The sequence below is a fragment of the Prionailurus bengalensis genome, chromosome C1 (assembly GCF_016509475.1).
Source record: "Prionailurus bengalensis isolate Pbe53 chromosome C1, Fcat_Pben_1.1_paternal_pri, whole genome shotgun sequence".
In the NCBI taxonomy this organism is placed as follows: Eukaryota; Metazoa; Chordata; class Mammalia; order Carnivora; family Felidae; genus Prionailurus; species Prionailurus bengalensis.
In genome coordinates, this window is record NC_057345.1 from 6,950,114 (window position 1) to 7,020,594 (window position 70,481).

At 52.4% G+C, this 70,481-nt stretch overlaps 1 protein-coding gene across 2 annotated transcripts; it reads right to left on the reverse strand.

The window, feature by feature from the left end:
• Positions 1-889: 889 nt before the first annotated feature.
• On the reverse strand, positions 890-54,306 carry CTNNBIP1 (catenin beta interacting protein 1). 2 transcript variants are annotated; one of them, XM_043578490.1, is made up of 5 exons: positions 54,060-54,306; positions 29,863-29,947; positions 24,354-24,472; positions 23,677-23,767; positions 890-3,288 (listed from the first exon to the last, which is right to left on the reverse strand). In XM_043578490.1, the coding sequence occupies exons 3-5, from the start codon at positions 24,447-24,449 to the stop codon at positions 3,230-3,232; spliced, it is 246 nt and encodes an 81-aa protein (XP_043434425.1). In that variant the 5' UTR covers positions 24,450-24,472; positions 29,863-29,947; positions 54,060-54,306; the 3' UTR covers positions 890-3,229. The 2 variants fall into 2 exon arrangements, with proteins under 2 accessions (XP_043434425.1, XP_043434424.1); XM_043578489.1 differs by lacking the exon at positions 54,060-54,306 and adding an exon at positions 30,081-33,131.
• Between the last annotated feature and the right edge of the window lie 16,175 nt (positions 54,307-70,481).

A 70,481-nucleotide genomic window follows, 5' to 3' on the forward strand; every position in this document is an offset into this window, starting at 1 on the left:
ATAAATAAAAACCTACAGAGAAAGGCAGGCCAACTCCAGGTAAAATACCCTGGAGGGTATCCCAGCAAAGCCTAGGCAAGCCCTTTTTAGAGATCTTTCAGAGGTGACGCACATCTGGTCACCGTGTGGCCTGTTAGGCTGCCTTCAACATCTCTCCCAACGCTAAGAGTGAATGATGTCGATTGGGCCGTCCGTCCTCAGAGTCTATAAACCCCACAGCGTTTAGCTCCCAGTGAAACTCTTTGAAAAGGAAATAGAAGCAGGGAGTCCATGTAAGCGGAAAAAAAAAAAAAAAAAAAAAAAAAAAAAAAAGACCTAAAATGGGATGATGAAGGGTGGAAATGAAACATTCTAGAAAATGCTTCCAAAGCAAAAATTCCTAAAGCAGAAATGATTTCAGCTTCTAAACTTGAATATACAGCTGAACAGCAATAAATCTCCCATTTCTGGGATAACGGAGGGGCCGGATATTCTGTTTGGACTTTTGTTACAAGTAGCCCAAGACCACTGCCATCACACAGGGGGCTGGGGTGTCTAGGATGGAAGGGCCCCCGCACTCTTGCAGGTGCCCAGTGTCTGCTCGAGAGCACAGAGGGGCAAGGTCACCTCTGAAGGCTGACCTCAGTCCAATCGAAGACGGTATCAGAATCTCCAGGTCAAAAAGGGGGCTCAGCCTTCCAGGGACCTGTCAGCTGGGCAGATCTCGGAATTCTTCCAAGCCCCAAGTCACCCTCCAGGTCACAGACAATCAAAATAGCAAACATGGTGTTTTCGACCCTCCCCGTGGTGCCTCCTTGGGGAGAGAGGGCCCAGCAGCGGAGCCCATGCGACATGGGGCAATCAGCGAACGCACCCAACTCCGAGGGAGGTAACTCAGCTCACACACCAAGCTATTAAAAATCTTTATTGTTAATTTTTTTTTTCTCCAACAGATATATTTTCAGTTGAAATATGGAGCCACAGAAACACCTTCACTTTTCGTGTTCAGATGGCAAGACAGACCGGGGCCATTGCTGTTACAAGAGGGAGGCCCTGTGACCTTGACAAGGACAGGCTGGGGCACAGACACACCACTGGCCTGGACACGGACCCTTTATGGGAGCTGCAGGTACACAGAGAGGGGGAAAATGGCGACCTGGTACTGGCACCTGGTGACAGATGTCATAACCTGGGGGGAGGGGGCTCGCAAAAGCTGACCTCTCCCCAGGGGCTCAGCTGGAGGCAGGACACTGAAAGTGAAAGTGTGTGTGTGCTCACACATGCGCCAACTGCCTCTCCTGGAGGAGGATGCTCTCGGGCCCCTGTTGGTGCCTCCATAGTCCCCGCTCCCTGGGGATCGACGCTCTTTGAAGGTTAACCTAACCAGGTCAGCTAACCAGGCCCACGTGCGGAGGAGGTCAGGGCCATCTAAGCTGTGACATGCGAGTCCTTCTGGGGCAAGGCTCACAGCACAGCACGAGACGTCCACATGGCCCCAGGGCAGCTCCTGTGATCCGTACAGCCCCAGCCCTGAGAAGGGGGAGTCTGGCTCTGAGAATCTTCTCCTGCTCTGGGTACCTGGGGCAAAATGGGGTCTCAGCCATTTACCGTCTCGGGGGAGGGTCCAGGCTCCTGGTCCCTGAGGTCCCCATCTTCCTCCACCTCTCCACCCAGACTCCACTCTGGTGAGAGACACAGGGAGAAGGCCAGGCTCCCCCCGAGGGAAGGAGGAGGGCAGGTGGGAAGACCTGGGGCTCTCACCGCCCCTCAAATCCGGCTGCTCTGCCGTGTGTCTCTGGGGACCCGGGCAAGGGCCGGCCTGGTGGAACCTGCTCAGCGAAGGCCCGGCCAGCTGTCTCAGTCGGCACTTCAGAAGCAAACAATGTCTGTTCCAGGCTGACATGGAGAGGGACCCTTCCGTCGGATATGAGGACTCCAAGCCCGGGCCAGGGCCTACTGCCCAGCGGCAGGTACCCTGGGAGCCTGGCTGGCAGAGGTCAGGGCCGGGTGTGGAGACCTAAAGGCCTCCCGGGCCTCGTGAGCCAAGCTGGGGCCTTTGTGGGGGTTCCGGGCTCCTGGGCAGAGACCTCTGCTCCACTGTGGGGTCTCACAGCCAGGAGCAGCTCCTGCCCTTTACAGGAGGAGCCCCAGATGAGGCTTCAGGAAGTAGATATGGAGGGATCGGCTGAAAGGTCAGAGCTACCCACTGCTCTACTCAGCAGGGACAGGCCAGAGAGGCCCAGCCCCATGCGGAGGGGAGCCCCACAGCTCCCCCCGGAAGGGGGCCTGGCCGGGTGCCAGCGCATGGAAGTGATGAACATAAATCCTGGCTAATGGTCACCTCTAAGCTCTGGTCTGCTCCTGCAGGACAGCACAAACCTCCTCGGGGGCCCTCTTTTCCAGCTGTAGACCCTGCATGGGGCCTCGGAGGTCCCCTTGCCAGTGGAGCCCGGTGTGGGCATTAGAGCAAATGCACTCTCCAGGTGGACCCCCGGACTGGAGAGACACCGCCGGTGCGGCCGAGCTGGGGGCGCCCCTGGAAACGGGAGTCGCGGATGAGCCAATGAGAAACCAGACACACATATCAAAATCAAATCAAATGCAAACACAAACAAAACACGTGAAAGCAGCAGCAAGCTCTTTGTGTAATAAATATTGCAAAGCGCACTTGGTTTCTTTTTTTTTTTTCTTTTCAAGTCAAATATAACAACCAATGTCCCAAACCCTGTTTTCAGCATTGAAAAGAGAGAAGCTGTTGCTATCAGCAGAACACCTGCAGCCAATCAAAGAAAAACAAAAAAAAAAACCACCGTTTCCCACTAGCTGGCCAATCAGAATCCTTTTCCAGTTTAAGCAGCCAATCGGGCCTCTTCACATTCCTAAAAAGTGACCTAAATAAAGCACCAGATCTCGGAGAGCTTCCTGGGAAGCCATATACCGAGGAGCAAATTAAAAAAAAAAAAAAAAAAAAAAGTCAGAAATAAAAATAAAAGGTTTCTGTTGGTCAAGATTTAAAAATAAAAGGGTTTCTTCCTGCAGCCAATCATGAGTCCGTCCCTTTAAGCCAATTGTAACTGCACCACCGGTGCCTCCTTCGGTGCCAGCCCTGCTGAGTGACCCTGGAGTGGGGTAGGGTAGGGTGTAGGGGCAGGGGGAATCGGGAAGGTGATCTGCTGCCACTCGGCTGGCCGAGGTCCACACAGATCTCTTGGCCCTTGCCAGCTTCCAGGGTGTTCCAAGGGGTTCACAGCTACTGCCTCCGGTCCTCCGTCTCCGACCTGGAAAATGCCATCACCACGTCCTCCGCACCTGCACACCAGGAGGAAAGAGCTGTTGGTTGGGCCTCGGGCGTCAGGCTGCAATCGGGGCGGGGCAAGGCGGCTCGGGCGCCCGTGACAGCGTTAGTCCAGCACAGTGCCAACTGCTTCCAAAGCAGCCAACCAACCGCCTCCTCTCTGGGCCTTTCCTACGGCCTGGCCAGGGGACACGCCACCATAGGGTGGCAGGGCTGCGGGGGCGAGCCTCAGAGGCTTGCTCAAGGCTATGCCACTGAGAAGCCTGTGTGACACGCACCCAGGGCTGCAGGTCCCAGAGTAGGGCTCTGCTCACATCGCTTCCTCCCAGGTCACCAAAGCCAGAGGCCTCCGGGAACCTTCCTTTTTCTTCTGAAGACTCGTGTCTTGATCCTTTGGAGGTTCATTAGGATTTCTAATAGCCATCCCTCTTTGCCCACACCTAGCACCTGCTCAAAAGAGCACAGCCAGGCCCATTTCTGGCCTGCAGTCGGCCTGGCTCCTACAGAGATAGATAATAGCCATAATCTTTATTATTGTTATTTTTAAACATGGATTTGAGATTCTGGTCCAGGCACTCATGAAATCACTTCCTTTGTCTTGTTTTCCATAAGACAGCTCTGACATGCAGCCAGAAAAGGCAAGAGGGAGGAGGGAAAGAGTTCAAAACACTGACCTGCCGTGGCTACCCAGAGCTGCTCAGGCAGAAGGAGGAGGCCGAAGGCAAGTGAGCTGACCAGCAGGTCCTGACCCCTGCTGGACCTGGTCCTCCCTGGGGCCTACGGCTTTCTCCCCTTTTCCTTCCTTCCTTCCTTCCTCGTATCTGTTTTTAGTTTTATTAAAGCTTATTTATTTATTTTTGGGGGCAGGGAGGCAGAGAGAGGGGAGAGAGAGAGAATCCCAAGCAGGCTCTGTGCGGAGCCTGACGTGGGGTTCGAACCCACGAACCTCGAGATCATGACCTGAGCCAAAGTTGGACGCTTAACCGACTGAGCCACCCAGGCGCCCCTTAAGATTAAAAAAAAAAAAAAAATCTCTACACTCAACTTGGGGCTCGAACTTATGACCCCAAGATCAGGAGTCAGTACGTTTACCGACTGAACCAGCCAGGCCCCCCTCCCCTTTTTCTAAAGGGCAATTCGTGGTCAGGCCCTGAACAATAATCAGCTGCCGTGGCCTTTCTGACAGACTTCTCTTCTGTCCTGCTGGAGGGGATCTCCCCAGGAGGGGAGGAGGAGAAGAACAGACACAGGAAAGGCCACGGAAGAGGGGGCGGGTGCGGGTGGTTCGTGGCTGAGCTTCCGGCCTGTGAAACGGTGTCCGCCTTGCCCCCCACCCCCCGCATGGCGCTGGCCGTCTTCCTCCACACCGCCTCCTCCTTCTTGCTGCCCCTGGAAACCGAGGGGTGGGGGACCCCCCCAGCTGTGGTGCTGCAGGAGGAGGGTCCTCACACAAGGAGGCAACATCGCGGACGTGTGCCTTTGGCCACCAGGTCGCCACGGTGCTGTCAGGGGAGCCAACCCTGCCGCTCGCACCCCAACCTGCCTTGACGCGTTTCTGCCGTGACCCGCACAACTTCTATTCCTGAGAAGGGGAACAAGCTCCTGGGAAGAAGCTCAAATCCTCTGACTTCTTGGGACGGGGGGCTCCTTTGCTTGGGAAGCCCTACGAATCCTTCCCCTGTCTTCTCGGGAACATTCTGTTCTCGCCTCAGTCCTAGGACCACGAAATATCACTGCAGGCAGAATTTTCCTAGCAACCACAGAATCCAAGATGACATCATACCCTGCATGGCAGCTGAGCTGGTCACCTAGCAGATGCCGGCTCTTCCCCGGGCGATGGGGAGGGGCAGGTGGGGGCTGAGAGAGGGGAGGAGAGAGCTGCCTGGGCTGCGGCAAGGAGAGGCAGCCACTTGCTTCTTTCCTTGCCTGCCTCGTGGGCTTTCTCACGGGGACCTTAAGCCTCTGGACTGAGCTGCAGGCACAAAAATAGCCCTGGCCACCCCGGGAGGGAACGGTGAGTCTGCGGAGGGAACGACCACGGGCTCCCGACCCCGCAGGCTGCCTGGTGTGCACACCTGGGCTAGGCTCTGAGTTGGGGAAGGAAGTGACCTCCTCAAGGTCACACAGGGACCCCGGTGACTATTTAGCATGACACCTGAAGGTGGAAGAGGATCTGCCAGAGTCCCGCTGGTGCCACAGTGCCAGCTGGTCGCCCGTCCCTGGCTGGAGTGGGGAAATCAGCAGCTTGCATTTTTAGAGCCTCCCACTCTGCTGCGGGAGCTGGGTGTGGAGAGGGCCCGCAGAGCTGCCGCCCAGCCCGTGCCCTGTTCTGTTCCCAAAGGACCGGCTGTCTTCCGGGCCTCGCCAAGCGGGGCAGGCCCTTCCAGAGCATCGTCTGACCTCTCCTTATCAGTGGCTGGCCTGCACTACGAGGGCCTGGCCAGGAAGCACACAGGCCTCCGGGCAAGGATGCTGCTCCCCTCCCTCCTCTTCTCCGGGAAATCTGGGCCAGCCACCTACCAGGGAGGGCGCGCTGCTCGCTTAGCTGGCAGAATGGAGCTCTTAGAGCTTCAGACCCAGGAAGGGCCTCAGGTTGGTCCCTGCTGTCCTTCCTCCTTTGAGGTTCAGTATGTGGCAGCTCCCTTGGGTGCAACTGTTGCCGGCAATCACAAGGCTCAGAACAGGAAGGGCCATCCTGCCGCCTCCAGGCTGTCCGCTAGGTTTCCTATACCATTTTACAGATGAGGCTGTGTCCACCCCATTGTTACCTCTGCTGACACTGTCTGGACTCGGGCCCGAGCTTTTGTGCACCCCTTTCTGCTGGATGCAGGTGAGCACAGGAGGGGAGAAGCTGGCGAGCCTCCTGCTCACACTCTCGGACACACTGAAAGATAAAGATGGCCAAAACCAGGGGTGTCTGGGCGGCTCAGTCGGTTAAGCGTCCGACTCTTGATTTCGGCTCGGGTCACGATCTCACGGTTCATGGGATCGAGCCCCACACTGGGCTCTGTGCTGACAGGGTGGAGCCTGCTTGGGACTCTCTCTCTCTCTCTCTCTCTCTCTCTCTCTCTCTCTCCTCCCTCCCCCCCGGCTCACACTCTCTCTCTCTCTCAAAATAAATAAATAAACATTAAAAAAAAAAAAGAAAAGATGGCCAAAACCAGATGAAAGCATCATGGGAAAAGAGAACCACACCAGTATCTCTTATGAATATAGATATTCATCATACCTGTGTTATGCAAAAACACTCAACAAAGTACTAGCAAACCATACAGCAATATATAAAAAGGATTATATACTCTGAACAAGTGAGATTTATCCCGAGATATGCAAGGGTGTTCTAACCCCTGAAAATCAACTCATGTATTACAGCCTACCAATACAAAAACAGGGACGAAAACCATACAATGGTCTGAATAGCACAGAAAACACATCTGACAAAATTCAACACCCCTTCGTGGGAAGACCCTCCCTCAACACATCTGGTATAGAAGGGAGCTTTCTCCTGTGTGGCTCAGTCGGTTGAGCGGCCGACTTCGGCTCGGGTCATGATCTTGCGGTCTGTGAGTTCGAGCCCCACGTCGGGCTCTGTGCTGATGCTCAGAGCCTGGAGCCTGTTTCGGATTCTGTGTCTCCCTCTCTCTGACCCTCCTCTGTTCATGCTCTGTCTCTCCCTGTCTCAAAAATAAATAAAAGGTTAAAAAAAAATAAAAAAAAAAAAAAGAAGGGAGCTTTCTCTCTCTTTTTTTTTTTAATTTTTTTTTTCAACGTTTATTTATTTTTGGGACAGAGAGAGACAGAGCATGAACGGGCGAGAGGCAGAGAGAGAGGGTGACACAGAATTGGAAACAGGCTCCAGGCTCCGAGCCATCAGCCCAGAGCCCGACGCGGGGCTCGAACTCACGGACTGCGAGATCGTGACCTGGCTGAAGTCGGACGCTTAACCGACTGCGCCACCCAGGCGCCCTGAGAAGGGAGCTTTCTCAATCTGATAAAGGGCATTTATTAAAATCCCACAGCTGTGATCACCCTTAATGGTGAAAAACTGGAAGCTCCCCCCCATTTCAAGGATGTCTGCTCCTGTCGCTTTTTTTAAAAAAAATTTTTTTTAATGTTCATTTACTTTTGAGAGAGAGGGAGAGAGAGAGAGAGATGCAGAGTGTGAGCGGGGCAGGGGCAGAGAGAGAGGGAGACATAGAATCCGAAGCAGGCTCCAGGCTGTTAGCACAGAGCCCGATGCGGGGCTCGAACTCACGAACCGCGAGATCATGACCAGAGCTGAAGTTGGACGCTTAACCGACTGCGCCACCCAGGCGCCCCAAAATCCTATCACTTCTATTCAGTGTTGAGTTGAAGGTTCTATCCAGGGCAACTAGGCAAGGAAACAAAAGATATCCAAATTGGAAAGGAAGAAGTAAAACCATATTTATAGATGACATGGTTCTTGTATATAGAAAATCCTAAGGAATTCACTGAAAACTATTAGGACTAATAAATAGTTTGAAGTTGCAGGATACAAAATCAATATATAAACATTGTTTGTATTTCTTCTTTTTTATTTTAATGTTTATTAATTTTTTGAGAGAGAGAGAGACAGAGAGCGAGTGGGGGAGGGGCAGAGAGCGAGGGGGACACAGAATTCAAAGCAGGCTCCAGGCTCTGAGCTGTCAGCACAGACCCTGACGCAGGACTTGAACTCACAAACTACGAGATCATGACCTGAGTCAAGTCGGACGCTTAACCGACCGAGCCACCCAGGCGCCCCTCATTGTTTGTATTTCTATACACTAGCAATGAAGAATCTGAAGATGAAATTAAGAAAATTTCATTTATGGGGTACCTGGGTCACTCAGTTGGTTAAGCATCCGACTTCGGCTCAGGTCATGATCTCATGGTCGGTAAGTTCGAGCCCCACGTCGGGCTCTGTGCGGACAGCTCAGAGCCTGGAGCCTGTTTCAAATTCTGTGTCTCCTCTCTACCCTCCCTTGCTCATGTTCTGTCTCTTTCTCTCTCTCAAAAATAGACATTAAAAATTTTTTTAAAAAAGAAAATTTCATTTACAATAGCATCAAAAATAATAAAATACTTAGGAATAAATTGGACAAACGGACTGTAGAATTTGTACCGAGAAAAGTACAAGACATCACTGTTGACAACATCCTCCAAAGGCAGTCGACACAGCGCCTATCAAAATCCCAGCCGGCCTTTTTTGCAGAAATTGACAAGCTGCTCCTCAAATTCACATGGAAAATGCAGAGGATCCAGAACGGCCAAAATTGTCTTGAGAAAGAAGAACAAAGTTGGACTCACGCTTTGGGATTGTATCATTTACTCCAAGGCCACGATAGACAAGACAGGGTGGTATTGGTGTTAAGGGTAGACAGGCTGATCAAAAGAACCGACCTGAAAGTTCAAAAATAAATCCCCCCACTTAGGGTCAGTTAGGTTTCGACAAGGGTGTCAAGACAACTCAGTCGGAGAGAAGGGAACTGGATGTTCATATGCCAGGGATGAACTTGGACCCTTACCCTGCACCATGTACAGAAATTAACCCAAAATGGACCAACGACCTAAATATAACTGCCAAAATTACAAAATTATAAGACTATAAAACTCTTAGAAGAAAACACCGGAGTAAATCTTCATGGCCTTGGGTTAGGAACTGATTTCTTAGATAGGACAACCAAAGCACACCCAAAGAAAAGAAAAGATAGATAAATTGGGCTTTATTGAACTTAAAAATGTTTACGTTTCAAAGGATGCGACCAAAAAAGTGAACTGCTGTGGCGCCTGGCTGGCTCAGTTGGGAGAGCATGAGACCCTTGATTTTCAAGTCGTGATTTCAAGCCCCGTGTTTGGTGTAGAGATTACTTAAAAAAAAAGAAAAGAAAAGAAAAGAGAAACTTAGAGAGAGAGAGAGAGAGAGAGAGAGAGAGAGAAGCTTTAAAGAAAATGACAGTGAGAAGACTTACATTAAAAAAAAAGTGGAGGGGGGCGCCTGGGTGGCTCAGTCGGTTAAGCGTCTGACTTCGGCTCAGGTCATGATCTCATGGTTCATGGATTTGAGCCCCACGACGGGCTCTGTGCTGACAGCTTGAGCCTGCAGCCTGCTTTGGATTCTGTGTCTCCCTCTCTCTCTGCCCCTCCCTGCCTCACACTCTGTCTCTCTCTCTCTCTCAAAAATAAACATTAAAAAAAAATTTTTTTTTTAAAAAGTGGAGGGGCATCTGGGTGGCTCAGTCTGTTAAGTGTCCAAGTCATGGTTTCAATTCAGGTCATGATCTCATGGGTGGGATCGAGCCCCACACTGGGCTCTGCGCTGACAGCAGGGAGCCTGCTTGGAATTCTCTCTCTCTCTGCCCCTCCCTCCACCCCGCCCACACGCATGCATGTGTGCACTGTCTCACTCTCTCAAAATACATAAATAAACATTAAAAAAAAAAAGTGGAAAGGCAACCAACTGAATGGGACAGTATATTTGTGAGTCACATATCTGGTAAGGGACCGGTACCTGGAATATATAAATAAACACAATTCGATAATAATTAAAAGTCCACTCAATTTTTAAAATGGGCAAAGATCTCGAATAGAGATTTAGAGATTTCTCCCAAAGAAGATAGAAGAATGGTCAACAACCACGTCAAAAGATGCTCAATTCAACATCATTAGTCACCACGGAAACGCAAATCAAAGATACAATGAGACACCACTTCACAGCCACTAGGAGGGCCAGAATCAAAAAGTGACCATAGGAGTTAGCAAGGAGGTGGAGACACTGGAACCCTCACAGCTGGTGGAACGTCAAACGGGCTCTCCGGCCCACTCCACCCTCAGCCGCCCCCCTGAGCAAGGGCCCGGCCATCCTCTGGCCGCCCAAAAATCCTGCAAGGGATCCTCCCGATCCCCCCACTCCCATCCCATGCAAGCGCGCGCGCACACACACACACACACACACACACTCCATGTCCAGCACACCAGCAAATCTGATTGGCTGTACTTTTATTATCCTTTAGCTTGTTTTTTTTTTTAATTTAATTTTATTTCTTTAACGTTTATTCATTTTTGAGAGACAGAGAGAGACAGAGAATGAACGGGGAAGGGGCAGACAGAGGGAGACACAGAATCCAAAGCAGGCTCCAGGCTCCGAGCTGTCGGCGCAGGGCCCGACGCGGGGCTCGAACTCACGAACTGCGAGATCATGACCTGAGCCGAAGTCGGACGCTCGACTGACTGAGCCCCCCAGGCGCCCCGGTTGTTGTTTTTTTATAAAGGAACCTCTACACCCGACGTGGGGCTCAAACTCACAACCCCGAGACGAAGAGTCACAGGCTGGGGGCACCTGGGTGGCTTAGTTGGTTGAGCATCATCTGACTTCAGCTCAGGTCACGATCTCATGGTTTGTGAGTTCAAGCCCCGCACCAGGCTCTGTACTGGCAGTGAGGAGCCTGCTTGGGATTCTCGCTCTCTCTCCCCTCCTCTCTGCCCCTCCTCCTGCTCACTCTCTCTCTCTCTCTCTCTTAAAAATGAATAAACATTTATTTAAAAAAAGAAAAAAGAGTCACATGCTCTTCCAACCAAGCCAGCGAGGTGCCTCATGTCGGCTCTACTTTTAAACTACATCCTGGCTACGTCACCGTTTCCCCAACCACCACCCAGTCCAGGCTACCACTGCCCATCAAGCCTCCTGGGCCCGTTTTCCTGGATCTCGGCACTCTGGCCCCCAAATTGCCCATTGTCACACAGCAGCGAGGAGGAAGTTCTTGAAAACGTAAGTCAGACCCTGCCACTCCTTTGCTCAAAACTCTCCAAAGGCTTCTTATTGCAAGATTTCTCATCATACTCAAAAGTAAACTCCAAATTCCACACAGCCTGCAAGAGCCAACACGTCTGGCCTCTGGCTGTCTCTTCACCTCCTTTTATACACACACATCTCCTCACTCCACTCCAGCTCTGTGGGCCTTCTGGGCTGTCCTTCAGGAACGGGTAACTTGTACCCCAGGACCTTTGCACTTGCTGTTTCCTTTGCCTCAGTGCTCTTGCTCAGTGTTCCTGTCACACACCGCTCTTGCACTTCATGCCAGTGTCTGGGCAAAATCGTCTCCCCAGACCCTCCCTGACCACAGCTTCTAAAACAGTGCCCTGTGAGGGGTGCCTGGGTGGCTCAGTCAGCTGAGCGTCCGACTTCGGCTCGGGTCGTGATCTCACGGCTCGTGAGTTCAAGCCCCGCGTCGGCTCTGTGCTGACAGCCCAGAGCCTGGAGCCTGCTTCCAATTCTGTGTCTCCCTCTCTCTCTGCCCCTAACCCACTCGCATTCTGTCTCTGTCTCTCTCAAAAATAAATAAACATTAAAAAATAAAAAATAAAATCGTGCCCTGTGTCAGTCCCTCAGGGTGGCGCAGCCTGCTTCAGGACCCTCAGCACCAACCACAGCGTTATATGTTGATGGGATCTTTGATTCCCCAGTGGGAGGCACATCCCATGTAATCAGGGACTTTATCTTGTTCACTCACAGATGCACAGCACCTGGGAGAGCTCCTGGGACAGGATGAATCCTTATTGTACAGATGAGGAGAGAACCCCTATAGCAACTCAGGGAATCAGAGGCACAGGGAGGACCCAGGCCTAGACCCTGAAGTCCATGCTTCCCCACCAGGACACACTGCCATTGCCTCTCCGGGGAAGGGAATAATGACTCGCTCCAGTCACCCAGAGCACTGTGACTGTCCAGGCTTCCCGGCAGAGACTGGGCCTGTCCATCAGAATGGAACCAAGACCCGGGATTTAAAAAAACACCACCGGGGGGCGCCTGGGTGGCACAGTCGGTTAAGCGTCCGACTTCAGCCAGGTCACGATCTCGCGGTCCGTGAGTTCGAGCCCCACGTCGGGATCTGGGCTGATGGCTCAGAGCCTGGAGCCTGTTTCCGATTCTGTGTCTCCCTCTCTCTCTGCCCCTCCCCCGTTCATGCTCTGTCTCTCTCTGTCCCAAAAATAAATAAACGTTCAAAAAAAAAGAAAATAAAAAAAACAAAAAAAAAACAAAAAAAACACCACCGAAAGAACTCTGGCACAGTGGGACAGGATTCAACATGGAACCAAAAACGCCAACTCGGGAGGAGGCCCCAGCCCAGACCCGTGCCTCCTGCCCCCCCAATGTCCCACCCTGGCCTACGGCTTGGCCCTGATGTCTCCCCGGTCCCATGGCTCGCCTGCTAAGGAAAGCAGGGCCAAGGCGCTGGTGAGAACACAGCTCCCTGAACCAGGGCAGGGCACCCAACCCACGTCCAATGCCAGCTTTGCCCCTTTAACAGAGTCTAGTCAAGTGACTGGGCAGAGAAAAATGACAACTATGCAGGAGCTTAGAAAAGGGAAGCTGGCCCCTCGCTGGGGGCGGGAGACAGACAATGGGCTCACTAGTCTGTTTGCAAACTCAGGATGAATTCGCACCAGCAGAGTCAAAAGCCCAGAAGAGGCTCCACACCAGCACCAGCACCGGCCTCAGCCATGTGTCGGCTCACTGAAGGCATCTGCACCTTGCCATCAAGACAGGGGACAGGGGGCAGGGGGCAGGGTGTATGGAGAAAGCCCCAGGGGCACACAGACAACCCCCAGTGGCTGGAGAATCATTCTTGCTAATTGAGGCTCTCACATCGAGTCTCTCGAAAGGTCTTTTCAGCAATACCTAAGCGCCTCCGCCTGCTTCCTGAATTGCCGGCACACACTCTCATCAGCCGTGTGTTTCCAGCCTGGTGGGTGATAACAGGTGACAAAGAACAGGAAACAGGCGGCCACGGCCCTGAGGTGCAGAGTGGATGTGGACTGTTCCACAAACACGCCTGGGGTTCTCCTGCTCGTGCCCCTCACTCTTTTCCAGGGAAGGGGGAGCTCAGTCTTGGAAAGGCACGGACCCTGGGGCTCAAGCTTTGGGACGGACTAGGACTGCTCTGGAAACCACCCGCCTTCTCCAGGAGGGACCTCGCCCAGAGAGACAGGCACTGGGGAAGGAAGGGATGGGCCTCGGCCGCTGCGATGCGCTGACCGCGTAGTCCCTGCCTGGATTCCGCCAGAGCACCCGGCTGCAGGGGGCCAGAGCTCTCCTAGCTCTGGATCCTGCAAAGTCCACCTCAGAACCAGTACTCAAAGGTGGACGGGGAGGAAAAACCGCTCTTAGGGTAGACCCGGCCTAGAAACCGGCACATGGCGTGAAAAGCCTCGCCCAGCTCCCCAAGGCGGCCGGCCCTGGGCCCTACAGTGCAGGCACAGCCCTGCACAGATGTCACCGGATAAAACGGGGGACTCCCAGAAGCAGCATCAGTCCCTGGCAGGGGCATCCGCATCGCCCAACTCAGAGCCATGAGTTCTCGCAAGCCCAGCCTCCCCCTGTCATGGGGTGGGGCTCCTCTGCACCCCTCTCTGGGCAGAGCTTCCTAGGACTACTCAGGTTCAGATGTTCTGGGGTCAGGGAGCTCCTGACCTCCTGAGGGGCCCAAACACCTTCCTAATAAGACTGAACAACTAGGGACTGAAAAACTCAGAAACGCAACCCTGAAATCCCGGAGGCTCCCGACTGCCGTGGCTCCCGGAAGCGAGAGACAGCGCAGGAAACTCACTTGGGCTGAGGGCTTCACGACAGTCCGGGGAGTCTGACCTGCCAAGCCCCGGCCACACGGCTGACGGGCCAGAGAGGAAACACGAGCGCATGCTCCGGAGTGTCGGGGCAACTCCCACCTCCCCTGGCTGCCTCTGGAATTGGGGCAGGGGTACTTCCTCCTTAGCGTGTGAGCCTGCCATCAGCACTAACTACCTGCTAACTAGCTAGCTAACTAACTAGCTAACTAGCTGCTACCGAGCTACCCAAAACTGCAGCGGCTCAGCTACCAGCTGCGAGCCAGGCAGCAAAGCTCCTGGGGAAACAGGTCCCAGAGCCTCCTCCAAGAGGGAGCGTTTCCACACGATGAGGCTCCCACACCACCTCCTCTCCTCCCAGACAAACCCGCTGGGTGGCAGGCGCTGTTTTTAGCAGCGGCAGCCTAGGAACCCCGGGGGTTCTATACATCTCAGCTCTGATGCCTCAAGTTCCCAGGGGACGGCTTTTACCCAGAGGCAGCATGATACTGGTTGCCATGGGGACAGCGGCCACAGATCCACTAAGGTCTCAGCAGCCAAAGCAGGCTCCGGGCTTGGTGGCACCTACTGGGCTCCCGGCTGACAACCACCAGGCATCCAGGCTGCCAGAAGGTGAGCACACGGCACCAGACGTGGGACTGGCTCCTAGCAGAGGCGCTGGGCCTCCCGCCCAGCCAGGGAGGGCCTCTCGGGGCTTGGGCTCCCTCAGTGGACCCCAGCACCCCGGGCCTGGGCCTGGGTCTGACCCTGCCCACCTGGGCAACGTATCTGCACATCTACCTTGGTTTTCTCATCTGCGAATTGTGATAAACTGCACCCATCCCACCCATCTGACCGGCCAGGATAATGTCTGCGGCAGATAGCATCATAAACAGCATCTTGTGGGGTCACTACTTGGAGCTCTAGCTCCCTCAAACCCACCTCTGCCCCTCCCGCCCTTCCACACCCCCCGCTGAGCCCAACACACACACACACACACACACACACACACACACACACACACGCCCTACCTCTGGGGCTGTTTTCCAGGTGAGGTACTTGTTGGTCAAATTCTTTGGTCTCCCAGAATGTAAGCTCTCCCGGACCGGAGAGCTTGGCTATGCGCAGAAGGGACAAAATCTGGGAGGAGTGGGTGTGAGGGGTCAGGACCGACCAGGTCTTTGTCCAAAGCCCTGGTATATTCTCAAATCCTAGCGGGCATCGCAATCACCTTGGGGGCTTATTTCAAATGCAGACTCCCAGGCTCCCCTGGCAGGCATTCTGATTCAGGAGGGCTTGGGTGGGGCCCAGGAGCCTGCATTTTTAATAAGCACCCTCGGCGCTCCAGGTGTGGTGGTCCCGGCCGGCACTCCAAGAACTCATTGCTACAGACTGTCCCTGGGGCCCCACCCAACCCCAAGCTGACATCCCTGCTCCGCCAGCATCTGAAAGAGACCTCTGTGCCCCCACTTCCGTTTCCTCTCGGAGCCCAGGCCTGCGGCAGTCCAGCTTCCAGCCAGGGCTCCACAGAAACTGTTAAGGGGAAAGTCGCACTGACTTCTCAATTATAAGCCCCAGGGACCCTGACAGTGACCCTGCTGACAGCCCCCTCCTTTCAGAGCTGGCCGGTATCCCCCTCCCGCTGTCCTCAGTGCTGTGCTCACCGGGCTCCCTCCTCCCCTCACTCTGCCTGCCCTCCCTGCACAACCTCCCCTGATCCCACGCCTCACCCTGGTCCACTCTCAGTCCTGTACCTGATCTCACCTTGCCCCTGAGCTCAGACCTGGCTCCCACCCTTCCGGGACCCCCACCCCCCCCAGGCACCTCCTACTCAGAGCTCTCCCAGCAGCTGTGTGTCCCAAACTTGGCCCTGGGGCTCAAACCCCATCCCCACCTGTTCAGCCTGCCTGCAGGTCCTCGGTCCTCAATGTTCCGCCTCTGAAAAACATCTGCATCTCACAGGTGGGTGTCCCTGTGACCTTCCAGCCATCTCCCTGCCTTACCCTTTGTCCTGTGACGTCTCCCCAGTGCTCACCGTAAGTGGCTCACCAGTCTCTTAGGGGGACACAAAGTCACCCAATACTCACACTGGGCAGGCTCCAGAGGCTTCCTCCAATTTCCACGCCCTACACACATTCCCACACATCCATCAAGGCCCAGGCAAATAGCACCTTTTCTTTGTGGCTTTCTGGGTGGGTTTCCCTTCCCTCGGGATTAGTCATACTTATTTATTTTTGAGAGAGACAGAGAGAGAGAGAGAGAGAGACAGCGTATGCATGCACAAGTGGGGAAGGGGCAGGGAGAGAGAGGGAGACAGAGGGAGACAGAGGATCCAAAATGGGCTCTGCATGAACCGTGAGATCATGACCTGAGCTCGAGTCGGACGCTCAACCAACTGAGCCACCCAGGAGCCCCCCTGTCCTGGTTCTAAACAATAGAACCCATTAGGCTGGTTAAAGAAGGGTCAAAGCAGCCCTTCACAGGCCAGGACTAGAAAGCTGAATGGAGCAGCTGGTCCTGCACTTCAGCACATTCCTTACCCTTTCTTGGGATGCTTTTTTCTTTTTTCTGCGACACGGATTATCACATGCAAAATCCTTCTGATTGATTTTTCAGTTTGATTCTATGCATATGGGATCTTCTTTGTTCAATTTCATTATTACCAGGTTACAGACAATTCTCATGTAAGTGTTGATTAAAGTTAAAAAAAAAAAAGAATCAGCTTCCCATCCCATAGGCTGGAATTCTCCCGGGACCTGACTATCATTTCAGTCCACACCTTGTTATCACCAAGAGCCTCTGGGAGAAGCCTTGGAGCCCCACGTGGGGAAGGAAAGAACACAGAACCCCCCGCAGACAGTCCACACTCTTGCAGGAGTCGCCTCCCAGAGGCTCGGTCTACACAAGGATCCAGCAGACCCCAGCTCTGTGCCAGAAGCTGGACCAGGGGCTGAACGTGTGACTGGGAACAGAGCGCAGATCCCGGTCCCAAAGGGCTCCTGCCGATGTGACAGCAGCTACACAGCAGGAAAGGTCACAGGGAGCTCCGGAGGGAGAAGAGGGGCTCAGACGGGCCCTGGAAGGAGTCAGAGAGGGCTGCATGGAGGAAGCGAAAGAGCAGAAGCCGGAGGCGGTGGGAGAGGACTCCAGGAAGAAGGCTGGCTGTAGAAGGGGGCCGATCGTGCCGGCACCTTGCCGGGGGGGGGGGGGGGGGGGGGGGGGGGGGGGGGGGGGGGGGGGGGGGGAGAGTGCCAAGTAGGGGGAATGAGCGGAGGAGGGCACTCGCTTGGTCCACCGTGAGGCCCTTGTGAGGGGTGGGCCCCCCTCCCCTGGGGCCACTGGCTCCCTGCTGGTCTGCCTGTGACCACAACTATTTTAACAAGGTTCCCAGTGCAACCCTTAGACCAAATGACCTATTTTAGGCTCTCTGGCAGTGTGCCCTGAGCAGCAGCCTTGGCTTCCAAGGGGGAAAGTCAGAAGAGCCCTGGGACAGCCCAGCTGGCTGCAGGCTAGGAACCTTCCCTGGAAAGTCTCTTGGAGAAACAGTGCCATCAGACGGAGGCTGGAACGGGCCTGAGCAGTGCCTGTGCCAGCCCTGTAGCTCCCAGGGCCAACAAGAGGGGCAGTGGCAGACCAGGGGATGTCCTGGCAGGCCCCTGGGAGGAGAAGGGACAAAAGCTTCCTTAACAAAGTGAGCCATTTCCAGACCAGTGCCCCGGGACTCCTGGATGAGAGCCTGTCCAAGGCACCACGTGAGGATGAGAGTTCTTCCAGTCAGCTTATCACAAGCAGGCTTTGCAAAGTGCCAGCGGGGGCCTGGGATTGGCGCTCGCTGGGTGCCCCATCCCCTAGGCAGCGCCGAGGCAGGAAGAGACCAGGAGCTCTCAGAGAACCAGCACATTCATAGGCACCTTCGGGCGAAGGGCCCAGAATAAAGAGGCAGCAGAAAAGTCCAATGCTCCCCCCACACCCCGCACCTTCCTGAAATGTTGATTGCCTAAATCACACCCATTCCTCAGATAAGACGCAGTCCTGCTGAAGAATGCACATGGCCTTAAAGCCACTCCTAGAATTTATCTTAAAGTCACTGATGAAGATGAAGATTTACAGGCAAGGATGGACGTTTGACACCTGCCACGCCCACACTGGTGGCTCCCTAAGGCCTTGAGCAGCTTACTAAACCTCCCCAGGCCGGTTTCTCCTCTTGAAAGCACCGAGACAGCACCTGCCTTGCAGGACTGTGGCGGAGATTCACAGGGATAACCCCTTGTGTGCTTCTTGACGCAGAAGCTGGCATACAGGAAGGGCTCAATAAATGTTTGCTGCTATTGTAATTAATGGCAAAAATGAGAAACAGATGTCCCACGGGGAAGGTCTGGGCAGTGAATTCTGGGCCGCCACGTGGCTGCTTATTTTGCAATCGCTAAAATCTTTTCTTGCAAATTGTTGGAAAATACTTTAAAATTACCATAAGTCGGGGTGCCTTGGTGGCCCAGGTCAAGATCTCACGGTCTGTGGGTTTAAGCCCCACGTCAGGCTCTGCGCTGACATCCCAGAGCCTGCTTGGGATTCTCTCTCTCCCTCTCTCTGTGCCCCTCCCCCACTTGCACAAACGCGCAAATGTGCTCTCACTCTCTTTCAAAATAAATAAACTTTAGGGGCGCCTGGGTGGCTCAGTCGGTTAAGCGTCCGACTTCAGCTCGGGTCATGATCTCACGGTCCGTGGGTTCGAGCCCTGCGTCGGGCTCTGGGCTGATGATGGCCCAGAGCCTGGAGCCTGCTTCTGATTCTGTGTCTCCCTCTCTCTCTGACCCTCCTCCGTTCATGCTCTGTCTCTGTCTCAAAAATAAATAAACGTTAAAAAAATAAATAAATAAAATAAAAATAAATAAATAAATAAATAAACTTTAAAAAATTACCGTTAAGTAAAACATGGATGTTAAAATGGATATTAAGATGTTTATATATACCATTCAGTCCCCAATTTGTGATTGTGAATACAAGTACATTTTAATTTTTTTTAATGTGTATTTATTTGAGAGAGAGAGAGACGGAGTGGGGGCAGGGCAGAGATAGAAGGAGAGAGAGAATCCCAAGCAGGCTCCCTGTAGTCAGCGCAGAGCCCGATACAGGGCTTGAACTTATGAACCATGAGATCATGACCTGAGCCGAAATCAAGAGTCGAACGCTTAACTGCCTGAGCCACCCAGGCAACCCGACAAACATAGTTTTAAAAGGTTGACGGGGAACTGAGCAGAAGGTAACAGCGATCGTAGCTGTGCGGTAGGATTCAATCGTTCAGGTTTCTCTGCTGCTCCTGCCTTTCCCCAGTTTTCCTCAATGACTATGCATTATCCCATAACCAGGAAAAGGGATCGGTACGTGTTATGGAGACAGTAGCACCGGTGATAAGAAGGGAATGAGCTCAGCATTCTGTCCAGCCCGCTCTTCGGAAGCTACAGCTCTCGACCCCCACACCTACAGCTGGGCTTCCTCAGCAAGGTGACCTTTCCCGAGCGGTATTGATCTCTGGCTCAAAGTCAGTCCTGCCTGGCTGTAGGGTCTGCTCGGTCACCCTCGGGGAGCAGGAGACAGCACTCAGATTGGCTCCACATTCTTGCCTTTCTGGGGGATGGTGGGCTCTCCGACCCAAAGAGAGCCTGGCCCATTCATTTGTCCAAGCGTGCACTGGGCCTCGGTTGGGGGGGCACGCAGCCCCAGAAATACAAGGTGGGAAGCCATAGTCCCAAGCTCAAGGGTCTCGGGGTTGCTCAAGAGGCGACCAGGAGACCGTGGGAGTAGCTCAGCCAGGGTGCACGTGCAGGATGGGAATGACAAGAGGGCCTGGCCCGGCTGGCAACAGGCAGAGGAAGGCTGGGGGTCAGGGCTGAGCTCATGGAAGCCTGGAGGCAAATGCAGAGGCGCCAAGGCCAGCCTGAGACAGAAGCTGAAAGCCATTGGCTCTGGGTGTTTCCGGTGCGTGAGGTCAAGTGTCAGGGAGTCCCGCTCATCATGCTAGCAGGGCTGGACGTCATCCACAAGGCAGCATTTTAAGTCGGGACAAGACCTGCTGAGCCAGGGGTGGGAAGTGCACTGGAGGGACAAGGTGAGGAGTCAAGATGCTGGGAACTGTTTGCAGCGATCAAGACAAAAATGAATATGTGCTCTGAACAAAACGAGGGTTCAAACCAAGACGGAGAAGACAGAGCAGATTTGAGGAGCCTTAAGGCAAGAGAATCACAAGGATCTGATAATTTGCTAGATACTTGGGTCTTCGAAGAGGAGTCCCCAGGGCCATGGAGTTTTGGTGATACACCCATCACGACCGAGAATACAGGTAGAAGAATAGATTCGGTGGGTCGAGTGTGAATCTGGATCTGAGCGTGGGTTGTCTGTGGCCAGACGGTCAGTAGGGAGTTGCACGTAAAGTTCCGGGGGGTCAGGAGAAGGTCTGGGCTGACGGTGTGTGTTTGGAGGGCGTTGACCAGAGCGTGTGAGACCCCCAGGGGGAGGTGTGACAGAGAGGAGGGCAGAATGTCGAGGGCACCAGGGTGGTGTGAGAAAAGGAACGCTCAGGGGCGGTGAGCAGAGGGGGCAGCAGTAGGGCCTGGGGGGACGGAGAGACAGAAAGACAGACAGGTGTATCACAGAGGACGGGGGAAGGGAAGGAGGGCTTCCAGGAGGAGGCTGTCATGAGTGGTCTCAGACCAGCAGAGGCCAGCCAGGCCCACACAGCACGGTCTCTGGCACCAGCGAGGGCCCGGCAGATCCCGCACACATGTTCACCAGGGGAAGACCAGGGAGGCGGGAGGCCCGGGCGTGGGGCTAGAGATGCCGAGCCCACTCTTGTCTCTGGGGCCAGGGAGGGCAAGCAGTGCCCCCAGTACCAGACCCCTCCAGCCCCAGAGGGGAAGCGTGTGCCAGTCTAAAGATAGTAGACCAATGCAGAGCTCTGTCCCTATGGTCGGAGGCCCCCAGAGGGGAGCTGAAGGAGACTTTGCTCTCTGCGGAGGAGAGCGCTGGGCATTTGCTGAGACACAGCGCCACCTCGTGGCAGGAGGGGCTCACACCAGATTTCTGTCCGACTGTCTCCCCCACCACCCTGACTGCTCCCAGGCCTTTGAGGGGTCTTTTATGCTGGGATCCCAGGCACTGGAAGCAGTGATCCAGGGCTTTTAACACTTGGACAGCACCTGGGCCCCTGACAGCGGCATCCCTGCGGCACCAGCTGAGGTTGGCCCTGCCAACAGATGAGGTGGGCAGGCTAGAATTTTAGCCAAGGCCCGTTTGGCCCCACGGTGTGGGCAGACATGCAGGGTCCTGCTCTCAGGGTTTTGCCCCCACAGTGGGAGAGACTGTGCCGAGAACTGTTTTGCTGTGCATTTGCGCGCGGGGTCCTTCGGGGCACAAAACACATGATGCTCTTCCGGCACTGCTGCCCACCCTCCTCTTACACAGGCCACGGGAATCCTCAGGGCTTTCTGCAGCGTGTGTTTTCCTGTTTGGTTCAGCTCGGAGGTAACCGCGGGGACCCGGGGCAGTATGCAGGGAACCCCAACAGCAGAGAGCCACCCCAGCCACCAGCATCCCCAGAGACCCTCCTCTGGGTCCCGTTGCAGCTTCAGCAGCCTGTTCCCTGGGAGATGTATCTGAGGCCTGCCTGGCTGTCCCGTGGACACCCCTCACCGAGGAGGGCCCGGATTCTGGGGTCACCCTCACAGGCCACAGTTCGCTCCTGATGGCCCAGATGCTTTAGGGCACGTGAGGTCACCATGGGCTTAACTCCACAGAGTTCATTTTTATTCTCAACTGCTGGCTTAGCTAGGCAAGATGGAGGGTTCTCTTAATGCTTTTTAGAAACTTCCCCGTTTTGGGGCGCCTGGGTGGCTCAGTCGGTGAAGCGTCCGACTTCAGCTCAGGTCATGATCTCACAGTTCATGAGTTCGAGCCCCATGTTGGGCTCTGTGCTGACAGCTTACAGCCTGGAGCCTGCTTCGAATTCTCTGTCTCCCCCTCTCTCTGCTCCTCCCCCGCTCATGCTCTCTCTCTCCTTCAAAAATAAAAATAAAAACATTTAAAAAAAAAATTCCCCATTTTACAGAAGAAACGTATGTGCAATGTTAAAAAATTAGTCTTACGAAAATGTGTGACTTGGAAAGTTAAAGTCCTTTATATAGACAGTGTGTGTGTCGGGGGGTTGTTTTCTACATTGACATACAGTTCTATAACTTATTATGATTCTTTCCATTAACAGCATTTTACTAGAGGCATTCTTATCACCAGCCCAAATTCTGGTTGATTCAGTGACCTAAAACCGGGGTGGGAGAAAATGTGACGTCCTAGGAACCCAGAAGCCTGAGGGTTTCAGGGAGATATGGTTCAAGAGCCTGGGGGGAAGGGGGAACCGTGCTACAAACCCAGATCAGCTGTGGATAACAAAGGATGTCTCCCTTCTGGCCTAGTCGGAAGAGCGTGTGACTCTCGACCCCAGTGTCATGAGTTCGAGCCCCATGGTGGGTGTAGAGATTACAGATTACTTAAATAAATTATATATATACAAATATATATATATATATATATATTTGTATATTTATATGATAAAAGAAAAGAGAAAAAGAAAGGATCCCTCCCAGAAGCCAAACCCCCGAAGGGCAGACCCCGCCCCTAACCGTCGGTATACAGCAGGCTGTGGCACGAATGTGGCCCAGGCAGGTTGTGCTCAGCGAGTGGCTGTCCCAATTTGCTGCCCGAGCTACTGGGACGCCCTGTACGTTTCTGCTGAGTTGGGTGCACAGGCCAGGTGACACCCGGCGTCAGAGCTGGAGAACTGGGCCCTGCGCCAGAGCTGAGGCCTATGATATCCAGGAGAGCAGGGACTGCTTCGAGACAGGCGGCCTTGCGTGCTACACCTGCTCTCCTCCTCGGCCCCACGGGTCAGCACACGCCCCTCATCACCCTGCTGCCGGGAGCCAGCTCACATCTGACACCCCACAGGCCACACGATTTTATGGCAAATATTTCCAACTAAGCGAAAAACTAAAAGGAAAGGACGAGATGGAAGTGCTGGTCAGGATGCCGTGGGCTACGGGGTCGGGCAAGCCTTCCAGACGACAGAGCCCACAAGCACTCAGCAGCCCTCTGCCACTCCAGGATGGGCAGTGACAAGTTTGCATCCTGAGCCCTCTGGCGACTGGCTGTAAGACCAGGGCAACCACTTATGGGCTTCAGAACCCACAACCAGTAGCTGCCCATGTTGAAATGAAACTGTGTATCCAGCATTCACCATGTGCCTGCTGGACAATAAATACTTAAATGTTTCCCACTCCCATTATTACGATCGGGTGAGGGCACCCAGAAAAGAAAGAGCTCCCTCAGGCAGATGGACACCTCGCGCACTCAGAGCCATCGGGGCCTCCCGCCTGGGTGCAGCCAGGAACACACCAGCTCCCCGCATAACCGGTGCCTAGGGCGGGTCCTAGCAGGTGAGGCTGGTTTCACGCTCTCCCTGGACAGGGTGCTGGGTGGGCAGGGGTCAAGCCAAAGGCTGAGGAAATGCAAAAACCAGAGGCCCCGGACATCTCCATTTCTTGCCTCCCCCGGGCCTAGAAAGGGCTCCCACCATTACCTGATTGGGTCCTCGGCTCCCACCCCGGGAAAGAGATGGGCCCGGGCCTGGGCCTCAGCTCTGGGGACGGGAGGCAGCCGCCCTCCCTTGTCTGCCCCAGGAGCTAAGTTTTCTCCAGAAAACCCAACTAGGCGCCTCTGGGAAGGGCATGCGGGGCGCCCTGGCCGGGACTCACCCTGGTCGATGGAGTGCTGGGGCAGCTGGCTGAGCTGGCTGTTGACCACCCCCGCGTAGGTGCGCAGAAACTCCTCCTCGCTGGCCGTCAGCTGCAAGGGTGAGACAGCCACTGTGAGGGGCAGTGCACACCGGCTCCCAGAAGGTACCTGCTCCTGTAATCCCTGGGCCCCTGTTCTTGACCCTTGACCCTTCAGTTCCAGAGCGAGCACCCTCTGACCCCACCCCAAACTTGGTCCATGGGCCCACAGGCCTTGCCACTCGGATCAGATCTGAGACTGGGTTCCAGTGCAGCACGGGGCCAGGAGGAAGCCCAGGCCCTGCCCGGGGAGCCCATCCCTTTCTTTCTGAACAGTGCTGCCCTCTCAGTGCCCGTCCTGCCCAGCGCCCCTTGGACACCTCCCAGGGAGACGGGAGGGTGGGAAGGTCAGGGCCTTTAGGGCTCACACCCACCTGGCCCAGGCTCAGCACGGGGATGGGAAGACTGTCCCAGCGGTACCCCTGGAGCTGGACAGGAAGGGCTCTCAGTGGCATGAATCAGCCACAGAGCCAAACCACAGCCCAGCATCCCCCTCCGCAGACCACAGCTGCCACAGGACATGGCTATAGGCCCTCTGCTCTGCCCACAGCAGCACCCTCCCTGCAGGACCCGTTGCTTGGCACCCCAAAGGCACTCACATTTGATCCCATCTTCCTCAGCATGAGCAGCACTCGGACCTTCTGCTGAATGTACATGTCCTCCGGACTCTTCCCGGGAGCCCCCTCGCGGTTCATTCCCTGGCCAGCCCTGGGGACTCCTGCGGAGCGAGGAGAGGCACTGAAGCGGGCTTCGGGACGAGACCCACCAGACACAGACTGGGTGCTGGGCAGGAGTGGTCAGGCAGCCCACAGTGCTGCAGGGTCTCGCTTCTTTTTTTTTTTTTTTAATTTTTTTTTCAACGTTTTTTTATTTATTTTTTGGGACAGAGAGAGACAGAGCATGAATGGGGGAGGGGCAGAGAGAGGGAGACACAGGATCGGAAACAGGCTCCAGGCTCTGAGCCATCAGCCCAGAGCCCGACGCGGGGCTCGAACTCAGACCGCGAGATCGTGACCTGGCTAAAGTCGGACGCTTAACCGACTGCGCCACCCAGGCGCCCCCAGGGTCTCGCTTCTGAGAGCCCAGAGCAGGTGGTGAGTTGCCTGTTCCTCCCTCACCCCCACCGGCCCCAGGCAGCCAGACTGAGCAGCTAGATCCCGGAGTAGGCGCTGGCGGCCAGCACCCTCTGCGAGGAGCTGTCAGGCCCAGGGAGTCTAAGCTGACCCAGACTTCTGGCCAGCTCGACCTTCTAGCCCCCCCCCCCCCCCCAGCAAGAGCCCTGCTATCAGCCACAGGGGATGTGCTGAATGAAGCCCTAAGTGTCCCAGGTTTTCCAAGCATGCAACTTCCAGAAGGAGCAAAAGTGACACGACCAGAAGCAGCCAGCTGGCGCCTCTGGCTGGAGAAACCATGAGATCAGTACTGAGCCCCAAGGCCTGGGCAGCCCCCTCAGCAGAAGCCCCTGACGAATTCAAGAGGCCAGCTCCTGGGCCGGGCTCCAAGGAGTCCCTCGATGGGGACAGGCAGGCCCGGGCTGTGGGGCACAGACGCCCACCTGAGCTCACTGCCGTCACGCGCGCACGCCCACCCCACCTGTCAGAGGGCAGCTCCTGAGGGCAGCAGCTGTGTCTGGGTACAGCAGGGACCCAACCTGCAGAGAGGTCCCAGGAGAGCCGTCCCAGGGTCTCCTCACTCTAGGAGGAGCCGGCAGAGAGGAAGCCGGGCGTGGAGGGGTTTGGGTTACAGGCTTGTAACTCCTGGATGAGTCAGAAATAACGCAGCAGCTGGTGGGGGTGGAGCCTCAGCAGCCCCGCTGCCAAGGAGCTGCTCTCGGGGGACCCAGGGAGCCTGGCTCGCGAGCCAAGGACACTCCTCACGCTGCCCATCCTCGGGGGCCAGCAAGCGCTGGACCAGCAGGCTCTCCCAGGCAGCCCTGCTCTCCGGGCAAAGGGCAGACTCAGAAATGTGCCACAGTCCTGGGCAGCAGCCTCCCTGGAGGTCCCTGTCAAGTGTCCAGTCCCCATAAGCTACCAGGGGCTCTGGTCCTAAAAGTCCACACAACAGGCTCAAAAGCTGGCAGGCTGGGGCCAAAGGAGTGGCTGTATACTTGAGGTAGCAGGTCTCCTTCTGGGGCCTTCCTCTCCCCACTGAAGCCCCAGACAACCCATTGTACTGTCTACCCACCTGCCGCCCCCTCTGGGCTCAGAAAAGAGCCCAGTGAGCGCTGGTAACCAGGAAAGAGGGGTAAGGCATGTCAAGTGGGTCTCTGTTGGGAGCCCGGGTCTGGGACATCTTCTCACACTGACCCCTTTTCACTTCCTCCCACTGCACTACCCCAGAGTGCTCATGAGGCCTGCTTCTCCTCATGCCTCCCCTCACGCTCTGCCTTCCTGACCCCAGGCTATTTCTAGAACATGCCAAGAAGCTCTTTCCCCCAGCAGGCTTTGCACTGGGTGTCCCCTGAGCCTGGACTGGCTTATTTTCACCCTTCAACTTGCTTAAGGACGCCTTCCCCGGGAACCTTCCCTGACAGCATAGCCGAAGCAGGTTCTGTGTCCCACACCCCCTACACCCACTCGGTCACATAGCCCGGGCTCGTTCCCATTTTCTGGAAGTGCCCTGCTGGAGTACTTGCTTATTGTCTCTCCCCTGCCAGACTTGAAGGCCAGGGCCCGCCTAGCTCACCCCGTCCTCCACAGCTCAGCACCGTGCCTAGCATGCACTTAATAGACACCACCCAGTTGGCTGAATGGAAAAATCGAGACAGCCCGTGGTGTGCAAGTTTCCCTCTCTCTCTAATACCCACGCTGAGTTAGGGCCAAATGTCACCGTGTTGAAACAGACCAAAGTACCCAATCCAGTCTGCACAACCAAACTGAGCCTTGACAAAGGACTTCCATTCGAGCAAGTGGAGTGCCTTGGGCCACGGTGCTCCCCAGAGGACTTCTGAAACACTCCACAGAGCTTTCAAACGGGGAGTCAGGGCTTCGGGGAGTGAAAGTCTCCCACCTCCGTCCTGTGTCCAAGGACTAGTGGTCAGTTTGCTCTCTCCTTGTGAAAAGACAGCATTGAAGTACAGGGACCAGCCACTAGGTGTCACCGTGTACAAAAGAACCAGAATTCCAGTGAGTTTCCGCGCCTACCCCCTCCCCGACTCCCCAACAGGCCCATTTGGTTCCAGCTCTTACTGCGATCCTAGGTCACAAACCACACCCCAGTCCCGGGTCCCAGAGCAAGATCTATCCATCACTCCGGGGCCCGCTCTGCCGAGGCAAGGATATGTATCTGGTTTTGCTGAGCATCCCAGGACGTAGGGGTCCTGGCTGCCCAGTGACTGGGAACCCCTTCCTCACCGTCCTTTCCTGACGGGCCAAGCTTCCACCAACAGAGATGCAGCCTCAGAACCCACAGGAGTGGATCAGTGTGAGCGTGACCATGAGCTTGAGTGAATCAATTTACAGCGTCTGCTTTTACAGAATTTTGCTCTGTCCAACAACCCTACCCCTTGCATCTTGTACAGATCAATCCCATTCCGCGGTCTTCTGCCATGGTAGCCCCGCTGTCTGGGGGACCTCCCACATTCATATTATGATTACTGGCGGGGGGGGGGGGGGGGGGGGGAGGTTACACCACCCAGTCGTGGGCCCGGGGGTGTCGGTGGGGCCTGAATGGGTCTCTGGGGCCAGGTGACTCCCAATTCAGCACGCTTCCCTGGCAAAGCCTCTTCTTGCTTTGGGGAAGACCATTGTCGTTTCCCCAAATTCTGGTTTTCTGGTATTCTTTGAGCTCTACTATTGAGCTGATTCTGCCGGGCCGCTGCACAAGCGGAATGCGCCCAGGGCTGGATTAGGGCGGAATGTCACCACGAGCACCCTGCAATCCTAACAGACTAGAACATCACGACTGGTTTACGTGGTTCCGTCCCAAACAGAAACCTGCATCAGAGGTGGCAATGTGAAGAAAATTGATAATTGAAGAGAGAAAATCAGGGGCGCCTGGGGGGCTCAGTCAGTTAAGCGTCCGGCTTCGGCTCAGGTCGTGATCTCGCAGTTTGTGAGTTTGAGCCCCGCGTCAGGCTCTGTGCTGGCGGCTCGGAGCCTGGAGCCTGCTTCGGATTCTGTGTCTCCTTCTCACTCTGCCCCTCCCCCACTCATGCTCTGTCTCTCTCTCTCTCTCTCTCTCTCTCTCTCTCTCTCAAAAATAAATAAACATTTTTTAAAAATCAAAAAAAAAAAAAAAAAAAAAGAAGAGAGTAAATCATAATCAGTCCCAAAACACATCCATTTCAGTCACTGATATGCTACAAGTATATTAAAGCATGTTTGGGTCTGGTGCCTATCCAAGCAAACACGCTCTTAAATTTTCATCACAAATCTGACAAGTATCAGATTAATTTCATTTGAAAATTCTTATGCTCCCCTGTAGGGATGAAGAACTGGTCTCCATTAAAATGTGTTTGAATCACGTGAGTCTAAACCGCAACTAATTTAGACACAGTAGTTATTCAGTCCTCAGCGGTGAGAGGCAAAAGTAATGATGCTTCTCACTAATGGCCTCCCAGCTAGCTCTGTAGGCGTCCCATCGTCTACAGTGCCGATACTTCCATTCTAAATCCTCAGAAAATGTCAGTGTCAACCGCCCAAGTCAGAGACAGACCTGCTCCCTCCCCTAAGACACTCCCATTATGGAAGCTGACTAGGGAGAAGCATAGAGGGGCCAGAAAATGGAAAATGGAAAGACACAGGAAACCATCAACTCCCCAAATGAATGGTGAGGGTGCAGGCCTGTGGCCATAGATCATGCTGCAGGTATCCACGGTTATGTAAAAAGTGGGTACGATTCCAGAAAATCACAGCTGATGGGCACAAATGCAGTTCAGACACCAAGGTAAGTACATTCAGTGCAGACGCACAGACACATTCCCCACCACACCCTGCACGTTCCTGTTGGTGCGGAGCCCGCATCTCTGTTGAAAGGAGTCTGACAGGGAGAGGACAGTGGGGCAGGGGCTCCCAGCCACTGGGAGGGATCCGCACGAAGTGACAAATGTGGCCCGTGGCTTAGGCAACACCGCATTCCGTGGGAGACGTGGAGGTCACACGTAAGACAGCACGCTCCTGCCCTGCTCTGCAAGGACCTGACCTCTGGCTGCACACGGCCTCCAGCTGTGAAGCGGCTGCCGGCACTTGAGATGGGTCGTGGTGCAGGAGGAGTCCCAGAGCAGGAGGGCTGAGGGTTCTGTGCAGCAGTCAGACCCGTTCTGATAAACAGCTTTGAGAGCGGGCCTCCCTTTGACAGGCATGTGTGGCCCTCGATACAAACACAGCCACCCGCACTCACTTTTATTTATAAACTTGCAGCTCGTGCTGTTTGAACACCCACATTTATAAAACTGGAATATACATTTATACCCGGGGTGGTCTTACACCTGCCTGGAGAACAGTGGGTAACCTCAGGCTGGGCCAGCCAGCAAGAGCGTCCCTGACCCACACAAGCCACCTCTGCTCCATGGGTTCCAGCACTTGCCTTTCGTTCAACCCTTTTTTTTTTTTTTTAGGTTGTGGTACATTTTGGGGCGCCTGGGTGGCTCAGTCGGTTAAGCACCCGACTCTTGGTTTCAGCTCAGGTCACGATCTCACCATATCGTGAGTTCGAGCCCCGCATCGGCTCTGCGCTGACAGGGCGGAACCTGCTTGAGAGTCTCTGTCTCCCTCTCTCCGCCCCTCCCCGACTCGTGCTCCCTCTGTCTCTCTCAAAATAAATAAACTTTAAAAAAAAGTTGCGATATATTTTAAGTGCTTGCATTTAAAAAATGTACATTTACATTTATACAATGTTCACGTTGCATAAAATTACAATGTATCATTGCGTGATTCCCAGAACTTAACACACGATATTCATTCAGAGACTGTACACATCTTAGCCTAAGCGACAGAGTGGTAGCACAGCCCTGACGGGAAGAACCCACACGGGCTGCAGAAATGAGCCAGGACCAGGCACTGCGGGGAAGGAAGCGAGATGAGCTCCCAAGCCCGGCCCCGAGACCTGCTCCCCAGCCAGCACTGCTCTAGGGCCCTTTACCAGAAGCCCCTCCCCTGGGGTCCTTACCTGCCTCTGGAAATTAACTTCAGGCAAACAGCTGCTCAACTGCGCAGGGCGGGCTGTGGCCGGGGAGAAATAGGCAGGTGCGGCCCTGTGGAAACACAGAACACGGGTCACGGGAGGAGCCGGGAGGGCCCGAAGCGGGCGCCCACGCCCCACGCTGATGGGGACCCGGCACTGGCAGGAAGCGCATGGCAACGGGTTCTGTCGCAGTCCAGAAATACCTGTGTGTCTGGCCGGCCCAGGGAACCCGCACCAACGGCTCTGGGATAAGGTGCTGAGCGCAGCTAATGCCCGCCTGTCATTTCCGGCTGAAGCAGGTCACCACGCACCCTCCTTCCTTGGGTTAGTCACCAAGTCCAACTGAGAGCTGTGCTCAGAGACGTTGTCACCGGGGTGAGTCACTCCAGGGCAGCTGATGGGCAAGTCCTGAACCTGCACGAGAAGGCGTCCCACCCACCAAACAGCCCGGGCTCCACCTGCTCTGTGCTCGGACACGCATTTACGTCTGTCCTGTGCTCGGCGAGCACCTGTAGCTGCATGTGTGAACATAAACTCACCCCCCACACAACATAAAACACAGTTGCGGGTCATTTACAACCTAGCGCCTGGCCACAGGTCTACTGGCCCCAAACACACCTCTTGCAGGAATCAAAGAACGCTGCCTTCTCCTTCTCCTCTTTTGCCCCCTGACACACAACCTCACCGTTCGGGCCCTTTGCAGGTTCCCCCGGCAGGAGCACGGCCAGAGGCAGGCGGGGGCACTGGGGAGTGGTGCCCGGCCGCTCCGGCCCGGTCACCTCCTGTGCTGTGCGCACTGACCTCGGAGTCCCCGGTTACAGGCGGACCCCCAGCTTTCAGCCCCGCTGTGAGGACAGAGATCTGAGGCCAACACTTGGAGCAACCTGTTGTAAGGGAGGTGCAGGACCTCGGGGAGCAGCGAGACCCCTCTTCCACTGTCTTTTTCAGCAAAGAGAGATGCTCACTAGCCCAAGGGGCTGAGGAAAACGTGTTTTTCCAGAGAAAGTGAGATTTCCAAAGCCTCCCCTACAGGTAGATGCTGCTCAAACCTCTGGCCTCTAGTCTGGGTCTCTCTTCAACCAGCAATGGCCCTCGGATGGAGGACCCGTCACCCACTCCTGCCACTCCCTCCACCCTCAGACTACCCCTGCGGGAACGGGCATCTATAGCGATTAATTCTCTTTCGTTCCTCTAGATATCAAAGCATCGAAATACCAAGGCTCCCTGGGGAAACTTCCACCCAAGTGCCCACATTCCTTCAAAGAGAGATGAGAAGCCAGCCTTCTTCCACTCCTGAGGGCTTTAATTTCTTCAACTACCACAAAAGCCAATTAGCCTCCTACTGTCTGTAGGACTCGGGCCCTTCCCAGAAGCAGAGAAGAGCTTTGTATCTGTGACTTTAGGGGGAAGGCATCCACAAGCTGAGGTGATGTTCCCGATGGGACCGTCCAGGGATTCACCTGCAGCTGTTCTAGCTGCCATTTTAGGATCAGGTCGATGCTCCCATTTTACAGAGGAGGAAACTGAGGCTCAAAGCTGTGGGGGCCCCTGAGCCAGGATAAGACAGTCAGCGTGCTCCAGGAGCAGAACTGTTTTCCGATCAGCTGCACAGCTGAGGTTGGTCACTGCCCTTTGGGCCCTTCATTTTGCCATCTGTAAAAAGGAAATCATGAGCTCTATCTACCGTATCTTCCCTCGTTGGGTAGATCAGGGCCGGCTTCATGAGCTGAGGCCTAGAAGCCCCACCCTTGGTCTAAACCTCTGCTATCACAGTCTTGAAATGCTCACTACTTTTTGAACAAGGGGCCCTGCACTGGGTCCCACAAATTATAAAGATGTTCCAGAATGAGAAAAAAGATGTCAAGGTGGCTCCCAAAACTGCCAAGGCCCCTACAAACTTAAGTAGACACGGCATTTAAAAATAATAGTAAATAAATAAACGTAGATATGACATTGACTCAAGAAGGATTCACTGGGGTGCCTGGGTAGCTCAGTCTGTCGAGAGTCCAACTCTTGATTTTGGTTCAGGTCGCAATCCCAGGGTCGTGGATTGAGCCCCGTGTCGGGTGGGCTCCATGCTCTGCCTAAGATTCTCTCTCCCTCTCCCTCTGCCCCCTCCCCTGCTTTCTCTCTCTAAAATAAAAAATAAGGGGCACCTGGGTGGCTCAGGCGGTTAAGCTTCCGACTTCGGCTCAGGTCATGATCTCGCGGTTCGTGGGTTCGAGCCCCACGTCAGGGTCTGTGCTGACAGCTCAGAGCCTGGAGCCTGCTTCGGATTCTGTGTCTCCCTCCCTCTCTCCCCAGCTTGCACTCTGTCTCTCTCTCTCTTTCTCAAAAATAAATATTAAAAAAATTTTTCAATAAATAAGATAATTAAATTAAATAAAAAGGAGGGTTTACTAAAACCCTTCTAGGTGTGCACAGCCCCGTGTCAGGCTCCTGGAATAGGAGACGCAAAAAGTGGGGCCGTGACACTGAGCCTGCCTTCCAGGAAGTGACTGAGTGGCCGAGGAACTCACACTACACAAAGCAGACGGAAAACGACACAAACAGTAAGCAACAACGAGCCAAAGAGGTGCGTCAGGCCAAGACCCAAACACGTCCAGACTGCCAACTGCCGGTGATATACCGTGCCCAGCACTGCCCCCCGCGCAGCTCAGGAGCGCCAGGAAAAGACCCGGGGCTCTGACCCGGGGTAGTAAGTGCAGAGTCAGGGAGGTGCAAAGCTCCGTGACAACACACAGGAGCGGGGACCGGCTGCCAAGAGCACCAGGGGGAGGAAACTGGAGCTGGGTCTCGAAGAATGAACAGGAGTTTGCTGGTGGAGAGGAAGGAGAAGGGCACTGAAGGCACCGGGATGGTCTCTGAGCAATTATTGAGCATCTACTATATGCCAGGCCCTGTGCTAGGTGCTGAAGACACACAGGTGAGCACAAGAGCTGTGATCTGCTTGTGGCAAGTGAGTGAGGAGGAGGCGGGTCTTAAGCCATACCCAGGTAAACGGCAAGGTGCCTCGAGGATGTGCATCTAGGGGCCTGACCTAGGCGGGAGGGGAGGCAGCCGAGGAAGTGACCCCTGAGCTGGCACCTGAACGGCGAGGAGGTGGGTGGGGGGCCACGCACACGTAAAGGTCCCGAAGCAGGAAAAGATTTGGTCTTTAAAAAACCCAGAGAGAGAAGGTGTCGGGTGAGAGGTGTCAAGGTGGGCTGGGACTGGACCACGTGGGTGGGTCCCGCGAGGGGTGAGGAGAGGCGGTCAAGCAGGGGGGGCTCAGGTAAGAGTCTGAGCTTCATGAGACAGTGCGGCTGCCGCGGGAAGAGAGGCTGGGGCCGAGCTGGACCAGGAGAGAGCAGGGGCTTGGGCCGGGGGGTGACAGAAGGGACAGCGAGGATGGGCGGCGTGGGCACAGGCGGAACTGCAGGATGGGAGCCGTGCGAGAGCGCGGACGCCCCTGTGGCTGCAGGAAGGGGCGTGGGAGGCGAGCCGGCCAAGGCCCGAGGCCTGGCCTCCAGGGGCCGGGTCGCAGAGAAGCCCCCGGGTGCTGCGGAGTAGAGCAGGCCATCCTGTAGATAAAGCTGCTACCAAAGTGACCATCTGCAGTATTCTGGAGAAACGGCCACAATGTGGTGACCGACTGCTCTGGGAGACACTGTGCCCTGGACGGAGGGGCATCGTGCCCGAAGGTGAAGAATTAGCATCCTGCCGACTGAGCTTCCTGCCGAGTGGCCGGGGGGGGGGGGGGGGGGGGGGGGGGGTGTCATTCAATCAACAAGTGTATGGAGCACCTTGTATGCATTGGGATAGATCAGTGAAAATACAGTCAAAAAATCCCTACGTAGTCTGGTGAGAGAGGAGAGCAGGCAAAACAAAATAAAAATCAAATCAATGGGAAATAATACAGTGCGAACAGAGGAAGGTGACCGACAGGTGCTAAAATAGATTAAAAAAAAAAAAAAAAAACGGAGCTGGGGGGAGGGGACCAGGCGCGTGGGGTGGCCAGGTGGGCCTTCCTGAGCAGAGCCTGGACAAGGTGACCGAGTGGGCCGTGGGAGCCCAGAGCAGAGCTGGACGGAGGCCCCGGGGGTAGGGTGTGCTGCAGGAACAGCAAGGAGGGCCACGGGAAAGGAACGCACGCAAGGGGCGCAGCGCGGCGCATGAGTAGGACAGAGGAGGCCTCTGGAAAACCTGCCCTTGACCTGTAAGTAAAGGCAGCGGGTTAGAGGCATGGCCCCATCTGACTTGGGTCCGACTCAGACACGCAGAAGAGGCTGTGAGGGTGGAAGCAGGGCGAGGCCGTGGCGGGGGTCCAGGCAACAGGAGTGGGCAGGACATCAGGAGGGCCGGCGGGTGAGGCACGCAGTGGGGCAGGCACCGGGTGGGGACTCCCAGGCCTGGGGGCCCCTGTCCAGTAAGATGGGGAGACACAGGTGGAGGAGTTTTGGGAAAGGACCAGGGGCTGAATTTCAGACAGTTTAGAGCCTTCCCATCAATAAGCCTCAGTTTCTTTATCTGTAGAATGGGGCTGATAATGGTACCTGCCTCACAGGCTGGCTGTGAAAATGAGAGGACACACAGAGCGCAAGGCACCATACCCGGTGCACGGCAGATACTCAATAAACACGTAAGGTGATATACACGACGTAAGTGATTTTTGTCAAGCTTATTTATTTATTTTGAGAGACAGAGAAAAAGAGAGCGAGCGAGGGAGCGGCGGAGAGGGGGAGAGAGAGCAGGGGCTCGATCCCCTGACCCGTGAGATCATGACCTGAGCCAAAATCCAGAGTCACACCCTCAACCAACTGAGCCACCGGGTATCCTAGTGAGTGATATCTTTGTTAGAGAACGGGGGGTGGGGAAGAAGACTAAACAGCAAGAATTCAAAAGTTTAAAATACCCGGCTTCCTTTGCTCCCCCTTCCCTCCCGGTTCACCCATCGGCCTCCAGCGGGCTCAAAGGAATGACGGTGCAAAGAGCTACGGGGTGGGGGTGGGGGGGTGCAAGACCCCACCTCCATGTCCCACATGCTGCCCTGAACCACCAGGGATGCTTTAGAGCAGAGCCTCCCAACCGTGGTGTATCGAGATTCTGGAATTCTTGGTTGTGAGGGCTGTCCGGTACATCGTGGGATACCTAGCAGCATCCCTGGGCCCTATCCACCAGATGCCGGCCGCACCTCCCCCTTGGCTGTGACAACCAAAAATGTGTCCAGACACTGCCATGTGTTCCTTGGGAGGCAAAACACACCCCTGGTTGAGAGTTCCTTTAAAGAAATAGTTGACGCACATTTCAACTATGGGCCAAGTGCTGTGTTCACCCCATCCTGTACACGAGACCTTCAGTCTTCACAACAGACATCCCTATGAGGTTTCACAAATGAGGACACGGGGCTGCAGGAATCACCCAGTGATCACTCAGCCAGTCCTACTCGGTACTGGGACAGGATTCGAACCCAGATCGCCCGAGCTCTGAACCACTATGCTCCGTTGCTATGCAGGATACAAGTGAGTGGGTAAAAAGCACTCAGGGCCAAGGAGAGGGAGGGAGCACTGAGCCTGGTCTCCACACCGGGCGGCAGCTCAGACCCTCAGCGACATCAAAACTGGGGCACCAGAGAGGATTTCCACAAGCTCTGCTCTCAGTAATTAAACTGCAACCTCCCGGACTCTGGGGCCTCATTAGCAACTGCCTTAATTAATAAATCCCACATTTCAGCTTCCTCCATTCAGAGCCAGCCTCGGCGTTCTTGAACCCTGTTCCACCAGCCTGAGCAAAACAGGTCTAATGGCAGCTCTGGCGAGTCAGGGAGTTTGTGGGACGCGGCATCCTTCTTAGGGGATGATCTTGGGATGAGGAATTTGTCCTGAGGTCGCCAACCCAAGTTCAAACCTGACCCAAAGCTCCTTCCTGCTCTGTGAAGCCGGGCTATGTGGCAGAACAAAAATGGTACCTATTGCTGTTGCTGGAACATTCTCTAAGGGCCAGGCACAATGTCAGTCACATCCATCACATTGTCTTGTTCAATTTTAGTCCTTGCAACAAGCCTGTGAGGTAAGAATCATTCCCATTTCATAGATAAGACAACTGTGACTCGGGGATGTTAAGTACCCTGCTCAAGGCCACCAAGCTAGTAAGTGACAGGGCCTGGATTTGAATGCATGAGTTCCTGCCACCCTATCAGCCCCTTCGGGCTCAGGAGTGGGGAGAAGCATCAGCCATTGTAACTGAAATGAAAATGAAAATCCACTTTGCAGAGAAGAAGAAAGGCAGCCACCACCCCTCCCCCAACTCCTGCTGATCGGAAAATAAGACAATGCAGCATAACAACTAAACACGGTGAATAGTCCTCGATGGGATCCTGGAGAGAGGGGGGGGGAATGGATTCATCAAGGTCATTATTGAGCAATTAGGGAAAATTTACTAGGGGCTATTGATTAGATAATGGTATTGCATCAACGGTGTGTGTGTTGAACGTGATTTTATCTCGGTTACGCTGGAAAATATCCTGGTCCTTAAGCGATACAGGCTGAGGTGTTTAAGGATGAGATGTCTCAATGCTTACCGCTTACTCCGAAATGGTTCAGGAGAAAGATGTGTGTGTGTGCGTGTGAGTGAGTGTGCACAGAGACAGTGGCGTGAGCAAATATGGCAAAAAGTTAACACTGGTGAAACTAGGTAAAGGGCATAGTTCACTACTATTTCAACTTCTCTGCAGATTGGAAATCAAGATTACAAGATTGGGAAAACGCTGGAAAGCCACGAGGAAACGGTTTTAATTTATAAGTATACGGTAATAATAAGGGCACAAGGCAGAAGAAGAAGGTCATTTAGGAGGCGAGGCCCCCCCCCCCCCCCACCCCCCCCCCCCCCCCCCCCCCCCCCCCCCACCCCCACCCCCCCCCCCCCCCCCCCCCCCCACCCCCCCCCCCCCCCCCCCCCCCCCCCCCCCCCGCCAGTGCCCAGGGAAGGCCCCCTGATGTGCCGAGAGCTGCGTGTGGCCCCACCCGCTGCTGTGGGGAACGGCTCTGAGGCCCCAGTACAGATGAGCCTGCTCCTATCTGGCCGCAGGCCCATGGGAGCAGGAGTGATTCTGAATTCTTGAAGTTCACCCTCCAAACACCTCCAAACACCCGCCCTTCAGCCAACGCGGCTGCCGCATCCTGTTCCAGATGCAGACCGCTCTGATGAAGGCCCTTCGGTGAAGGTTCCTGCGGCATTAAAATCGAATCCACGTAACTCGATTCAAAACAACCCAACAACAAACAGAGCGCAGACACCCCGCCCAGCTGTCCTGAGGACCATGGTGAAGGCATCAAACTGCATCAAAGCACAGTTAGGCTGGGAAGGCAGCCCAGGAGGGCCTCGGAAGCACCTGGAGGGCCTTGGGGGTATGGGGGTGCTTCCTCCCTCTGTGATGACTCCCCCTCAGAGCTCGGCCTGCGGGCCACTCACACGTGGCACCTGCGGGCATGTCGTATAAACCCAAAGGACTTTGGGACAGGCCCAGACCTGTCCCAAGAGAGCTCCCCGGAGACCTGCATGCTGGACAGGAGGTGAGAAGCAAGGGCCCCCTCCACTCCGCCCTTGGGCCGCGGCAGGTGGTTGACGGCGGGGGGGGGGGGGGGGGGGGGGGGGGCAGCGGGGGTCCTCGGTCGGGGGCATCTGGCCATGTCTGGAGATGGTTCTGATCGTCATGTCATAACTGGGAGGATCCTGGTGGGTAGGGGCCAGGGATGATGCCGAACACCCTAGGATGCCCGTGGCAGCCCCTCACAAGGCACTCTGGAGCCCCCACGTCCACTCAGGGCCACCCAGGAGTTATCAGCCTCACCGGGCCCCTTCGACACCTCTGGGCCTCAGCAGCCGCCGGTCCCTTGGCCCGGAATGCCCTTTCCGGAAGAGTGCTGTTCTCTGCTCTGGGCTGCCCTGAGGCCTGTGTTTGCACACCTGCCCAGGTTTCTCAGCTCACAGCGCCGCCTGTCGCCGCCCCCAGCACAGCCCCCCGCTGTCCCCACCTCCAGACTGGAAGCGGCCTTCTACAGAGACATTAAAATGAACCCACACGTCTCACCACACATAATTCTTCTGCAACTCACAGAAGGGGCTGATGCTTTTTCTTCAGTCTCCAGTATTTCCGTGGACCCTCGAAGAGCCTGCAGGCTGAGGGCTGTGTGCTGAAGAGTCTGGACAGATTCAATGGTGCCGCCCGGGATTCACTTGGGAACAGCAAAGGAGGCCCCAGCCTCAAGGCCCTCACCTCGGGGAATCTGAGACATGGAGGGATGGAAGGGGCCTGTGTGTATATGCCATAGAATGTTGGTGTGACTGCACTGATATAAGGCATCTGTTTAGAAATTCTGGCTTAAAAATGTCTCCTATATTTCGGCCTGACTGATTAAAAAAAAAAAAAAGTTACTCAGAGACTGTGGTCTCTTCAAGTCCTGCGCCGAGTGAAACCCCCCTTTTTATGGCTAAGAAAGAGTACCTGGCAGGCCTGCTCTGACAGCCTCTCGAGGTTCAGCTGAGAACAATGCAAACAGGAAGGGAATGCGGGGCCACAACCCCAGGAAGTTTCTGCAGCTGCAGGGGGCACACTCCTCAGTCACTAGGCTGTGGTTCTGACCCAGGGATATGCAGGTGGTGGTGGTGGTTTTCTCTTCGCACAATAGGGGAATGAGGACAGAAGGGAAAAGGCATCTTTTGACCTAATTTTAAAAGATTCTTTTTTCTTCCCAGAGAACAGCTGGAGCCCTGAAACCTGGCCAAGCCGGAGCCGGAGACCTGAAGTCAGGAACCAGAGCGCCTACAAAACCTCGCTCCGGATCTTCCTCTGATTCAGTCAGATTCGTGACCCTCGGCCTCCGGCAGGTTCCAGGGGGTGGGTAATGTCTATTTATAAGTGAACGTAGGAGCTGGAAGCTTCAGTTCTCACACGGGTGCGGGCACACTCGCCCCGCTCCTGGGCACCAGGTCTCCCAGGCCGGATGACCCTCGCTGCGGGCCGAGCACCTGGCAGTGTTGGAAGCCGCCCCCTGCAAGCTGCCGACGGAAGGCAGGACCCTTCTTCTCTCCTGTGACCTTGATCAACATCTCAGGTGCCCCCCGCCCCCGCTTGCTGACCACGCTGCCCCCCCTTCACCGGGGAAAGCTCACTTTGATGGCCGGTCAGTCTTCTGAGGGACAGAGCTGGGGCCTGGCAGGGAGGCTTCACGGCCCTCGTGTCAACCGCCAGAGAAGGAGGCCAGGATTTCAACCCATGGAAGCCCCGTCAACCTCACGGCCCACAGCTATGTCGACTTTTGCAGAGTCACCATTTTAGATATTTAATTAAGTTGGGAAATTTTCAACTTTAAAATTTAAAAAAAAAATTTTTTTTTAAGTTTATTTTTGACACAGAGAGAGAGAGAGAGAGAGAGAGAGAGAGAGAGAGAGACAGAGCATGAGCGGGAGAGGGGCAGAGAGAGAGAGGGAGACACAGAATCCAAAGCAGGCTCCAGGCTCCGAGCTGCCAGCACAGAGCCCGGCGCGGGGCTCGAACTCACGGACCGTGAGATCATGACCTGAGCGGAAGTCAGACACTCAACCGACTGAGCCACCCAGGCGCCCCCCCCCCAAATTTTTTAAATAGAAAGGGAAAAACTGACAGTGCTGTTTATTTATCAAGAGCTGCACGGGGTCCCCTCGCGCAGAAATATATGGACACGTTTATGCCCCCCTCGTTAGGGTAGGGACAAGCCTTGTTGTAAGAGGCAGGCCCGAGCATGGCCCCGGCTGCCCTCTCCCTCCCCGGGGCGCCACCCTCTCCCACTCTGCTCCCTTTGCCTCCGCTCTCCATCTCTTCCCTCCATTAAAGTCTCTTATAATTGGTTCAAATAAATCAGCTTCCTGAATGAGTTCACTGCATCCCCTCAGAATCCCAGGGCCAGGAAGGCCTCCAACTTCCTGTTGGGAGAATTAGGTCATTAAATCAATGGGGTGGCCTGCAGGGCGGGGGCTCAGTCCCCCTAGTTGTGCCCCCAGAGGCGGCAGGCTGGCAGCCTCCTGGCTTCCAGAGCCGGCCCCCTCCTCACCAGCCAGCTCTGGAGACGACTATCCTCGGGATCTAGCTGGCAGGCTCCGGGCATGGCCTCCTGGGTGGAAATTCTTCCTATAAACTCTCCAGAAAATAAGGTTGAGGATCACTGCCTCCTCTTTCCTGTAGGTTTTCCACATAGGTGTGTGCTCATTTGCATAAAGTATAGGTATGTTTGTTTGCCTCAAAACCATGCACATACCATTGCTACAAATTGCAAGGGTTCATGATACCCACACATCCCGGGAGCCACTCTGTTTGTTTGGGTAACTGCTGCTCTATTCCGCAGGCGGTGACCTTCCCTCTCCTTTCCCCCCCGGCTACCTCTGAACAATAAAATAATCCAAGGAAGGAGGAAGCCTCCCCACAAGAGGCTGCTGAGACTCAGTTTCCTCCCTCTCTAATTGTTGGACAAGCTGATACTCAAAAAAACAAAAATATTTTAAACAAAGACAACTCCAGAACCCACATGCGTTTATTCCATCAACTCGCCGGGGAGTGTGTGTGGGGGGGGTGCAATATGAAGATAAGGACTTCAAGTGGGCCACAAAACTCCAGCCTGAGGGCAACCACGGAGAGGCAAGGCATTTCCAGGGAAAATACACGCGCTCCCAGGAGGTGGGAAGACAAACCACCTGACGCAACAGGAGTCCACCCACAGTCACCTAGAGGGTTTGCTCAGGGCCAAGGCCACCATGCAGAAGCTCAGAAGAGTGGACCGAAATGGATCGGAGGCTGCTGGGGTCCATGTTTCTGAAAAAGAAACTGTCCCCATTCCCAACGGGTGTAGGCATCAACGCCCAGACCAGGCACACCCGGATAATCCGGTTTAGCAGCCAAATCCCCATCATCCGTTTGTAATGACACCCTTCGTTCCCAAAGCCACAAAACCATTAGTCACCAAGCCACGGACGAGGAGCAGAAGCTCCCAGCAAAACTGGCTCGTTACCACTCCCCTGGCAAAAAGGCTCCTGGTTTTACAGGCCAGCTCACTCACCTAAGACCGTCACGTTTCGTAAAATGAAACACAAGACTCTTTTACAAGCCCACAGCCACATAACGCAAGCAGAAGCTGACCTCTTGAAAAACTCTCGGCTGAGAAGAAAAAGCTTCTCTCAAGTTTCGCTGAGAGAAAGGTTAATGATGCTACGTACTCATTTGATGGTATCCCCGAGGATTAAGGCTTTCAGTCTCAGAGAACTAAACTTCCTTGCAAATTTACTTGGAGCAATGTAGAAACGAAACAAGAATACAGGCACCCGTGCACGCTGCTGCCCACCTGCTTCTAGAATCACGTAAGCCTGCCAGAAAGATCCTAGGTCATAAAAATTTCCAAGTCCAGAAAAGAATAACTCACCTAAAAGGGAGGATCCTAAGAGAAAGAGAAACAGACAACTGTGCATCCTGGAAAAGAAGGGCAAAGAAGCCAGAAATCCAGGACGATAACCCAGGAGAGCCAGGCAAAGCCAAGGGAACCGAACCAAAATAGATTCCAGATGGAACAAAGTTGGGGGTTTTTTCTCCTCACCTTTTTCTGGTGAAAAGTTTCAAAAAAGCTGAAAGAAATAGCACAGGGAACATCCCAAAACCTGCCCCGAGAGACACCACTCGTTACCATTCGCCACGTTTGTTTCACGCTTCTCCGTGTTGTGGGTGTACAGGGATGGTCTTCTTCCTGAGCCATTTGAAAGTAAGTTGCAGATATCACGACACTTGGCTAAATGTCTCATGGCTGTCTCCTAAGGCCATCCTCCTCCATATAACCAGGACCCAGGAACCCCCAAGGAACATAATATCGACCCAGTAGTATTCTCTCATGTACACCCATGTTCCAGTTTCCTCGGCTCCCCTGACCCTCACTTTGGCCATCACTGTTTTTCTTCCTTCCTTCCGCTTTCTTTCCTCCCTCTTCTGCCAAGATTTTATTATTTATTTATTTTAAATACATTTCTTTATTTTGAGAAAGAGAGAGAGAGAGAGAGAACATGAGCAAGGGAGGGGCAGAGAGAGAAAGAGAGAGAGACAGGGAGGGAGAGAGCGAATCCCAAGCAGGCTCCTCGCTGCCAGTGCAGAGCCCAATGAGGGGCTCGAACTCACGAACCGCAAGATCATGACCCGAGCTGAAATCAAGAATCGGACGCTCAACCGACTGAGCCACCCAGCTACGCCCTCAAGATTTTATTTTTAAGTCATCTCTACACCCAGTGTGGGGATCAAACTCACAACTTCAAGATCAAGAGCTGTGCGCTCCACCAACTGAGCCGGCCAGGTGCCCTGGCTGGCACTGGTTTTCCATCCAGGATCCAATGGAGGAATCACAGGTGCATCTGATGCCCTGCTCTTTCAACTCCCTTCGCCTGGAATGGTTCACCAGCTTCTCCTTGTCTGTCATGCCATGAACATTGTTTAGAGTCCAGGAAATGTTGTCTTTAGGGCATCCCACAATCTGGATTTGCCCAACTGTTCCCTAGAATTAGAATAAGGCTAACCGTTTGGCAAGAAGCTATCAGAGCCGATGTTGCCAGTGCTCTACGGAGGCACACAATGCCGGCTTACCCCGTTTCTGGTGCCTCTGGGTTTGATCCACTGGTCATGGAGCAAAGCTTTAAATATCTAAAATAGAGAGTAGGCATATTGTGTGAAAACACGGGAAAAGAAAACGGTGAGAGAAGAAAATAATATTAAATGAAACCTAAACATTATGAAAGATTTGAGGGGCCCCTGGGTGGCGCAGTCGGTTAAGCGTCTGACTTCAGCCAGGTCACGATCTCGCGGTCCGTGAGTTCGAGCCCCGCGTCAGGCTCTGGGCTGACGGCTCAGAGCCTGGAGCCTGTTTCCGATTCTGTGTCTCCCTCTCTCTCTGCCCTTCCCCCGTTTATGCTCTGTCTCTCTCTGTCCCAAAAATAAATAAAAAAACGTTGAAAAAAAAAATTAAAGATTTGAAAATTCGATCATACAAAAATCAAAACTCTGCATAGAAAGATATAATCAAGAGAATAATGACAAATTGTTGAAATATGTGTAATTATTCTTTTGATTATTTAGTCCAGCCATAGGACAAACTTTTTAATATATAAAGAACACCTGTAGATCAATAATAAAAGACTGCCAACTCAAGAAAGAAATGGGCAAACAATATAACACGTTATTCATAAATGGCTCTTAAAGCTATGAAATGAAAAAGTCCCTTCTTTCCTCATAAGGAAAACGCAAATTAAAATTATAATGATATACCACCTCTTGGGGCGCCTGGGTGGCTCAGTTGGTTAAGCATCCGACTTCGGCTCAGGTCATGATCTCACGGTTCGTGAGTTCGAGCCCCGCGTTGGGCTCTGTGCTGACAGCTCAGAGCCTGGAGCCTGCTTCGGATTCTGTGTCTCCTCTCTCTCTGCCCCTCCCCTGCTCATGCTCTGTCTTTCTCTGTCTCTCAATAATAAATAAATGTTAAAAAAAAAAAATTTTTTTAATGATATACCACCTCTAACTTATCAGGTTAGGAACAATCAAAAAAGTTTGACAACTTCTGCCACGGGATGGGGGAAATAGGTATTCTTGTACAATTTTAATGGGCATATAAAATGTTACCGTCTCCATGGAGGGCATCTGTCAATACTGAAAATCTGATCAGATGCACCCTTTGCTCTAGCAACTCAGCTAGAACTTGTCCTCTGGACACCCTTAGACAAACCCATAAAAATATGTGTATAAGAATATTCCCTGGGGCGCCTGGGGGCTCAGTCAGTTAAGCATTGACTTCAGCTTAGGTCATGAACTTGTGGTTCATGGGTTCGAGCCCCGCAACAGGCTCTGTGCTGATAGGTCAGAGCCTGGAGCCTGCTTCAGATTCTGTGTCTCCCTCTCTCTCTGCCCCTCCGCTGCTAGTGCGCTCTCTCTCTCTCAAAAATAAACAAAGATTAAAAACAACTTAAAAAAAAAAAAGAATATTCCTTGTTGGGGCACCTGGGTGGCTCAGTCGGTTGAACATGACTTTGGCTCAGGTCATGATCTCGCAGTTCGTGAGTTTGAGCCCCACATTGGGCTCTCTGCTGTCCGTCTGTCAATGCAGAGCCCGCTTTGGATCCTCTGTCCTCCTCTCTTCGCCCCTTCCCCCACTTGCACTCTCCCAGAAATAAGTAAATATTAAAAAAAAAAAAAAAAGATATTCCTTGTTAATAGTAACAAAAGACAGAAAATGTAAATGCTCACCAATAGGAGACTGGTTTTAAGAAATTAAAATACGACCAATCAGAAGAATGCCACGGAACCATTAAAATGGGTGATAGTTCTCCATGACCTTAGACAAGTAATTTAACTTCTCTGTGCCTCAGTTTACTCGTCTGCAAAACTGTGGACAATAACAGTACTTAGTTCACAGGATTTCTGTGAGGAGTGAGTGAGTAATATAAGTAAAGCCCTTTTAACAATATGTAGCACACATGGGGCGCCTGGCTGGCTCAGCTGGTAGAGCATGAGACTCTTGATCTTAGGGTTGGGCAGATAGAGCAATATTCAGCACACAGGTAGTGCTTGAGAGGTAGTAGCTTGATGTAACGATGATGGTGTTGGTATAGAATGAGCTCCAGTATTTTTTTTTTTTGAAGTTTTTATTTATTTATTCCTTTAAGTAATCTCTACACGCAGTGCGGGGCTCGAACTCACGACCGAGAGATCAAGACTTGCACGCTCTTCCGACTGAGCCGGCCAGGTGCCCCAGTTGCAGGATTTAGTGTGGAGTAAGGTGCAGAATGCTGTGTATCTCAGTGGGAAAAACCAGGGCCTGTCAGGCATGTGTGTGATCACACGTGTGCATGGTACATTTGTACACGTGTAGAGTGTCTCTGGTTAAGATGCACAGGACACTGGCTGACACTGGTCTCTTCTGGGGCTGGGACTCCAGGCGGGAAGGCAGACTAGGCTTTCACCACAGAGGCTTCTGAATTCTGTACTCTGTCTAGATTACCCAGTCCAAAAGAAGTGAGTGATATTCTGTTAAAGGAGGTGAAATGGGGTCGAAAGAGGACAAGAAAAGACAGCTCTTCCTCTGGGTGGTCCGGCTGGCCCGGGAAGTACCTGGTGTTGAGCATCCGAGCTCCCCTGTCCCAGCTGTCAGGCCTCACAAACCTCTTCTCTCCCTCGGAGACCGAAGGCGGGGGCCACCACCTCCACGAACGTGAGGCGAGGGGCACGAGGGATAAAGGACTTCGGCCAGACTCTGCTCTACCATAAGCTCCAGAAGGCTGCTCCGTGCAGGAGAGCAGAGCCAGGCCCCCGGAGAGACACCCCACAGCCGGCCTCCGGGCTTAGAGGCCCCACCGTGTCCTCCTAAAAACCACTGCTCCCCATCTTCCTGCAACTCCAGTGGTCGGCCAGAGGAATGCCACGTGCCTGAAGAGGCCACCGGGCAGTGCCCACAGCGGGGACCGACCGGGGGGGGGGGGGGGTGACACACCCTCTGCCTCAGTCAGGAAGCTGAACGCACGCTCAGCGATGGCACTCACATGGGTCTGAGACCACTGCCTCCCCGAGCTGACCTTGGCAGTTTCCCTTCCACCTTTTGCTCCGACCTTTGTAAATAAGATTGTAGGGGCGCCTGGGGCGGGGGGGGGGGGGGGGGGCTCAGTCGATTAAGCGTCCAACTTGGGCTCAGGTCATGATCTCACGATGTGTGAGTTCAAGCCTCACATCGGGCTCTCTGCGGTCGGTGCAGAGCCTGCTTTGGATCCTCTGTCCCCCCTCTCTCTGCCCCTCCCCTGCTCTCTCTCTCTCTCTCTCTCTCTCTCTCTCAAAATAAATAAATAAACTAAAAAAAACAAAACAAAAAACATTGGATCATTCAGGGGCTCGGAACTACCACTTTACCGACTTAAAATCCCCAGTCATCTTGGTAGTATTCACATCTTCATGGCTACAAATCAGCCTTCTTCCACTCCCCATCCCTACCCCCACCTGAGAAACAAAATTACAAAGTGAAAATCATTCAAATGTTTTCTACCTGAAGAAAAGAGAAGAAACCTAGAAGGTCCAAAACGTGTTTCAGTTCGTATTCCGCAGCAGAAGAACATTCTGTGAGGGATGATGGTGGGGAGGAGTCTGTGGGAAGCCGGGCAGCCCGGGGCAGGGGGCCGTGGGGCCCTGGTCTGGGCAGGGGCTAGGGGTGGGGGGTGTCAGGGCTAACCCATGTCCTCGGAAATGGGGTCTCTGGTTTGCCTGATGATTTAGCAGAAAGAACCCCATCACGAAAGGTGTCTGAACCCACGGGGATCCTGATCCCCACAGGAAGCCCTGCCTGCAGAATCCAGGACTGCGGGATGACGAGGCGGTGACTTCATCTGTCTTGGAGCTGTTATTCAGCTCAGGGGCATGGACCACAGGGTTCCAGCAGCAGGAAACATGTGGGTGGGACACTCAGGAGATACTCAGGCCTGAAAAAACCTTAATTGGAGCTGGTCTCCAAAAGCCTCCCACCCAGCTCTCCACGTGGGAGGGGACATGGAAGTGGGTCACATTCCCCAGCTGAACCAGTGTCACTGTGGGCTCCAAGCACACTTAAAGAGGTCGGGGCGGGGAGGGGGGCGGGGGGTGGTTTGAGCGACCAGGCCTCCTCGCCAGCCATTTCCTCCTGATCCGACAGCAAGTGATTAGGAGCCCCAGACTGAACGGGCAGCTGATTAGCTCCAGGAAGGCAGGGACAGGTCAGGGTCTGGGTGAAAGTAACATCACCCGGGAGTATGCTGTCCTGGGTCCTTCTCCCACTCTGGATATGGGCAGATGCCTCTGTCAGCCCTTTGCCCTCTCCACCCCAGCCCTGCCGGAGGGACAGAGGAAGAACACTGTGTGCTTTCCCATGACCTGCGGGGCCTCCCTGACCTCGTTCTTTGAAGGGATCCTGAGGCCTGAAGCTGGCAAGACTTAGGGAAGAAATAAGCCTCCGGCCCCACTCTGCATATACTGACCCCACACAGGTGACCGCAGGTATCAGTTCCCTCAGGAGCCCTGCGGGCCTGCTGGAGAGCTCCAAACCCCTGGCCCCGTAGCCCACCGGCCGTCAGAAGCCTGCTTTCCAAAGTTGACAGAAGGACACCTACAGGCAGGGAGAGAATTCTGGAGAGACAAGGTCTGGTGGTCTTTCTTAAGAAACGCACCAGATTGGTGGCATAAATTCAAAACCTTTGGGAGGAACCTACGATCCTTCCTCCCTGACTTGAACTCAAGTAACAAAGGGTTATGGCTTTAAGTGGAAATGAGTTCATACTGCCACATCAAGTGCAGCTTTTGGGAAGTATGACACAGAAGGGCTCTATTCTATTAACTCTTTTTTTTTTTCCTATTAATTCTTCTCTTGCTCTTCTGGGAAGACAAACACAGTCCTCTGTCTTAATGCCCACTAGGGCAGGTGTCTATGGGAGCTAACACGTACACCTGGAAATTATATCCTGACTCTTCCCCCGAGCGTTCAAAACACTTACCAACACCTTCTTCTTCTTCCTCTTTTTAAGTGTTTATTTATATTTGAAAAAGAGAGAGACAGAGCATGAGCAGGGTAGGGGAAGAGAGAGAGGGAGACACAGAATCCGAAGCAGGCTCCAGGCTCTGAGCTGTCAGCACAGAGCCCGACGCGAGGCTCAAACCCATGAGCTGTGGGATCATGACCTAAGCTGAAGTCAGACGCTCAACCGACTGAGCTACCCAGGCGCCCCCAACACGTTCTTTCTTGATTCACAGGACTCCAACTAGATAATAAGCCTCTTGGCCTTACACTATAAGCTTGATGAGGAAGAACTATTTTTACCCTGCCCACCACAGTATTCCCAGTGCCTACCATGGGACCCAGATCATAATAAAAGCTCAATAAATATTTATTAATTGAATCAGTGAATCATCAGAAGGAAAGAGGGTAGGAAGGAAAGACGAATGGAAGACAGCCATCACTTCTTGGTATCTCTGTGTTCTTGGCTCATCTCATAAAGACATCATAGCCAGGATTAGAAACCAAGCCCTTTAACCCCCTTCTCTGCCTTGCCATCAGCAGCCCTCGATTGTGCCGCGATGCACCGTGTACAGATCTGCTTACAGAAGCTTATACGATACAACACAACCAGGAAAAACGGAGAAACATTCATGATCCTCAGTCCCTAAGAAACCAGGACTGATGCTTTGGTCCGGCCGTGCCCACCATTGGAAGGACACCTCTCCCTCTGTGGACTGTTGTCTTCCCCTTTTAACGAGGCTTCCTGGAGGATCAGGAACTAATAGGTCTTTAATAACCAAGTGTAACAGCAATTGGTGCTCGGTGCCCTTTCATAAAAGAAGTTCAAAAGCACTTTGGCTCAAACATCACAATGCCCCTGGGAGCTATGAAGGTGTAAGTATCATTATCCCCATTTACAGTTGGGGAAAGTAAGGCAAAGGGAGGTTAATTAGCTTGCCCAAGGTCAGATGAGACAGGGAAAGGGTGTAGGATTCAAAATCTTTGCAGCAGCCAGTGAGCTAACTCTGGCCACCCTAACAGTCACCCACGCTGGGCTGAAGAGATTTTTTTTTTTTTTCCTTCTCTGTTGTTTCTGCTGAGAAACAGTATCTCACATGGGGCTCTGAGCTTGTGCTCAGAAGACACACTGCCTGGGTTTGAATCCCGACTCTGTTCCCGATTAGCTGGATCTCCAGCAAGTTACTTAACCCTTCCGGGCCTCAGCTCCTGAGTATGTCAAATGGTACTAAGTGCGTTATCTCAGAAAGTAGGCCGAGGGTTAAGTGAGACAGTGGACGTAGGACGGCACTTCCATCCATTTCCTAAATGAGCACGTGTCACTCTCGTTGAAAAAAAAAAAAAGTGACTTGGGAAAAGGGTTGTACCCACTCTGGGTTTAGTTTTTCCAAGGCTACAGATGACGTATGACTAACAGGCATTTTGGATTCCGCCAATAAAATGTCCCAGGAGCCTGAAAGTGACTTGCAACACCAAGTTTGGATTCCCCCTACTAACTCGTGTTGACCTCTCAAGGTCAGCGGAGCAAGTGGCACTGTGAACACCACCTGACAAGGGGGGATGCCCGAGTGAGGGTCTGAGAAGCTGCCACAGCACCCAGGCTAAAGAGGCCAGCTCCGGATTCCTGGCGAGCTGGACCCCTGGGTTTTAAATGCCATTTCTGAGTGCTCTGCTAAGCTTCCCAACTCCACTCAGCCCAGACCAAAGACGGCCAAGGCTTTCTAGGTACCACCGCGTCCCCGATCAAGTGATCAAACAGGAGGCGTCAGAGGTGACAGTGTGGCCTGACCCTCTACAGAGGGCCTGGTGATCCTCAGCGGGGACTGGAAGAGAAGGGTGGAGGGGTGGGGGGCGGGGGAGGAAAGCTACCCGGTCAATCCCTGTATACCCCCAACAAAGACGCTGTGACACATATGTGTGTGGCAAAGCTCCAATGTTACGTTAGTGACACTACCAACATAAGAAGCTCTAACTCATGCAGACAGGAGCAGAGGACACAGGCCATGGCGCTATACAGGGCAAGATGCTAAGGGCCGGCGATGCTCATTCATTCCATTCAAGAAACTGAGAACCCTCGATCTCAGGGGGAAAAGCAGGCTCACCGGAGTGTGCAGGACACAGAGACACACATCTGGGCCTTCGTTAATCTAGGCGATGGCTCCCACGTCCCCTGGGGACCTAGGCCAGAGACATGAGGAACCTGATGGGAATAAACTCAACACTACGAGCCTGCTGGCCTCCAAAAGCCTTCTCAGGATGAGGAGAGCCGATTCACTGGTCTCCTAGCATCCTGCTCTTTCTCCTAGCACGGATGGATTCCTACTGTGCAGAATCGAGGAGTAAAATCCAAACTCCTCACCGTGGCCGCAGATCCGGCCCCTATCAACTCCTCACTCACCACATTCCAGTCCCACTGGGCTTGTGGCTCCTGCTGTCCTCTCTGCCCGTCATCTGGGTCCCCATTCAAAGTCACCTCCTGAGAGCTAGCTAGAGCCCCTGACCCTTATCCCGGTTATCTCCATCTTAGTGCCCTGTTTCATTCGCCCTGTATCTCTTTTCACCATCCTGCGTGATCTGGTCCACCTCTGCCCGTCTCTCCCGCCAGAATACAAACTCCGTTGGACCATGCATCTTGGCCGTCTTGTTCTTAGCTGTATCCCCGGCACCCACAACAGTGCCTGGCACACAACAGCTGTTCGATAAGTCATTCAGTTTAACAAATGTTTACTGCGTGCCTACAAAGTTTAGGCACTGGACTACAACAGTAAACCAAAAAAAAAAAAAAAAGGGGGGGGCAAAATCTCTACCCGAAAAGAGCTTAAATTCTGGTGGCAGATAAGAAACAGATAAATAAATAACAGTGAACTAGTAACCACTACTTCAAGCGCATACAAGTGCTCAGTGCTGTTCTAAGCATCTTACAGGTATTACACCCTGGGGCGTCTGGGTGGCTCAGTTGGTTAAGTGTCTGACTCTCGATTTCAGCTCAGGTCATAATCTCATGGTTCGTGGGTTCGAGTCCCACATCTGGCCCTGCACTAACGGTGTGGAGCCTGCTTGGGATCCTCTCTCTCTGCCTCTCCCCCACTCGTGCTCTCTCTCTCAAAAAATAAATAAATAAACTCTAAAAAAACCCACAGCGTGGCGGGGGGGGCGCGGAGGGGCACTTGGGTGGCTCAGTCGGTTAAGCGTCTGACTTCAGCTCAGGTCATGATCTCACAGTTTGTGAGTTCAAACCCAACCTTGGGCCCTGCGCTGACAGCTCAGAGCGTGGAGCCTGCTTCAGATTCGGTGTCTCCCTCTCTCTCTGCCCCTCACCACTCGCACTCTGTCTCTCTCTCTCTAAAAAATAAACATTAAAAGAAAGTTTTTAATAAAATTAAATTAAAAATTTTAAAAAAAAGCCCACAATAGGTATTACCTGATTTAATGCTCCCAACAACTCCCTGAAGTATTATTATTTTACAGATGGGGAAACTGAGGCACAGAGAGGTTACATTACTTGCTGAAGATCGCGCAGCTCATGATGAAAGAAACCAAGATCCAAACCCAGATAGTCTCGGTACAAAGTCCATGGTCTAATTAAGAGCTACACTTCATATTTGCTGGGTGGCAAATAACTACTCAGTCAGCACCCTCCACAGCTGTTCTCTGTAGGCAGGGCTGGAGAGAGAGCGGATCCATCAGGGAAGGGCTGCCCTGTTCTGTGAGCTCAGTGACATGGACACTGCTGGCCATACCCCTTTCCTGCACCCTGGATGAGGAGGGATCTGCAAGGAAGTGTGGTCTGATGTCAAGACAGGGACAGGGTTCCCGGGTCCCGGTTTTAGGTGCTGGGACACCCAAGCAAGTCAACCGATACTGCATGAGTTTACTTTTTGTGCAGGACACTGATCTTGACGTGGTGAGGGATGCAAAGATGAATCCCCCAGAGATCCTGGCCTCAGAAAGCTTAGAGTCACGCAGGTACCCTTGGAACCAAAACAGGTAGGAAGTGACGGGTACCATTAAAAAATGTACAAACTGCTATGGGATTTCAAGAGTTACTTAGCCTCTAGGGGCCATAGATACCCAACCAGGAAAGGCGGGGGGGGGGGGGTCAAAGGGCGGGGGGGGGGTGCGCTGGCCTACACAACTCCCAAGGTCCTCTAGCTCGGACATGTTCTGACAGCACAGATTTGGATGGGCAAAGAGATCAAGTTTTATTCTGGTTAACAGTTCAAGAGCATGGCCACTGAGTTGATCTCGCAACTGAGACTGAGAACAGTCCCAGTCTCCCTGAGCAACATTTTACAGCACCGGCAAGGTAATAATAATGCTCCCATTTAAATAGTGCAGCCCGAGACGGGAACGAAGCCCACTGGTGGAGCCCCCTCCACCTCTGTTGTTTTATTTTTCAATTAAAAAAAAATTTTCTTTTCATGTTTATTTTTGAGAGAGAGAGAGACACAGAGTGTGAGCAGGGGAGGGGCAGAGAAAGAGGGAGACACAGAATCCAAAGCAGGCTCCAGGCTCTGAGCTGTCGGCACAGGGCCTGATGCGGGGCTCGAACTCATGGACCGTGAGATCATGACCTGAGCTGATGTCGGACGCTCAACCGACTGAGCCCCCCAGGCGCCCCTCTAACTGGTTTTTAAACCCACAAATCCTCTTCTGTCAAGAAGGGGGTGATCCCTCTGTGAGCATGTCGCTGTAATGTGGAGAACACTCCCTCTCCACCCGGTTCACGTCTGTATCCCTGGAGTCTTAGCGCAGTACCTGGCTCACGACAGGTGCTGAGTAAGGTTTGCTGAGCCAGACCTGAGTATAATCCAAAACTTATCTGCTAGGCATGGGAATCTGAATCGGCGTTCCCCGGAAGTTTTGCTTTATAGCTCTCAGCTCTCCTGCGGGAGGGGGAGGGAGGAGACTGATTTCACCCCTTCACTTTTACTGCTACCATCCTGGTCCTCCAAGCCCCCATCATCTCTCGCCCGGAAGCTGCAGGAGTCTACCTCCTGACCAGTATCCCTGCTTCTGCCTTTGCCCCTCACAATCCGATCTCTACACAGCAGCCAGAGCAATCTTGGAAAACTTAGATCTTATCAGCTCTCTGCTGAAAATCCTCTAATAGCTTCTAACTGCGCTTGGAATAAAATCCAAACTGGTTCTTCATAGCACTCAGCACCACTGAAATGATTTTGTCTGCTTATTTGTTTACTCCTCCCTCTTTAGAACGCCAGCTATGGGAGGGCGGGGGCTATGTCTACGCGCACCCCTGTAGCCCCACCGTTTGTCATGGTGCCTGTCACATAGGGAGCACTCACTGCTGAACAGACGAATCTCCATCCTACAGAGGCAACTTGTATTTACAAGCCCCACTAACTCCATCAGGAAACCATGAAACTCACACTGACATTCAACAGCTTGCACCTTTTTTTTTTTTTTTTTTTTAATGATTCAAAGTGCTGCTTGAAGTCAGAGAAAACACTTTAATGGCCCCAAAGACGAGTATCACTCAGGGTCTAAAGTCAGGAACAAGAAAGAGCTCAGTACTTGTCCCAGGGAGCTAAGACGCAAGGCACTTGGGAACAAAACCTCAGGACAAACTCTGACTTGCCTCCAGGTCCCTTCCTGACACACCCTGTGCCTCAATTTACCCAGCAGTCGGCCAGGCACACTTCCCTAAGTTGTGTGAGTGACAGGAGACAAAATAATTAACAGCCAGAGCATGCTTAGATTCTCAGATAGGAGGTGCTGCAAGCCACAGATCTCATTATTCATAAAACTCTTCATTTGCTGCCAGCACAAGCCTCCTCGGCCTTCCCAGGGGCTAACTGCACAGCAGGTACCTGCTCAGACAAGGTCAGCACACAAGAGAGAGGGAGGCGTGTGGGGCCTCACCGAGGTTGGGTGTCCAGACCTATCCTATGTGCCTTGGTTACCAGGTCCAAGAATAAGGAAGGTGGCTGGGTGGGGGTGATGAAAAGGAGGTGACAAGTGCAGTTTGGGGCTCCCAGTGGTTCATTTTGCAGGCTCACGTATGTATAGACACCCGCCAGACAGGTGAAACGTGTGCCTACACTGTGCACCGTCCAGGAACACTCCCCGGGAGAGGTGGAACGAGGAAACAGCCCAGTCACACGCGCGCGAGAGAGACAGAGACAGAGAGAGGAAGGGCGGTCCAGGGGCCAGACCTCAGCAGCATTTAGTTTGGGGAAATATGGAGGGGCTCTGTACAGGGGGTCGGGATGCTGAGCGTGGGGAGCAGGTGAGGGGAGGGTCAGGAGGGCGCGGGACCCGAGTGCTGACAGCCGGTGACACCCACGCCGACGCGGTGGGGTGAACAACAGAGTGGGTGGCTCGGACACCTGTGGAGGCGACCCCTGGGCGGAGGTGAGGACGGCTGGAGGGTGGTCTGCGGCGGGGTCGCGGGCGGCGAGCGGCGGGGAGGCAGCGGCGACCCGGCGGGGCGAGGAGGCCCGGCCCAGACCAGGGCGCCGCGCCGGGGGCCAGCCGGGGGGTCCGAGAGGGGTCGGGGGCGCCCTCCGCGGCCCCTCCCCGGGAGACAAAGGGCCGGAGGCTCCCCCGAGCCCCGGCGCGGCGCGGGCCCGGGCGCTGCGGGCGCGGGCCGGCCTCGGCGCTTACCTGAGCCGCCCGACCCGGCCGGGCCGGCGGGGGCTGCGGGTCCGTGCACGGCGCGCGGCGGCCTGTTCCGGGGCGCGCTCAGCCGGAGCAGCCGCGGCGGCAGCAGCAGCGGCAGCGGCAGCGGCAGCGGCAGCAGCAGCAGCAGCAGCGGGAGCGGCCGCCAGAGCCTCCGCCTCCCGCTCCGTGAGTCACCGCGGCGGGGAGGGAGGGAGGCGCCAGGCCGCCGGGGGAGGGACCGGCGGAGGGGGCGGCATCTGGCTCCTCACGGGCGGCGGAGGCGCGGCCACCGCAAGGCCTCGGGGGTGGGGGGGAGGGGAGGAGGGCCGGCGCCGGGGGCGGGGCCTGGAGGCGGGGCGGGGCCCCGGCGTGTGCGGGCACGCTCAGTGGTTAAACCGGCCCGTGGGGCGGGACCTCCCGCGTACGGGGATGGTGCTGGGGCGCGCGCGGGGACGCTCATTGGGCTGCTCGGGAGGAGGGTGGGGCCAGGGATTCTGGGGCGGGGCCACGAAATGGGCGGGTGGAACTGGGTCGTGAGTGGTGGCCCAGCCCCGCTCGGAGCAAAGGGGTGGAGCGGAGCGGGGGCGGGGACAGTGGGCAAGGAGAGGGGGGCGGGGGCTCCGAGGAGGAGGTGGTCTGAGGGCGGAGCCCGGGTTAAGGATGGAGCTGGCTCTGCGGTAAAGCCACAGCGTCTGTCCCTGGCTGCTCCGGGAGCATAGTGATCCCGTAAAAATAATGGCCTCTCCCACACACGAGTCTGTGTTTAAAAATGGGAGCGGTCGGACGGGGCGGAATCCTCGGGGAGGCTGGTTTCCCCAGGACCCCTGAAAAATCTGAAACGGACGAGGTTGCAAAACATTCAGAGGCGTGGTCTTCCGGCGCGGTGGAACTGGGAACGTTGCTACCTTTGAAGAAACTAGGCCCACTCTCGAATTGGAGGCCTGTCTAACCTGGGATCCACGGAGACTAGAAGGCCCAGGAATGGACCTCCGTGGGTCCGTTAAACTTAAAATATCATGTGTCTTGGTAGGGAGTACATTTTTCTGGGGAGAAAGGGTCCATGATTAAAATGTTTCTGTTAGAAAGTCTGACTCTAGCTGCTAGATGGCTCTGTCTGGAGAAGAGTACAGGGAAAAACAGCCCATTTTAGGCAAAATGCAAATCGCTTTGAACACCCACTTTCCTTTTAAAGGGACGTGTGTCTTTAAGAGTGTTCTAATTTTCAACAGTTTCAATTTTTTTTTATGGTTTACTTTATTTGCGGGGGGGGGGGGGGCAGAGAGAGAGGAGGACACAGAATCGGAAGCAGGCTCCTGGCTCTGAGCTGTGCCGTCAGCACAGAGCCCGAGGCAGGGCTCCAACTCACAAACCCTGAGATTAATTCCTGAGCCCAAGTCAGGTGCTTAACCAACTGAGCCACCGAGGCGCCCCTCATTTTCAACATTTTAACGGTTACATAGTGTGGCACTAACCGCACTTTAGAAGCCCTCCTGCCTTGCTTTCCCTGCCTTTCCTTTAGCCTGTTAGAAAACAGAATCCCATCTTCTTCCACACCCCATACATTTCTTTCCCCTCCCTGTGCAAGAGGGATATGAGATGGTATTTTGTTTACTTTGTTGTGTTCATATTCTGTAATGTCCATATTACTCTTTTGATTTAATAACTATTTTAGTGACAGTTGAGGAATATTTTGATTTCATCGAAAGTCATGAGATTATGAACTCAAAGGCCAGAAATAGGTCTTAGTCATGTCTGTATCCTCATTAGTGTCCCAGCTACCATGCTGTTGCAAGGGCTCAACCAATATTTGCCAATCCGATGTACTAGCTGATCCTTCGTTTCCCAGAGCACACCAATGCAGAAAAATGTGCACATTCAAATTATTTTTATTGTAAATATTGATGTTTCAACAAATGAATTAAAACTGAACAAATTGCTTGGTATTCAAGACACAATGTATAAACGTTACATTTTTTAAGAGACATGCTTAAGGGGGCACCTGGGTGGCTCGGTTGGCTAAGCATCTGACTCCTGATTTTGGGTCAGGTCGTGATCTCACAGCTCATGAGTTCGAGCCCCGCATCAGGCTTCAAGCTGACAGAGCAGAGCCTGCTTGGGATTCTCTCTCCTCTCTCTGCCCCTCCCTCTCTCTCTCAAGATAAATTAAAAAACTTAAAAAAAAAAAAAAAAAAGAAAGAAAGACATGCTTAAGGATGAAGGTGGAAAGGAATGCATAAAACGAAAATGTATCCCTGTGAAATAATGGACGCTTTTTCCCTTTTTTCAAATTTTTCATAAATCTATTGTGTTTTTTGGGTTTTGTTTGTTTATTTGTTTTTAAGTAGGTTTCCTGCCCAGTGCCGAGCCCACTGCAGGGCTTGAACTCACGACTCTATGATCAAGACCTGAGCTGAGATCGAGAGCCAGACTCCTAACCGACTGAGCTGCCTAGGCACCCCAAACCTATTGTTTTTATAGTTCAAAATTACAATAAGTTCATCAGCACAGTCCCTCAACTACTCTATCAGCGGAGAGTTAGAAAATCCTGCCTTTCTAGATAAGAGTATTACTTCAGGATTAACTCGGGCAGGCTTCACCCATCTGTAGTGTCTTAAAATGAAACATTGGAAGTTTAGGATGTAGGGGAACATCTATTGGTTCTGACAGCCCGGGAGTATCTCTTCCTCTTGGGGTACTGCTCTTCCCTACCATGTACCCCCTTGAGGTGCTGATGAGGCTATCAATTATAGTATTCTACCCTCTCCTCTCCACAAAAACCAAAAACAAACAAAACAAAACAGGGGAATCTAAGCTGGAACAGTCAAGTGCTACATTCTCTTGACTATTGGCTAAGAAGCGGGATGTGTCCCAAGCTGAGCCAATTGGAGTCCTTCCCCGAAATTTTCTGAATTGGTAATGAAGGGAAGCTCTTTCCTATTGGATCAAGAGCTATAAGGATATGGCCTCAACAATGTTAGTAGCATCTTTCACACACCACATGGAACATTCTGAAAGAATGAGGCAATGTTACAAGAGAGAAAGGGACCAATATTTGGAAGGAGGGAAGGGGAACGGAGAAAAGAAGAAGGGAGATCTCTAACACAGTGTTCCACGATTTCAGTGGACCTTGCACGAGCTCTGCACACGGCATCTCACACTCAGTCGGTCCCCAAATCGGCCTCTCCTCCAGTGCCCCCCCACCTTGAGTAATGGCCACTAATTGGCCATTTCACCCAGTTGCTTGCGTCAGAAGCTCCAAAGTATCCTTGCCACCTCTCTCCTTTGTCCCTCAGATCCAGGCCGTGTTGTTCGCACCCCCAAACCATATCTTGAATCTCCCCACTTGCCAGCGTCTCTACTCCCTTGGCCCAGGTTCACCCACCATCAGCTCTCAACCTGACTCCAACAATAGCTTCCAAGTGCTCTCACATCCAGGCTTTCCCTACCAACCCCAATCCGCTGTCCTTCTTAAAACGTACCCTTCTTGTCAGTCAGTTCTCTGCCATTCAAGGACTTCCCTTCATCTTCATGACGAAATTCAGAATCTTTCGCGTGGCTACAAGGCCCTGCATGATCTGGCTCCAGCCTGATCTTGAACCACAGGCCTCCTCCCTGTTCCTTGATCATAGGGTGCTCCTTCGTGCTTCAGGACTTCTAAATGTGCAGTTCTTTTTGACTCAGTGGCTCTTTCTCCGCTTCTTCCTCCTTCACCTGACTGAACATTTGGTCTTCCTTAAAGAGACTTTGCTTAACCTACGCCAGCCCCAGTTATGGGGCCATAATTTATGGCATGGCCGTAAATTCCAAGAGGGTAAGAAGTCTCGGCAGACCACCCCCCCTGCCCCCAGCACAGTACCTGGCGCATGCAGATATTAGCACATGAACACATAACTAAAACATGTGTAGATACCCCACCCAGGACTGTCCTTTTTGTTTGGCCTTCCTTGCCCATCTCCACCCCTGACTTCCAATGCCGTCAACCCCCTCCTCACTATTCACTCCTTACGTTTACGATTCTATATTTTATCCTTTCAGCTTTGGGGAGGGCCCCTCTGTGCTCCCAGACATGTGTGTCTCTTTAAATACTTGTTTCTGGAATAAAAAAAAAATCCCTATCCTCTCTATCCCGAAGGGATAACCGTGACAGTAAAAATCGTAGGCCAAGGATGAAACAACAGGGGAGCCCCAGCAGGCTGCAGGGAAGAGAGCTTTTGCGAAGAAGTTATGACAAGAGTGGTCCTCAAGTTTTTTTTTTTTAATGGTTATTCATTTTTGAGAGAGGAAGAGCGAGACAGTGCAAGCAGGGGAGGGGCAGAAAGAGAGGGGGACAGAAGATCTGAGGCAAGCTCCATGCTGTCAGCAGAGAGCCCGATGTGGGGCTCGAACTCATGAACCATGAGATCATGACCTGAACCAAAGTTGGATAATTAACTGACTGAGCCACCCAGGCGCCCCAGGTAGTCCTCAAGTTTTAACCCCTAAGAGGGCCTTCCTGCCTACGAGGTTAGCAGGTACAGAATGACAATGCAAGAGAAAGAAGGAGACCTTGCGCTAAGGAAAGATGAGGTTTGGTAGTAAAGAAAAATGAGAACCAATTCTTTTGTGTTTGAGAACCAAAATTTAAATATACCTTTAGGGGCGCCTGGGTGGCGCAGTCGGTTAAGCGTCCGACTTCAGCCAGGTCACGATCTCGCGGTCCGTGAGTTCGAGCCCCGCGTCGGGCTCTGGGCTGACGGCTCGGAGCCTGGAGCCTGTTTCTGATTCTGTGTCTCCCTCTCTCTCTGCCCCTCCCCCGTTCATGCGTTGTCTCTCTCTGTCTCAAAAATAAATAAACATTAAAAAAAATAAAATAAATAAATATACCTTTAAATTTTATTAAGTTTATTTATTTTGAGAGAGAGAGTGTGAGCAGAGAAGGGGCAGAGAGAGAGAGGAAGAGAGAGAGAGAGAGAGAGAGAGAGAGAGAGAGAGAGAGAGAATCGCAAGCAGGTTCCACACTATCAGCACAGAGCCCGATGCAGGGCTCAAACTCACAGACCCTGAGATCTTGACCTGAGCCGAAACTAAGAGTCAGACGCTTAACTGACTGAGCCATGCAGATGCCCCTCCCCCCAAAGTTAAATATCAATTAATAATTTCCAACAAGATAGAAGGTAAAATAATTTGTCTTAAAAAAATTTTTTTAACATTTATTTATTTTTGAGTGAGAGGGAGACAGAGACGGAGTGTGAGCTGAGAAGGGACAGAGAGAAGGGGAGACACAGAATCTGAAAGCAGGCTCCAGGCTCTGAGCTGTCAGCCCGGAGCCCGACGCGGGGCTTGAACCCACGAACCACGAGATCATGACCTGAGCCGAAGTCCGGTGCTTAACCGACTGAGCCACGCAGGCACCCCAAAATAATTTGTCGTTTGCTTTGGTCCCAGCATTTGTCATCCCGTTTACATTTGGTACAGCTCAGACTTTTCTGAGCACAGCAAGTGGTAAGGGCGCTAACTGCACAGCAGACAAAGAGGGCCACAGTCACGCACCGTTCCTCCTGTGTCTCACGTTGGCAAATAACTTGTCATCTGATTTTACTTTAGAGATAATAAGGAATTATTAAACACAATGATGAAAGCGTTTTGTAGATCAGTGAATATACATATTTTGTGTCGCGAGTGGGCTATGTGCAGCTGTGAACATCTGGCTGTCTGCCAGCCCGTCCCCAGAGTGTTGCTTTCTGCACAGGTTGACCCTCCAATCACAGAACCCCGTTTGTATTGCGCTTGGGAACAACAGAAAGAAATCATTACTCATCTCTTTGGCTGAGGGTTTCGGTAGACCAACGTGTCTTGTAAGTGTACTTGGTCGGTGCAGAAACGTTCTGATCACCTAGGAGAGACAAAACAACGTGAAACTTCAGTTTGGATCCAAATACTCAGCTTATTAGCCTCTAAGCATATGTCTGTTTATCACCTTTTTTCCTGCTGGTTATCATCCAGTTACGTCTAAAAAAAATTACCATTCCGAAAAGCAAATAACTTCTACCGTCTGGGAATGAACAATAAAACAGCACGTCCCCCCCACCCCACCCCACCCCGGGCACGTACCAACACGTTCCCCGTCTGTAGATGATGCAATGTTACCAGTGTGTCAGGGGGAGAATGGAGACCATTCCTGACAGGCACTTCCTTCCTCGCCCTCCTGAGGTCTAGACTGCCCAGGAGTTTTGCTTATGTCAACAAGTAGACGGGCCTGTCACTGTGAAATATCTGTGGCTTTGCCCCTGCCCTTCGCGGTTGGTTTGAAGAGTGGACGATTTCAAACCCATCCGAGCCTAGAAACCCCTCCTGCTTTCCAGCTCGGGGGTCTCCTTAAATCCTTGGCTATTTGTGACACGGAAGTCTGGCTGGGCGGTAACGTGACCGACACTTAGCCGGTGCATTTCGCTCTGGCAGAGATTTGCTGAATCGAAATGAACTTTGTGGTTTACGTTTTCTCCACACACCCCCGCCCCCCACTCCTCTTCATTACTGTTCTTCCGGGAAGTTACTTCCCATCCGCAGTGTTTGCCCCCAGCTGGTGAATCAGATGGGGCTCTTTTTATAGTTAATAAACACCGAAGGCCGAGGGCGGCAAACGTCCCCCCTGGTGCCGGCTAATGAAGAGCCTCAGATGAAAGCTTCTGCAGAGGGGACAGGCATGATGCAAATGTCCTGGGATCCAAGATTACTCGCTCTTCTCCCACATGCTGCATAAGGGATAGTAATGATTATTAATTATTTAAGCAAAGAACATGAGAGCCAACACAAGTAGGAAAAAAAAAAAAAGAAAGAAAACAAAAAGGAAGCTGCACTCTAGGATCCTCTGTTGAGACCACTTTAATTAGCACGAGTTATAGAGCCAAGGGAAATTGACCGAGAGACTTAATATAGCTGAAGAATTTTTGAAAATTCTTTACCACTTGTTTCCCTTAAGAGAAAAAAAAGACAAGATAGCTTATATTTGTGTGTATTTGCGGATAAACCGGAACATGAAAGTGCAATGGCTTCCAGAGGCTTCCCCCAGAGATGGCACGGGGAGGGGGTGGGGGGGTGGCACGGGGCTGACGAGCAGCTCAGTGGGGTCCTTGCAGGCTCTACTGAATCCCAAGGCTGTCAGTCCCAAGGCTCCCCCAGAGACGTGGCTTTCGTGTTCAGTCGTGGTAAGGACATTGGGACTCGAAAGCTGAAACTCCATCTGCCCTGATTTTCTCTCCTTTGTACGCTGGACTGAAGCCTTCATGAGATTTTCCCGTCAAATTTCAAAGCTCGTGTCATTTCTGGTACGTTCTACTGTTTCTCTGTCTATATCACGATACCTAGAACAGTGTCTCTCTATTAGATAAGCTGTGACACTATTTCTAAAGCCAAGAACCCAAAAGGGCATAGGTGCGATTTTATTTTCAAATTCTTGGACAATCCTCACTTGTTCGAAACTCAACAGTAATTGTACTACTGTCCAACCTTCCCACATTGTCAATCCCTCTGCTAATGACATCTCCTCTAATAATCAGAATTTTCTTTCTTCTTTCTTTCTCTCTTTCTTTCTTTTAGAGAGAGGGAGAGAGAGAGAGAGAGAGAGAGAGAGAGAGAGAGAGAGAGAACGTGCAAGTCAGGGAGAGGGGCTGAGTTGAGGAAAGAGAGAATCCAAAGCAGGTTCCATGCTCAGCACAGAGCCCGATGCGGGGCTCGATCCCGTGACTCTGGGATCAGGACCTGAGCTGAAATTGAGGGTCAGATGCTCAACCGACCGATCCACCCAGGTACCCCCAGAGTTTTTATTTCTAATTCAGTCACATTTAGAAATCCAGTTTGGCTCTGTGACTAGCAAGAGACTGTGTTTTCTTTGAAGGAGTCTTTTTTTTTTTTTTTTTTTTTTTTACTTTGTTCCAATAGTCACACTCTCTTATACTAAGTTCTCAAAGGACTTTTCTTTCTTTTTATGTTTTTATTTTGGGAGAGAGAGCGTGCATGCACATGCATGCAAGTGGGGGAGAGGCATGCAAGGGAAGAGAGAGAGAGAGACAGAGACAGAGAAGGAGGGAATCTCAAGCAGGCTCAAACGTGGAGCCCGATGCTGGGCTCAATTCCGGGACCCTGGGACCACGACCGGAGCCAAAATCAAGAGTTGGGTGTTCAAACGACTGAGACACCCAGGCGTCCTGAAGTCCTTTCAATCGAACTGATTCAGATATTCAACATCACATGTGATCTGTTCTGCATCCCTGATTTTTATTCAAGCCTAGTCTCTTCACTCAACTGCTCGTTCAAGGAATGTTTATTAAGTGCTTCCCAGGTGCACATCATCGCCTTCAGCAGGGGCTAGAGCAGCAGCTCAGACAAATATTTTCCTTGCCCTCATGATGGGTAGGACACTAATGAGTTACACCATTGAATAATTCACTGCAAGTCTAGTTAAGTGCTGAGAGCGAAATTCAACAGGCTTGAGGCCATATTATTGAGAATCTAACCTTGCATTGGGGTCAAGGAGAACTTCCTTGGGAATGCAACATTTAAGCTTCTACTTACCTAGGAGTTAACTAAGCAAAGAGTGGGGAGGAGAGGGTAGCCCCCAGGGGGACCAGTTCATAAAAAGCCCATGAGGAGAGGGGCACCCGGGTGGCTCAGGCGGGTAGGTGTCAGACCCTGATTTTGTCTCAGGTCACGATCTCACAGATTATGGGTTCGAGCCCTATATTGGGCTCTGTGCTGACGGTGTGGAGCCTGCTTGGGTTTCTCTATCTCTCCTTCTCTCTGCCCCTCCCCTGCTCATTCTTTTGCATGTATGCACGCGCGCTCTCTCTCTCTCTCTCTCTCTCTGTCTCTCTCAAAATAAATAAACTTTAAAATAAAAGAGAATCATTTAAAAAAAGGGGGAGGGGTCACCTGGATGGCCCAGTTGGTTAAGTGACTGACCTTGGCTCAGGTCATGATCTCGAAGTTCATGCGTTCGAGCCCCACATCAGGCTCTGTACTATTCGTGCAGAGTCCACTTGGGATTCTCTCTCTCTCCCTCTCTTTGCCCCTCCCCCACTTGTGCATGCTCTCTCTCTCTCTTTCTCTCTCTCTCAACATAAATAAACTTAAAAAAAAAGTTAAAAAAAAAAAGAAAAGAAAGAAAAAGGCCATGAGGAGAAGAGCAAGCATGGTGAGATCAAACAGCTGAGAGAAGGCTGAGTGCAGAGTGATCGGGAAAGAGGCCAGGCACAGATGATACAGGACTTTATAGATCATGCTAACCATTTGGTCTTTATTCCAAAATAAAAACTACTGAGAGGGGCACCTGGATGGCTCAGTGGGTTGAGCGACCGACTCTTGATTTCTTTTCAGATCATGATCTCATGGTTCGTGAGTGAGAGCCCCACATCTGGCTTCATATCACACTGATGGTGCAGAGTGCTCTCTCTCTCTCTCTCCTCTCCTGCTCTCTCTCTCTCAAAATGGATAAACTTAGAAAAAAAAAAAAACAACTATTGAGAGGTTTAAGCAAAGATGGGATATGGTGGGTTTGTATTTAAAAGAACTATGGGGCACCTGGGTGGCTCAATCAGTTTAGCGTCCTGATCTCAACTCAGATCTTGATCTCAGGGTTGTGAGTTCAAGCCCTGTGTTAGGCTCTGTGCTGGACGTGAAGCCTGCTTAAAAAAAAAAAAAAAAAAAAAAAAAAATTCTATCATGGGGCGCCTGGGTGGCTCAATCGGTTGAGTGTCCAACTTTGGCTCAGGTCATGTTCTCACGGTTCATGGGTTCGAGCCCCGCGACGGGCTCTGTGCTGACAGCTCGGAGCCTGGAGCCTACTTCTGATTCTGTGTCTCCCTCTCTCTCTGCCCCTCCCCTGCTCATGCTGTCTCTCTCTGTCTCTCAAAAATAAATGGATGTAAAAGAGAACTATGGCTTTAACACAGAGAATGGATTAAAATGGAAAAACAACGATGTATCAGTCAACTGTGGCTGCATAACAAACCACCTGAAAACTCCGTAGCTGAAACAAGCACTTCTATTTTTTGCTCAGGGGTCTGCAAACTGCCTGGGCTGGGTCTACTTAAGACCGTGGGTTGACTGACTCAGCTGGGTTGGGCTGGGATCGGCGGGGCTTAGCTGCAGGTTAGGCTTAAGTCTGTTCCTCGTGTCTCCTCTTTCCCCTTCGACCCGAGGCTTCCCATTCCTCTTATGATGAATGGCAAAAGAGCAAGAGTGCCAAGCCAAACTGTGGAAGCACACCCAAGACCTCTCCATAAATGTTCCATTGGCCACATCCAGTCTCATGGCCAAGCCCAAAAGAGGCGGTGGTGAGTAATAGTCCAGCATAACAAAGTGGGTATGATCAAGGCATTTTCCATTCTTTTTTTTTTTTTAATTTTAATGTTTTATTTATTTTTGAGACAGAGACAGAGCATGAGCAGGGCAGGGACAGAAAGAGAGGGAGACACAGAATCCGAAGCAGGCTCCAGGCTCCGAGCGGTCAGCACGGAGCCCGACGCGGGGCTCGAACTCACGAACTGCAAGATCATGACCTGAGCCGAAGTCGGATGCTCAACCAACCAAGCCACTCAGGCGCCCCGGCATTTTCCATTCTGATGGAAACCGGGCTAGTGCTCTCCTCATCTCCAGCCACCGGCTCTAGCCCCGAACAACTGCTTTAATTTTCCCAAAGCCGTTAATGCACAGGGCATAAAGCTGGAGCTACTTTGATCATTCACAAAACAGGTCGGTCTCTGACCTCCGTTTTTTCACGGCGTCTACGGATGCAACGGAGAATGATTTTACAAGTTTTCGGAAACAAATCGATCCCTTTTTGCACTTACTTCTATGTCAACGCAAGAGGAGTCGCTTCCTGTCGGGGCTGGCTCCGCCTGGCCCAGGAGCGCTCCCTTTTCTGCCAGTTGTTCCAAAGCTCCCAGTTCTACAGTGGGTTCCAAACGGAAAGGAGAGTCCTAGCAGGTACCTAATTTATGGGGGATGGATCTACCACAGTGCCATGTACTCTCACCCACGTTTACATGTAATTTTGTTTCTTAAATACTTTATTTTTTTTTTGAGGGGAAAAGAAAACCTGTTTTGTTTCGTTTGGTTTGGTTTTCCTGAAAGCCCGGTTTCTCAGCTCACATTCTTGGGCTCAGTTTTACCGGTTAGGCATATATTCACAGCAACTGTCCTGGGTCTTTAATTAAAGAAGCCAGTCTTGTTATGGGCATCAACATTTTTGGTGGGGTTGTAAGGCTGAGGGGAAAGTTCAGGTTAAGTTGGAAGCAGCCCTGGGGAGTACAAGTGAACTATTCTTAGCTGAATTCAAGTGGCGGCAATTCACTGAACGAGCCCAAAGGCGTCTGCAATATCTTAGGTTGACTTTAATGAGTAGTTAGACTGAAATAGCTCCAGGCTCCAGGGGGTAGACCGAACCTATTGAGAACTCTCCTGGGAGATGAAAAGGTGCTTATGTAGCTGGCATCGCGCAGTACGATCGGCTTCCTCCATGCCCCTAGCGCAGGCTCAGCATGGGAGCGTTTCTGCTCATCTTACTAATTGGTGGCTAAGTACAGACAGAACAGAGAGGGACACTTATTTCACTAATCAGTAGAAAAGCTTTCTTAGGAAAGCGAAGACAGGCTCACAGGGGGCCGGGAGTCCTCCAGCATACAGGTGACGCTTGTGACTCTTTAAAACAACTCTGAGCAGGCAGTTTCCATCTAATGTCTTTTCAGAGTAAGTGACACACAGGAACCGCATGCTAAAGGGGCTGCAGTGTCTGGAAAGGATAAAGGGACTAGTCTGAATATGCCTTCCATTTCTGCAGCTGATGACACCCTGCTGCGACAGCCTGTAATATCAGCACGCAAATTCCCATCAACTCAGAAACATTCTTTCGGTAGAGTGTCTTGGGTTGTTTATTATATGGCTCCTTAGCAGAACTTACGTCATTAGTAAGGAAATATAACAGAAAAAGTAATTTATCTCACCTCCAGGGAAGGGAAAAAACAAATGTAACAGAAATGTAGGCTTTTCCCATGTCAGGTACTCCCGGTTAATGCTGCTTTATGTTCTTAATTCCCCATGACTTCAAATATCTAGAATATGAATACAAGCTTCCCTTAGTCAAACCCGACACAATGCCTCCATTTTATTTAGTGTTCTTAAAATGCATGTTTTGAGATTTAAAATATTGTATTCTAACGAGAGTGGTTATTATTTAGCTTTTATACAGTTCCTTACACCGGGGTTTCAAAGCAATTTATACATTTAATAGCCGCTCTTCACAAAACAGCTACACGGACATTTGGAAGGCAACTCGACAAAGTGGGACAAAAGGAAAACAGAGTGGCGGGATTACGACTAGAAATGGAGGGATGGGGCTCAGGTCACGCTTGCCCAAAATAGGGTACCTTGGCATGTTGAATATTTTATTTAAAAATTTTTAACGTTTATTTCTTTTTGAGAGAGAGAGAGAGAGAGACATAGTGCAAGCAAGGGAGGGGCAGAGAGAGAGGGAGACACAGAATCTGAAGCGGGCTCCAGGCTCTGAGCCGTCAGCACAGGGCCCAATGTGGGCCTCGAACCCATGAACAGTGAGATCATGACCTGAGCCGAAGTCAGATGTTTAACCAAGAGCCACCCAGGGTGCCCCTAAATATTTCAAGCTGAAGGAATTTGAGAAAAGGCAGGTGCAGGAAAGCCCTTCAACCTTCTCCTGAAGCGGGTCGTAGAACCTCTGTGTGTGTGAGAGGTGCCCCTCCATTACCCAGAAGCAAGCAGCAGCCTTATCTCTGAAGACAAGGGACAGAGAGGAATCCCAACAGAAAGATCTTGCTAAGTTTCCCTCAGTTTACTACACTTAGATTCGTCTTACTATATCTTTCTGTGACTTTCCACTCTTCTTCAAACCTAGCCTAAAAACACTCAGGTTCAGGGGCACCTGGGTGGCTCAGTCGGTTGAGTGTCTGACTCTTGATTTTGGCGGAGGTCATGGTCCCAGGGTCATGGGATCGAGCCCCGTGTTAGGCTCCGAGCTCAGCATGGAGCCTGCTGGGGATTCCTGCTCCCTCTCTCTCTGACCCTCTCTCTGACAAAACACTCAGGTTTAACTGTTTCTCTGGGTCTTCATTCCTTTATGAAGACTCCTGTGTCACGTAAAACTTGAACTTGTGTGCTTTTCTCTTCTTAATCTGTTCTTTGTAATAGGGGTCCCTGTCAATAACATAAAAAAAATGGGTGGAGGAACGATATTTTTCCTCCCCTACAGGAGTATTCCAACTTTCTCTCCATTTAATAGTCTCCAAAACAACATAAATACTTTCATGATTTGTAGTTTACAAGATTGACCAAAGGACGAAGTAAAAAATTATAGATGAAATAGATCATTTATGGGGCGTCTGGGTGGCTCAATCGGTTGAGCATCAGGTCACGATCTCAGCTCAGGTCATGATCTCACAGGCCGTGAGTTCGAGCCCCGCGTCGGGCTCTGTGCTGACGGCTCGTAGCCTGGAGCCCGTTTCAGATTCTGTGTCTCCCTCTCTCTCTGCCCCTCCCCTGCTCCTGCTCTGTCTCTCCCTGTCTCTCAAAAATAAATAAATGTTAAAAAAATTTTTTTTTAATTTAAAAAGAAATAATGTTTCTAAGGACTCAGCTAACTATGATAGAGTAATAGGTATCTTTTTCTTTAATTGTTAGGTCTGTTTTAAAACACAATTTGAGGGCACCTGGGTGGCTCAGTCGGTTAAGCTTGTGGTTCATGAGTTTGAGCCCTGCGACGGGCTCGGCGCTTGGGATTCTCTCTCTCCTTCTCTCTGTCTGCCTCTGTCCTGCTCGTGCTCTCTCTCAAAATAAATAAATGAACTTAAAAAAAATTAAAAAAAAAAAGATTTTTCAAAACATGTTTTCTCCTCTCCAATTTCAAGTCCTAATCCTCACCAAAGCACACTTTGAGTTTTTTAAGCCCCGAAGGGACGAAAGTATACAATTTGTTCAGTGCTTTGACTGTAACAGGATTACACTGGCACAGTCAACCTCCCACCCTGGCAAGAGCAGCACCGTGGGAGGTCAGAAGGGCCCTGCGGGAGCGGCCGCGCCACTGGCCGTCAGACTCCCAGAAGGAAGGCACGCCCCGGGGTGAACACGGGCTCACCCCTCCCTTCTCCCTCCAGCTCACAAGTGAAAGAGCCCGAGTTTTCCTTTCTGAGGCTGGAAAGTGGGTTTGGTGTGCCTACATGTACTGCTTAATATAGTCTTGCTCACGGTATTTCCTTGCAGGAGAACAAGCCGCTCCTGCTTCTAGAAGACAGGCTGAAAGGAAATGGCACAAGCGTAAGGCCAAGGGACTGAGGCTTTGCCTGTTTGCTCCCAAAGTGAAAATGCTCCTTTTCTGAGTCAATATGAAACAAAATATTTAAGTCAAAGTGTAAGCTCAGAGCTTTACAAACCAAATCTAAGGTATAATTTACCAAGACCTAGATTAAACTTGATATAAAACCTGTGACGACAAAGTTTCTTTTTTTTTTTTTTTTTTAACGCACGAAGTAGTAAAAACACCATGTTTTCTTTCTGTTTCTTTTTTTATGTTTTTATTTTATTCTGGAGAGAGAGACAGAGGGCGGGTGGGGGAGGGGCAGAGAGAGAGGGAGACACAGAATCCGAAGCGGGCTCCAGGCTCTGAGCTGTTGGCACAGAACCTGATGTGGGGCTCGAACTCACGAAGCGTGATATCATGACCTGAGCTGAAGTTGGGCACTTAACCGACTGAGCCAAAAATGGTGCCCCCAAACTGCCACGTTTTCTAAGATCATGGTCAGATCACAGGGTTCAGGCAATTAGTTTTTATCTCATGTAGGCCAAATACTCGCTTCTACATAATTACGTACCTCTTTGATTACCGTTGTAGGTAAATGCCTCAGTTTTCAACCCGCTCTGGTTCTTGAGTATTGGAGGAGTGATGCCAGCCTGAAGGAACCAGGTTTTCACACAAGGGTGCAACAAAACAAAACAAAACAAAACAAAACTCCTTAAATTCCTCTCATAGGAAAGAACAGTTCCACGTAATATGACAACTTAGCAGTAATGAAGACTTGTACCTGATCTCCTCAGACGTCTTCAACAGACATAATCAAGATGACTTAAGCCCTTAAGTCAGGTACTGAAAGTGTGACTGGACACAAAGTCAGAGGTTCTTGTGGGAAGGTTTCCGAAGTTCCCACAGTGGCCAGAAATTAGGGCAGATCTGTGGTTGATAAATAATCTCAGAAAGAACCCTTGCCTACAGTATCTTCCTCTTTTTTTTTTTTTTTTAATTTTATTTATTTATTCAAGTAATCTCTACACCAACGTGGTGGTGCTTGAACTCACAACCCCGAGATCGAGAAACACATGCTCTGCCGGCTGAGGCAGCCAGGTGCCCCTTCTCCTTTCTTAATTCAAAAGGAAGCCGGTGACTCTCCTTGACCTTCTTTACGGAATACGTTCTGCTTGTTCAGTTTTGTTTTCTTTGGTGTTTATTTTAAATCATTTTTGAGAGAGGGAGACCGGATGTGAGCAGCAGAGGGCAGACGCGGCATCCAGAGCAGGCTGCAGGCTCCAAGCTGTCAGCACGGAGCCCGACTCAGGGCTCGAACTCACGAGCCGGAAGAGCATGACCCGAGCCGAAGTCGGACACTTGACCGACCGAGCCACCCAGGCGCCCCTCGTTTAGTTATTTTTTTTTTTCAACGTTTATTTATTTTTGGGACAGAGAGAGACAGAGCATGAACGGGGGAGGGGCAGAGAGAGAGGGAGACACAGAATCGGAAACAGGCTCCAGGCTCTGAGCCATCAGCCCAGAGCCCGACGCGGGGCTCGAACTCCCGGACCGCGAGATCGTGACCTGGCTGAAGTCGGACGCTTAACCGACTGCGCCACCCAGGCGCCCCTCGTTTAGTTATTTTTAATTGCTGTCCGTTGCCTGAGGCTCCAAGGAACGTGCTCTTCCCAGAGGAAGACAACCAAACACCACGAAGCTTCCAGCCGACAGGCCTCTCAGCTTCCAGACTCTCGGACGGCGGACTCTTCGCCGCGCACCCTTGAGAGCGCCGCGAGAGCCCCCGTGTTGGAAGCCTTTTCAGCAGCTTGGTGGCCCCGCTTCGTGGTTACTGTGGCGGGAGAGGGACTTCAAAAAGACAGTGAGTTGGGATGTCAAAAGGCCGTACTCTAGAGGAATACCCAGAAGAGCCGTATTTTCAACCTGCTTTTTGCAATTTAGTGAAAATATTAAATACTAGTTAACCCAGTTTCTAAATCTTTGTAATTCCAGGGCCAAACAGACTGGAAGCAATTAGCGCTTGTTCATGGGGGTCTGTGGCACTGCTGACAGTTTTAATCTACATATTAACGCTGAAAACATTTTGAGAGGCAAACAAGCGCATTTTTTTGGCCTTAGTAACG

What these genes read in the sequence shown, in the direction of transcription:
- CTNNBIP1 (XM_043578490.1), bottom strand. Translation starts at nt 24,449, where the DNA reads ATGAACCGCGAGGGGGCTCCCGGGAAGAGTCCGGAGGACATGTACATT. An exon ending in TGAGGAAGATGGGATCAAAT is followed by an intron (nt 23,768 to 24,353) that starts GTGAGTGCCTTT and finishes TCACCCTTGCAG; the next exon opens with CTGACGGCCAGCGAGGAGGA. An exon ending in CCAGCACTCCATCGACCAGG is followed by an intron (nt 3,289 to 23,676) that starts GTGAGTCCCGGC and finishes CCTGGTGTGCAG; the next exon opens with GTGCGGAGGACGTGGTGATG.